Raw genomic sequence first — 67785 nt, forward strand, 5'->3', positions numbered from 1 at the left:
TCTTAGTTGTGTATCGGCTGGTAATTCATAAATAACTTCCTTCATTCTTACTGATAGAGTCCTGGTCTTTGTGGAAACGACAGGTTTTTGCCCTTAATCCAGAACTGTTCTCTCTGGTAAATCTGTGCAGGTAATCCTCTTAAAAGCCCCTACACATTTTCACTAAAGCACTGTCCTTTCTTTACTGGTAGTTAGTCTTACCTTATAAGCACCGATATGTAAGTTCAAATAAATGGTATTTATAACTATATCAGGGCCCTGTCACTTGCCAGTTACTATCTTTTAAGAACTTGTAACATGTTAAACTTTGGTCCTGTTTGTTGGTGACCAAATAAAAGTTACCCCATTCATTAAATATTTCTGCTATAGTTAGTCCTTCAAGCAACTTCCAAGTGAGCTGCACCTGTCCATTACAAAAAACAATAGTGAGATTTGACGCATTGTTCCTTGGTTTATAGACATATCCTGTGGGTAATTCACCTAAAACTGGCTAGGTCAAGGCCACTGATTCTGCTGTCCCTGCCTCAGTGAGCCATTGGCTTGTGCTGACCTTTGATTACCTCACTGATTTAAATTTCTAATGAAATAAAGGCCCTCTGCCAGGCTCAGGCTATCCTTTACACAATTAATTTTCTCAATAAAATAGAAAAGGACTATTTTACCTTCTAATATAATTTTAGATGATGAAAATTTGGTAATAGTTATTCACTTCCTGTCACTATGACCTTCTCCTCTCCACATCCTGGGGAAAAAATAGAGGAATCCAGCCATAGATCAGAAAATGAAGGCTTAGTTTGGGAAAGGGTGTGAGAATTTCAAAACTGAGGTCAGCAGTGAAAAACACTGACAGGAAGAAGCCTAGAGAAGCCTAAAATAATTCCTAACAATCTCTTCTCCAGCAAAAGGGACTATAACAGCTAATACAACAGTTTCAGTTCTGGTTTTGCCTCCATTTTTTTTGTAGTTTTGAGAAGTCTGTGTTGTCAAAATTTGGCTGATGGGCTTGATCCTCTATTGCTGCTTTGAAAATTGTTGTTTTTGCACGGAAGCAGTATTTTTCCTGAATCCTAATTGTGAACAAGTTCCTCCAGAATTACCCTTGTTAAGCAGTAATGAACTTGTTGGCCTAGTGCTGCCTTTGAGCTGTAGTATTTTTCTATGCTGTTCATATGCTGTAACTTGAGATTAAATAAGGAAATCCCTATTTTTGCTTTAGGGATATACGTCTTAGCTGTGTGCTATTTCCTGATGTGGCCCAAATTCTGCCAAACTTAAGGAAACCCAAATATCCTGCTCTTTTAACTGAAAGTGATATAAGCCATAAATAACATAAGTAGCTATAAAGAATGGATAAAGGCTCTACGTTGTTCACAGCTGCAGTAAGTGCCTGCTGTGCTTGCTTCATGCTCAGAATTATAAATACATAGAGATAATGCAAAATTATTTGTGCAATAAAGTTGCTTGATGTAGCAGTACAATAACTTATTGCTCTCTTCCTTGGTTCTGAAAGGACTTATAAGCTTTTTAAAATCTTTTATCTATCCAGTGTAACACTGAGGAAGAATATGCCTTCCTGGGTCTTAGTTACTTTTTCAGAAATTAATATTTTCATTTCTGATAACTGCTAAGAAGTTCTTAGTCTGATAGCATTATCTGTTGAAAACACTAGGGCAAATTATTTCTATGTTGCTAAACATCCTGTGCCTTTTTAAGGAGGAAAGAGGGAGAACCTCACCATACTGTCTGCTTTCCTGACCCTTTGTTCCTTGCAAACTTGAATTGCCCCTGCTGTTTATCTTAATGTCTTATGCAATCTTTCCTCCAGTTTCTTGTGTGAAAATACCGAAGTTAAAGACAATAGTATAAACTGACAAAAATACCAGACCAGAAAAGCCCTTCTGATCATAACAGTCCCCTAACTCTGAGCTGCCAGGAAGTAGTTTAGTGAAATAATATGAAATAATTATAAATAATTGTATATAAAACAGTAATTATATATGTAGTTTTAAACTTCCAAACAGTATAGGGCTTGAAGCATGTCTGAATAGTTGAACCATGATTATTGTGTCATCCCCTTTTGAGAGGGTGTTCCTAAAACAGGAATTAAAGCAGCCGAGTGAAAACAGAAAGCAAACCGGACTGAGTTGGATTGTGTACTGTGGTTTTGCAGAAGAATATTTTCAAAATCTGTTGTCGTAGATGTAAATATTTTTTTATATGAAAAGTTACCAGGTATATTTACCCCATCTGCTTTCTCCTCTTTTCCTTCTCTCCTGCGTTCCCCCCCAACCACACCCACAAACGATCCTCTAATGAGTCAGATATTGAACTGAAGCACTAACATAGCTCTTAATTTACACAGGTAATTTTTCTGCATGGACTAGGCTCAACTTTAATGTTGTGTGCTGACAGTTCCCCTACTAGTAACAAGCTCCTGGAATTTATTTTTGAACACGTAAGAGATTGACATTGCTTATCTATAAACTGCCATGAAATTTATCAGAATCCATTGTGGCTTGCATTGAAACTAAACCATTCCAGTGATCAGCTATTACTCTATCTGTATTTGAGCAATTGTGAACTTAGCCCCAGTACTTACTTACTTCAGGTTCGATTGTACAGTTACTTGAATCTTGTCAACAAATTTGTTTGCCGTTCCAGATCTCATGTGCCAGAGCTACTTTAAGAACAGTTGCTCCTGGGGGGATTTTAGTGCTCCTGTTCCTGGCCTGAACAAAAGTGAAGAAATAAATGAAACCAGGAAAGGAAATAAAGATAAGAGTAATGTATGGTGTCTGCTGTCCTCTGACTGAAGCCGAGCAGAATTACAAGGTCACTCCTGCATCTACTACTGTGTTAATTCATTAAAGATCTAAAATCTAAATCAGAATTTCTAACAGGGCAAGACTTCTATGTGGGCGTCGTTAGCCATACTGCAAAGGTCTTTAACGTGTTTACCATACTATGGGCTTGCTCAGCCTTTAGTTAAAGATGAAGCCTGGCAGAAAATAGCACAGACTTAAAGGGGAACTGTGATATTTGTCTACTTCTCGAAAGAAAAGTCCTTATTTAAATGCTTCCAGTACGTGCCCCCATGCGCTATTGCAATCTCTTGCTCCTGTAACTGGCTGATGTGTCCGAGTGTTTGCGAGCTGCAGCTTCACAGTGGCACCACCTTGTGGTCGTAGTAAAATTTGTCAAAAAAAAAAAAAAGAGAACCGGTTTCTTAAATCAACTTTTGAAATTATACAGTTATGTGACGCTATATTACAGGGACTTGCATCTGGAATCTACCAGCAATTCTCCTCCTAAATCTTTTTAAATAATAAAAAATAGATATAAACTACCTGCTTCTAACTCTGTAACGTAAGAACAGTAAGAGTTGCAGTTTTCCCTGTTAAGCCTATACTTAACCTGTACCAAACAGCCAAGATCTCCAATATGCTATATACATTTTTTTAACGTGGTAGGTATCACAAACATGGCACAGTGAAATGGAAAGGAAAGCATACAATTCATTATAATCTCTAATATTATTTGAAGATACCAAGAAAACAAACACCCTGTTCTTTTTTTTTTTTTTTTTTTCAGATGGTTCAGAATTTCCAGTGTATTGTCACGATTAAGGCCCTTAAAATAGAATTTAGGCCTTACTTCGCTGTAAAGGATGAGGTGGCAGTCTATGGGCTTCTGAATGATACACAAATGGAGTTTGGATTCATAATTCTGATAATGTACATTTTTATCAACATTGAAGCATTCTAGGACAAAGTGTTAGCATGAAAAGTTGGAAAGGGAGAAGCCAGAATGCCTAGAGAAAAATCCTTTATAATAGAAAGTCTTCATAAAAAAATATGCAAGTACTAAAAATGATGTTCAAAGTTTTAGCTTAAGTAGATAACTGTATTGAAAAATAGCTATTACATATATTAAATATGAATAATATCTGCCCATGTGAATATACTCAGTTCCCATTCAGTTCTTACTATTCTAACACAGGCACACAGTGCGCACAAGACTGAAAAATAGTTATAGTCCAGTGATTTATGTACTTTAGGAAGCTGATGGAAGGTCTTCCAGTGCTGGATTCTTTCAGGAAGAGACCATTTCAAAAATCAAAGGATGGTGTAACTGGAGATAACTTGTTCCAGAGCTGTGAAGCTGTCCAAGAAGTCTTCCTCTTCAATTCCATATTTAGTGTACTGGTGAACATAGGCTCTGTGGGAGGTCACAGCAGAAAAGTGGTAAGACATTAGAGATCAATGAAGCCTCTGACACATGAAATCAGGCTGTATAGATACTGTAACAACTTCAAATGATGGTTGGTTTCTACCTTGCTCTCTTGAACTCATTTTGTAATTCATAGTTACGGATGAGTCATGACTTATTTCTAATAGCATTTATTACTTTGTGTATTGCTTAAGGAGACAAAATTGCATCTAACAAAATTGGCCTAACTGGGAAATGGAAGGAGCTGTGATTATTAAATGAGAAAAATAATTGATAGATTTGAGATGCAAAACCTAAGCCTGTGTGTGCAGGATAGCTTGCTTCTCATGTTTCTCATCAATGGTGTTTTTGTAGCAGGTGGTAAAAATAGGAACACAGCTAGTATATGCAATCTTTCTCCTTTGACTTTTAGCCATAGAACTCCTGTGCTAGAAACTCAGAATTAGTAGACATTTGCTGTGACACCCAGTAACTTTGGGTTTACGGTGATCAAAGAGCCAATTATTTATTAGATTTCTTGTTTCTAATGAAAAATCAAGCTAATGGAATTGGAGCCTGAGTAACACAGAATATTTTTGAACTAAACTAGGAACTTATTTCCTGGAACGTCCAGAATGTCTGTGTACAATTTAGAAACTGCATGATCACTAAAGGAGTTTCTATGTATTATTTTTAGAATTGTCAGTCTGGAACGCACTAAATTTTGGGAGCTCTAGTACTGAGAAAATGGTCAAATTGACAGCCCTAGAATATGGACTGTTGCTTATCCACGGAACATAAGCTCTGTTCTGTGTTAAGGTAAGCACCCTGACATCATGTTTCATGCATAAAAATGTTTCCGCTAAAGTGTGGGAATAGTGTTTATGCTTATTCACAATTACTTTGTGAAAAAGAGAGTTTTATTACAGTGATTTTGCTACTTCTGAAGGTAACAACAGCTCTAAATGAAATCAGCATAATTATTTTCACTTACTTGGAAGCAAACATATTCCAAGCTTTTCGTACAACATTGTCAAGCGGTTTCAGCAGGAACTGGCTATTGCTAACCAAAGAAGCAGACTTTTCATACTTATTAAATGCTCTTGGTGTTTTCCATGCACTAAAAGCATCCTGAGGGTTTAACCATGACGTATATAATGAAGGATCTCGGAAACTTCCTGTAGCAGAAATAAGGAAGACATTTTGATAAATGTAAAGCTACAAGGTGTTGTTTCTTGATCTCAGTAGTCCTGGGTGACCTAATCAGGGTTTGGCAGATCAGTCCAGGCTTTGAAAAAAGTCTGCAGACTGGTCAGCCTGTTGCAAATGTAACTGCTTTAAACAGATTCATTATGTTATCCAGGAGTGTACTCTTGTATCAGTACTTCATATGTGAGCTATGCTTGTCACTCCAGAATACATTTTCAGACAACATAGGTAAGAATTCTAACGTGTATATAGGCTTCAGTCTCTTCTTCCTTCGCTGGAATGCTTTAGGAAAAACAAAAATCTAAGTTGTAAATACAACAGCCTTAACCAATTACACAACATGTCCTTGGACATTAAAATCTTTCTAGAGGAAATATTGGCCCTACTAGTTAAATATGTGACCTTTTTTTTTCTCACTTGCACCAGAAATGGTTGCGAAGAAAACAGTGAAAGGTGAAATGAATTGCTATGACATTGTTCTTTTTCTTCTCACCTAAGTCTGCACTGTGCGTATCTTTTCCTCTCAGGATAACCAGGTTGGCAATGGAAGTATTGAAATGCAGCAGCTTGTTTGTGGAATGGCTGGAGGGAATGGAGGAGCCTGGACGTGGCGGCTGTACTTGCCAATCAATACCTGTGAGGTTTTAGGAAAGAAGATGTAAAATAATGTTTCATGAAGTACGGATTCAGACTAGCTGACGAGTGTTAGCTAACTAACACTGCCCCAAGCTGAGATCGTGTTAGGGTTTGTAGTTTCTACATGTTAGTTAAGCAGCAATTACACAATTCTCAGAGAAAAACAGAGTTCATCCAGCAGCATTTGTCTGGTAGTCACTAGCCTTACCAGAGAAAATAGATACTTGTTTCTATAGTTAGCAATCTGCCAGCCCATTCTTTGCATAACTGGAAGTTTTACTGAATTCTCAATGTAAATGATATGGGAAAGCTAAGCATATGATTTTTATTAGTAGAAGGTGCAACAAGAAAAAACATAGCAAAACTAATGACCCAAAGAATGTTCCAAATGAATCATGTAAATTAAGTACGCGACCAAAACTGTTGGTTTGCTTTGCATATTTTCAATAGTTATAATTAACAGAGATGTCTGGGAGCAAAAACAGAAGCAAGCCAGGAGCTGCTGTGGCAGCTGAGTGAATAGTTATAGAAGCAGCTGGCTATGTAGAGGCAAATTCCTGCTGTCTGAGGGCAGCATCTTTTTTCTGAACCGACTGACTAAAGTTAGTGAGCTCCAGAAAACAATAAACTTTGTTTTACTGTAAAAATGTATGCTTAAAGAGTGATGGCTACTGAAGATGAGTGGGTGCTATTTACCTTCTTCCATTTTGGCGTTAGCAATGAGCATTTGCCTTAGGTGTTTGATGAGTCCAGGCCAACTGAATGTGCTATATGCAAGGGAATTTTCAGGCATCTGAGGTATGTTACGAAGACCCAACATCTTGAATTCAGGATGCGGAACTAATGTCTCCATTAAGTCTCCTGAAAAAAAAAATAACAGTTGCTCATATTTCACAAAATTATTACATAGGCTAGTAAAAATGGGAGAAGAGCATGAGAAATTTTACAAACATCTAGTAATTTAAGAAACAAAACAAGATATATAAAGTTTACATTTAACAAATATACAGACACATCAGACAAAATGTTAACTCTTCCTACTTCCTACTGAGCTCTATACAAGGAAGTTAGCAACACTTACTCTAAAGCGACTTGTGTTGCTTTATAGTCTGGTTTGAAATCTTAAAGACCTTATACACTGCTGAAGAGATTAATAGGAAGATGAGAAATTTTAATTTTACAGACAAACCCCTGGCAATATGGGTAGCTTTCTCTAATCCCAAATGTCAGCCAGTTGCTTCTTGCTACCAAGCTGCACGCTAGCTTGTCTTCTGAGCTGCTCACAAAACTTACATTCTGTTTCACAAACTTCTAACCTAATGCAAAATGTAAAAACTCAGTCCAAAATTACTGTCCTGCAGAAATTTCCTCTGAAATGCAAATAGGTACAAGGGTGGCTGTAGTCAGTTGAAAAAGGAGAAACACGGTTCTTTTGGTAAAGAATGAAACCAGAAGTCGGGGTATCCTATTTTTGACTCTGCTACAAAATGGGGGTTGAACTTCTAACTTATTAGTCTTTTGCTTCACTTTTCTTATCTTAAACCTTGGGAAGTATCCAAAAACTTGAGGAAGGAAACTGACGAACTTAAATTCACAAAATGAAATGGGTACAGAAAGATATGTGAGAATGCATTAGGTGGTTATATTACAGTTAGATACCTAATGGGTTTCTGCTATAGTGTAAGCCATCTTCTGCTGTGTAAGTGGGCTGGAAAACACTCCCTAGCTGATGTGCAATGACTTGGTTTACGTCCTTGAAGGAGATCTGTTTCATATGCATCAGCTGAGCACAGATCTTGTGGATGACATCATTTTCATGAACAAGAAGAGCATCTGATGACTGATACAGATGTGACAGAGTCAAAACAGAGTTGTAGTTTTGAACAATGACCTGAAGAGGAAAAAAAAACACAAAACCACACAAACGAGAGTCAAACAACTTAATCTCTTTCTAGTTTATATATCTCTGGCTGCTGTCATTTCCTCAATTATGATTTAGGAAGTGACTCATTTTCTTTACCAAAGTGCAGAATGAGGTCAGGAGCTAGCACAGCTGTTTGATGGAAAGAGCAAGACCTGTGAAAATCATGTTACCCATATCAGTTCAGAATAGAATCTGTCTGGGAAGTGATTATAATGTTCAGATATTATTGTAACAGGAAATTTATAGTTAGCTTGTAGAGCTTCTCATGAAACTGCATTGTTCCTTAGAAATTATATTAGTAATCTTAAATGTTTTGTTATTATTAGCTTGAGATCTTAGTGATTTTGATATTTTTTTTTTGTTTTGTGAAACTGCATAACCAAATGTTAGGCAATTTATTAGCTATGTTACTTTCTGTCATGTTGAATGTTCAGAAAGTGAACTGTTTTTCTTTTCTAGTTTATTTCACTTGCAGATATTTTGTTTTACTCATAAAAAGTAAACAGTTTATTTAAATTGCTATCTCTCCATGACCGTGATTATAAACTTGCAGAGTATCTCAGGGAAAAATGACATTCACCTCACCAGTGCCGTAAGGCCAGATAACATGGTTTAGTATAAACGAGGATGGAAAAGCATCTCTCAAACACTGGGTCACAAATGCTCCTAAACCAGATCCTGTACCACCAGCCATGCTCATTATCGTGAAAAATCCACCAAGTCGGTCACATTTCTCTGCTTCTTTTTGTACCAGATTCATGATTACTTCTTTGTGTCTAGGCCCATGAACAGTGTAACTGTTGGAGAAAAGGAACAAGATGGTTTTCTTTCTTTTAAAAGGAAGAAGAGCAAGACATGGCAGGTTTTAGCAAAATAAGAGCAGTAAGGTCAGCCTCAATAAAGGATACGTTTCTTTGTATTACTTATGTAACCTGGCATTATGTTACCCATTCTGTCTGTGGCAAACAATCCTCTGCTGCAACATTTATTTTGCAAAACAGCTGTTTATAAATTGCACTTATTGCTTCCTCTTCTTAAATATATCCACTCTGTTCTAAAACATTACATTTTCACTGTAAACAATTTTATCTTGCAAAAAGCAATGTAGAAATGTTGTTGTAATATGTGTTGCTATTCTACCTTAAAAATAAATCAAGTTGTTACATACCCTGTACCTTGCACAGCTGCAACAGTATCACTCCTAGGGAGTGTAGACAGCTCATTAGTCTCTACAGTTTTGTTAGTGAAGCTGGAAATGAGAGTTCATACCCATTTGCCCAGTTGTTCCCAGACCCTTGCTTCTGACAGAAGTGTGAATGATCATCGTATTTCCAGTAGCCAGACTTGGCAGCTATTGACAGAGTTTGGCTGATTACTTTAGGTTCCATGTCAACAAGCACAGCCCGGGCAACAGGTACTGGATAGGAAGAAAAACAAAACTAAGTGCTAATATTACAACCTGTTATGTAAGATAGACAGACTTGCATCATGGGCCAAGCTGTATTCCTTCCATCCTAGCTGAACTAGTACAGAAAACAGAACTTGGCAGTGTCCTGGATTTCTGGAGAACCATCTATTGCTCTAAGGACAGATCTGAACTCTTTAGACATACATCTTCCAGGAAATAAACCTGTTAACTTGTTTGCTAACACCGGATTCAAATAATCCAGGCCCTATTCCAGGTATTACCTATCTACAGGGGAAAATGCAGGTGTTTGGCAGGGCAGGTCAGTTACACATATGTTCAGTTTCCAGCTGTGTTACTGGCAGACTTGCTACTTGCTCTGTGGCCTCAGGCGCTCTACTGCACAGTGATTTTGCTTCCATGGTTGTTAGTGATGTCATGGAGGCAGAAGGTTGTGACAATTCTTCAAAACTGAAGGGAAAACTCTTATTATTTCTGCATTCTTATCTGCATTAGGCTGGAAACCAAACCCTCTGTGGGAAACAAAACGTTTAAACGCTGTACCTCCAGATTCTGCTTCGATGAAAAAGCGTTCTTTACATGCGTCATGGTAGGATTCATTCTCCTTCTTGGAACACAGTCCGTGTGTGCCATGGACATCACTGCAGATAGCATTAAACACCTCACGACCAATTTGATTACCGCACTGTCCGAGCTGGACTGTAACTATTGACATGCTTATTCACCTTGTGTTTAACCCTAAAAAGAAAAGTATGCCTTCAGTAACCGTGGGAAACAGAAGCTAAAAAAAAAAAAGTTCTGATAAGTGGAATTCTGGTCACTTTCGTAATTTCTGACAACCTCTAGTGAGGAGGAAAGGCCTACGCCATAAGCACTGGCTATTTCTGGTGAAATACTGACTGTGAGCACTTTATTCTGAGTGTCAAAAGAATGCAGGTGGCACTTTACAGTGAATCAGTCTGTTTACAGGGCTGAAATCAACCATACAGCAAGGAGTCAAGTTTTCTTACGTTTGCTTAATAAGGCAGGGTAGAAGTGACTAATTGTAAATCCAACAGAGCTCTAGGTTAGGCTCTAAAAGTATATTAAACACAGTAAGAAAGTACCATAGGGCTTAAGAAACGTGAAGCCTGTCCACGAGTCTCATCGATTTCCAGTCCTGCACTGCTGTGCGCCTGGTGCCTAAATCTGCTGAGGTGACAATGGGATTCCCTAGATTTCCACCACACAGAGAAAAGTTTTTGATACAGTACTGGTGTGTTTGACATGCTCCCCACTCAGCGTTTTGCAGTAGCTGTTTTTGCACTTTTCTATTTTTACAAAAACAAGTTTGTTTGTTTTTTTTCAAACCGACTCCGTTATTCCGGACTGTTTTTCATTACCACCCCAGCTATGCTGGAGCACTTCTGCACCAGCATTCTTTGGAACGCAGCCTGCGAGCGGACCCCGCTGCGGGCAGGTATGTGCTATTTTTAATTCCCGGGCCCGATTTCGGCGCTGCTGCCGGGCGGCGCCTGCCAGCCTCGGGCCAGCCCGGGGCCGAGCCCCCCTCCCCGAGAAACCCCCACACGACGCCCCCCTGAGGGCTCTCCCCCGGCCCCCTCAGACCCCCTCACACCGAGGCGCCGCCCCTCAGGCCCCGCTCCCGGCCCCACCCCCCCCCAGTCAGGGCGAGGCGCCGCCGGGCTCCGCAGCGCTGACAGGGCCCGGCCAGCCCCGGGGGGCCGCCATGTTGGCGGGTACGCCCGGCCCTCGCGTGGCTCGGCCTCCGCCCGCTCCCGGCGCCTTTCTCCTCTCCGCTGCCCCCCTCCCGGCCCCCCCGGCGGAGCACCGCCCTCACGGGGTGCCGGCCCCGGCCCCGGGCGCCCCCAGCCCCGGGCGCCCCCTCAGGGCTGACCTCGGCGCCCCCCCACCCGCTGAAGCGCTGGGGCAGCGACGGCGCATGCGTGAGCGGCCGCCTGAGGGAGCCGCTTCCCCGCCGGGCCGGCCCGAGCCGCGCCTTCGAACAGCCCGCCTCGCGCATGCTCACAAGGCGCTCCGGGCAGCCCGGCGGGGCTCTCGGCTTCACGAAGCGTTTTGCGCATGCTCTCTCCCCGCGGCTTCGCCGCGCTTTCTGCGCAAGCTCCTTGCCGGCAGCGAGGGAGGCGGACGCGCACTGCGCATGCCCGGCCTCCGCTCCGCGCCCGGCTGCCCGGCCGACTCCCTCTCCGCGCATGCTCAGCGCGGCGCAGACCGCGGCGGGGCGGCGCAGTGCGCACGCGCGGCGCCCGGAGTCGGGGCGGGGGCGCATGCGCAGCGCGGCCGGGCAGCCGGCGATGGCGGCCGTGGCGGAGTTGGGGGGTGCGGGCCCATGAGGCGGCGCAGGCCCCGGGCACGCAGCGCAGCCGGGAAGGGGGCGGCGGCGGCGCCATGGCGGGCGTGTTCGACATCGACCTGGACCAGCCCGAGGACGCGGGCTCGGACGAGGAGCTGGAGGAGGGGGTGAGAGCGGCGGGCACGGGCCGGCGGCGCGGGGCGGGCGCTGAGGGGAGCGGCGGGGCCGGGACCGGGGCCGGGGCGGGGGCAGGCCCGGGGCTGCCGCCGGGGCCATCCCGCCCGGCCGGGGCCGGGGCCGGGGAAGGAGCCGGCGGTGAGGGGAGCGCGGCCGAGGCGGGGCCGTGCCGGGGAAGGCGAGGCCGCCGCCGTGGCCGTGAGGGCCCCGCGCCCGTCCTGCCGCGGGCCGCCACCGCGTCGCGCTGCCCGGGGCCCCTCCCCAGGGACGGGGCGCTCTTCTCCGGCCCGGGTGTCGGAGCGGTTTGGGTTTTTTATTTTTCCCGTCACGCGTTTTAGCGTCAGCGCGGAGCCGCCGAGCTGTCTCGGGCTGTGTGAAGGCGTTGCTCTGGCGCCAGAATTAAAAGCAGAGCTTTAAAGCGCTGCCTGACGTCTCTGCGGATCAGCGTGCGTCCCCGGCCGCTTTCCCAAGCGGGTCACCTTGTGGTCTGCAGCCTGCCGTGCTATAACAGTCCTATAGGCTCTGTTGAAACTTCCAGTTGCCGTTAATACTTCTCTAGTACTGCTGCTTGTAGATAGTGTTTTCTATATTAGATGGTTGCTATTGCTTGAACTGCAGCCGCATTTATTTTATGCTGTTTAAACACTGCTTGGAGTCTCTGAGACGCCCGGTGTCACAGCTGGAACACCCACACCGCCTGTAAGCTGTGGAGATATTTGACAGCTGCAGGCATGACCAGGTCTCAAGATTGCAGGAAAAAGCAGTGTTTGTCACCTCAGTAACCGATAAAGCGTCTGGCTTTAAAAACGTCCATTGCATCACACCGCTAATGCTGCCAAGAGCAGGTTCTAAGGGGATAGCAAGAAAGTTGAATTTTTTCTCTCTCACGTTCCAATAATTCAGTCATGGGAGATAATTTAAATGTTTTATTAGTTATTGTGGATTTTGAAAAAGATGTCACGACTGAAATATCTCTGGCACAGTTTCTGTGAATGTGAATGCACGGTGGCAACCTAATGTGGTTGTCAGGTTAAAATAAGGGAAGGTTAGAATGGACCTGAAGTTAAAACAGGGCTGACAGGCAGGGAATAGCAGAGTAGGAAAGAAAGGGAAGTGTCTCAGGAAAGTGTAGGGGAAGAAATGTTTTACAAGCATCAGAAATACATTGCAGCCAGAACAGCTAAGACCATTAAACTGAAAGTGAGCAAGATGTAAAGCCTGGGGTGTTTTGTCAATCTCTGTGGTGCTGGACCCCGGCACCGCCTGAAAACCGTGAGCCTAGGAGCATCCCGAACAGAGCAGCTGTAGTTTTAAGTAGGTTTGGCTGTTCTAGAAAACCTGAAGAATCGTTTAAATGGAGCGTTAACTCATAAAATGTGCGGTTGTTAGCACAAATCATTATGGTAAAAAAGCACCTTTATTTTTTAGTCTGTAATAAATGAAAAAATAAGTACAAACTGAAGGGCCTCTAGCATCCCAGCTAGAATGCTGTCGCATTTTTCTGTTTTGAAACAAGAAGAAATCCTGAAAATAGTTGAGTGGTATCTAAAGTGAATGTTGTTCACGTTAATACTGAGAAGGAAAACCATGGTTGACAGCAGCAAGAGCAGCCTGTACAGGCTTTGCCAGAACCTTTGGGTAACTTGGGAAGAGAAGATGTTCTGCGAACGTGATGGGTGTTTATTCTCTGTGTTTATTGTCGTCTAACGGTAGGGTCAAGGGCAGCTTTAGCAGGTTTTATTGTGAAACAGATGTCAATTGGCTGGATTTCTCTAATAAATGATATTGAGAGGATGGGAGCTAGCAAATCTCTGACCTGGAAACAGACTTGAACTTTTGGACTCGGCGATTGCTTGTAGGCGGCACCAGGAGTTAAATTCCCCTCTAGATCACCTCCCAAAATCTACCAGCCTCTGTAAGCTTTGGTGGTTAAATGATTTGGAAGCAATGGAAAGCTTACAATTTGATTTTGTAAGCAAAAAGCCTAACCAGATATTTTAAAATACACTCCTTATCTTGGTCTGCTATTTGCAGATCTCTGTACAGCTTTTTTTTTTTCTTCTGGTTCCCTGAATCACCCAAGTCACTCGTCATAATATCTGTATTCAGTCTGCAGATTCCAGGCTGTTTCTCACTAACTTGCAGTCGCTATCTTGTGTGCGTATTTATAAATCTAAAGCCGTAAGCTATAGTCTAAAGCTTACTAGAAGCTTGCCCATTCAATTCTATTTGTGTGCATTCCAGCTGTCTGCTTGGTTTGCGCTTCTTTTGCCATCTAGAGCCATAATTAGAGGAAGGGATTCTCTTGCATAAGGGATCAAGTTGAAAATTCTTCGAAGAAAATATCTCTTCAAAATTGAGCTGCATTCTTTGGTGACTGGTCCTGGTGCTGAACTGCTAGAGCCTTCTTTGCTAGTATTTTGCATTAATCTGTCTGAATGATTATTGGTCAGAAAAGGTGTTTAAGACCAGAGTCAACCTTAATTCTTTCATCACTATTGGGATTTGATTATTATTGATATAGAATAATAAAGCCTTCTCAGTTCATTATGTGCTTCTAGTTCATGTGAATCCCAGTTCATCAGTTCAGTCTTTACTGTAGTTCTAATTTGCACAGTATTATAGGAGGTATTTAAAACTCCTATGGAAGAGCAACTAAATAATAATAAAATAATAATAATGCGATGCCTTAACATTTTTAGGGTTCACTTGCAGGATGAAATTGTTACTTCTAATATATAATTGAGTGATAATTCAGTCAGGTAAAACAGTGTTTCCCTGTGTCATTGTTTGAGATATGTTGAAGTTCTGCAACTCTTGCACAGGATTTTATAGATTTGTTACCTTCTGCTGATAATTTATTATTCATGACATTTAAACTTGTTTAATTATATATACACACACACACATATAAGAAATGAAGTTATTTATGTGAAGAAGTTGTAAAATACATCAGTACATCTGTTTTTCATTCTGCTATGTTTCTTACGTTGTGATTAATCTTCCTTCTACTCCTCCTGTCCCCAGGGTCAATTAAGTGAGAGCATGGACCATGGAGGAGTTGGCCAATATGACCTGTAAGTTGCTGCTAGGAAATGTTCTGTACTATTCATGCCAACTGTATCTGATCTCTACTTTTATTACATTGTTAAGTTGAATAGAAAATTCTGTCATTCTTGTTGGAGTTGTTTCTAGTTGTTTCTTAACACTAAAATCTGTGAATTGTATCTTGAAATAAAACAACAATAATAAAAAAAAATTCTGGCAAAACCCGCTGTTGTGTTTAATCCTTGTTTCTCCTAAGACACGTATTGGATTTGACTAATACTTGCACTATGAATGTAGTGCACTGTTTGCAGGACATCGTATGTTCTGCCAGTTTCATAAAGCATACAGTGCATATTTGCATAGCAGTCTGAAGCAGACAAGAGTTCAGAAGTTCTGATTTGAAGTTCACGAGACAGCTACCATTTAGCCTGACTTCACGTATAGATTTCCAGATTGTTTTCAGTGTCCCTTATAAGAAGAGAGCAGTGACAGTTAAAACAGTTCAGTTACATTTACTTCAGCTGGGTCAATGTGTTGGCCTTGCCCCGTGTTTTCCAGAAATGTAATATAATTTTGAAGCATCATTAACTTATGGTTCAGTCTTCTATTGTGGCATGTTCAGAGTTGTGAGACTTTTTTTGTTACAGCTTTTTCTGCATGTTATTTATGTTACAGAAGTCTTACCGTGACCGTTGGTACCGTTGAATGTGATTTAAAACTTAAACGTACTTTATAGCCCTGTAGATCTTGTGGAAATACCTAAGTCAGTTTGAGGCTGTGGTCCTTCAAACTTAATTCTGGTATAACACAAAGATTTATTATGCATTAAAATGAAGGAATGGTCTTTTTTTGTGCAAGTTGCAATTTACTGCTTTGCACACACCTAAATACAATTTCTGATGCTAAGAATTCTCCAGATCTCCAAAGCAGCCATTCAGTTATGTCAGTTATACTCTAAGTTTTGCAGTAAGTAATTTGCTTGATTACTATCTCTTGATTATTTCAAGTATCGGGTAGTCTTATATTCTTGTTTCGGTTTTATCCAGTGGCATGGAACATTGCGAAAAATTTGAGATTTCAGAAACTAGTGTAAACAGAGGTCCAGAAAAGATCCGACCCGAGTGCTTTGAGTTACTACGCGTACTTGGCAAAGGTGGCTATGGAAAGGTAAGGAACTCTTTTCTACAAAAGTAAATCTGTTATACTGAAGTCAGACAAAGTACTCGTCTGCTGCCTTTTGATGAGGTCTAGTCTTACCACGCTGTGTTCTCAAAAATTCACCCTCCCTGAAGGTAACCTCAGGGCTGCCAAGGTTGGTTGGGACCAAGGTCAGTGGCAGGGCCTCACCAGCTGGGGGCAGTACAAAATATTCCAAAGTAGTTTGTGTTCAGATAATTAGCTCTTCTCCATCAGGCACCTTTACAATTTGCAGATGACCTTGTATCTGTTTTCCAGAACTTGGTTTTTAACTTTTGTACAGCTAATGCAGTTCATAATAATAAGTGATTACTTTTGTATTGGTGTTGTATAGGTATTTCAAGTACGAAAAGTAACTGGAGCAAATACTGGGAAGATTTTTGCCATGAAAGTTCTTAAAAAGGTAATGTGAATGTTTAGGTGTTACAGTTACATAATTACTTAATATACCTGAAACCAGTCTCTTTATCTATGATATGTACAGTTGCTACAGAGGAATAGTTGAAATTATAATTAATCTAACTAAATTGTTTAACCTGTGAAGTTCTTAGTGGAGAACTGAAATATTTCAAGAGATCCCTTCCAATCTGAAGTATTCTATGACTTTTAAATAAATAAGGAATTAAACTTTGGCAAGAAACCTGTCATGTTATGTTGATATGGGGAAATTTTTATTCTGTTGCTGACTCATATATAGTGTTGTGATTTAGTAAACTCAGAATGAAGCTAAATATAAAAGCCTGAATTGTTTAGTGTGTTTTTGTACTTACATACTTGTTCTTGTACTCACTTGCTTTTTGTAGGCAATGATTGTAAGGAATGCAAAAGATACAGCTCATACAAAAGCAGAGCGGAATATACTGGAGGAAGTGAAACATCCCTTCATTGTAGACTTAATTTATGCCTTTCAGACTGGTGGAAAACTCTACCTCATCCTTGAGTATCTCAGCGGTCAGTATATGAAATTCTGTTACCTTATTCTTGGTATCTTAGGTAATCTAGAACTTGGGTTTCTTATTATAAATAAAAGGGCAACTAACTATTGGCTTTGTGGTCTGAAAAATGTACAACAGGCTAGCATTAAGAATACCTAGAATTTGTTGTCATTTTATGTGAAACAACTCTTTGTAGAGCAGTACAGATTAACTGTTTTTAATAGTTTTCCTGGAAAACAGTTTTTTCCCTGACTAAAATGATAGAATGCACTTTAATATAGTATAATACTTCTAACTTTTCTCATGACAGGAGGAGAACTATTTATGCAGTTAGAGAGAGAAGGGATATTTATGGAAGACACAGCTTGGTAAGTGAAAACTATTTTGGTAAACTAATAGGGGTTTTTTGAGTGCTTAAATTGTTCGTTCTAACTTGGGAGAACTGTAACTACTCATTCATTTCATCGTCTAGAGAAAACAGCAATTAACTGGGCTTTGGGAAGATGCGTGTGTTCTGTGCTTACCAGTTTGTGCTGGCAGAACTACAGTCTTACTGCCAGAGAGGGTCCGCTGCTGGTTGCTGAGTGTGGCTGCATTCCACAGGGCTGTGGTAAAGGATGTTGGGGAAAAGACTGAAAGACTTGCTCTGAATCCGCTTGTGTTTTTGATCCATGTGCAATTTTACCAGCCAATTACTGACAAATTACTATCGAGTCTGTGTTCTCCTAATGATCAGATATGTGAAGTGATAAAGGTAATTATTCTAATGAATGAGAATTAGCCTTTTGAGTAGTGATATTTTACATATAAACAAGCTGAAGTTACCTCTTTTTGATTAGGTTTCACGCAACTAAATATGGTTGTATCTTCCCACAGCATGTGCTGATAATGTCTTAGAAAAGCTTTGAAGTGCGTATGAGGCTGTAGTACTGCTCCACTGATAGCACTCAGGGTGCTGCCGGTTGCATTCTTAGCTTCAGGTTTTTTCTTCAGCTTTGACATCTAGATGTGGTAATACAGAGTGAAGCATGTTTTAACCAGTAACTGGTAAATTCAGATCCCTTCAAATAGATAATAAGGTAGCTACCGAGCAGATAAACCTAATGCTAATGGTGTAATTTTGTAGTTCAATTGGAGTGTCTGTGCCCTTTGGCAAACAAACCTCAAAAGCATCATTGTTTCTCTAGCTTATTCTCTCAAGCACTTCTAATGATACTTTCAAGGAATCATTGCTGTGTATGTAGTAGCCTTAGTGCTTAAGATGCTTTGCATGATTGAATGTGTCTAATTGTGTGGCATGCGTTCTCTTCCAGCTTTTACTTGGCAGAAATCTCAATGGCACTGGGGCACTTGCATCAAAAAGGAATCATCTATCGTGACCTGAAGCCAGAAAATATCATGCTTAATCATCAAGGTAGAAATATAATAATAGTTACACTGTCAGTCTTTTGAAAGTGATTCTTTAAAGGTCACAACACTTCATTCTTACAAGAATTTCTTTGTAACAACGGTGTGTTCGTTATCACTCCCGATATAACTGTGTAACTGCCAAAGCTAATTGCTTGCTTTTAAACATAGCTTCCTCAGATTTAATGGAGAGGATCCAGCAAGCTCCAAGTTCTATGTATATAGACACAGGCGCTTTTTGAATGGTTGACTTGCTATGTCTGCATCTCTGAAATTTATTCGAGCATAATTCTACTGGGTCATTGTAAACTACTTAAAGATCCGTGTCTCCACTGCACCATCTCTGACACTTCAGTAATGGGGATAACTGAAGACCAGCTAGGAAGGGACAAGTTAGGTAGGATGCCAGATAATCTGCAGATGATATGACTGATGGAGCTGTTGACACTTCAGCAGCAATTCCTGAATGCACTGTTACTTTGACTGTATGACACTGATTTAGCCTGGCTATCTGTACCATCCAGGATTTTCATGTTGTACTAAACAACTTATTCTTTATTTTTATGGGTGATTACCTTATTCTGGTTTAGAACTGTATTGCTTCCTCAGACAATTGAGGTAGTTCGGAGTTATAGCATAATGATGTTAACAGTATTTTTTAACGTATCTTACATAAATGTCAGAATAGTAGCATTTATGTTCTTAAATATTATTTATTTGATTTCAGGTCATGTAAAATTGACTGACTTCGGATTATGTAAAGAATCTATTCACGACGGAACAGTCACACACACATTCTGTGGAACAATTGAATACATGTGAGCTGCCTGATGAAACGTAAAAGTATTACTCTGGGCTGGGGGTAGTGGTTAAATTTTGCCTTTTTTAACTGATGGTTCATATGTTCAGTCACTTATGGAAATTTTACTTGAAAACGAGCAGTCAGAATTAGTATTAATTATTAAAATACGTTCATATTTTCAATTTTTCTTATTATAGGGCCCCTGAAATCTTGATGAGGAGTGGGCATAATCGTGCTGTGGACTGGTGGAGTTTGGGGGCATTAATGTATGACATGCTGACTGGAGCAGTAGGTGCACAGTTATAATTGCATGTATTTCTCTTTATAGCTTTTGAAATTACGCATATTCTAATTCAATTGCATGTATAAATATGTACATAACTGTAGAGACTGCAAGTAAGAAATACAACTAAAATATGACTATACTGATTTTGACTACAGTCATGAGCTGCTCTCATCCAAACAATTAGTTGGAAGTCCCATTTGCAGTAATTTTATCTGCTTTATAAATTACTGAAATGAGTTCTGTGTGCACAAATAAGAGACCTAAACAAGTCGTATTTTTCCTTCCATTACAATGGTGCTTTCTAGCCTCCTTTCACTGGGGAGAACAGAAAGAAAACAATTGACAAGATTCTCAAGTGTAAACTCAACTTGCCTCCCTACCTCACACAAGAAGCCAGAGATCTGCTTAAAAAGGTACAATTTTAACGAATGTCAGTACTACACGAGTATGTAGAAAATAGGAATATAATGATACCAACTATGGCTATTCAGTCCATGCTTGACTACTACTAAGTCAGTCTTGGTTTTGTGTGGCACAGAAAGTGATTTTCCGTGAAAATACGATTGTTTTCTGATGAATGCAGATTTTCTGATTGTTCCATATTCATTCTGCATGGTATTCATTCATGATGATTTCTGTCAGGACTAGTCTAATCATAACGGCATAACTAATTTGGGATGTTGTTTCTCATTAAGCTGCTAAAAAGAAATGCTGCCTCACGTCTAGGAGCTGGTCCTGGAGATGCTGGAGAAGTTCAGGTAACTTTTGCTAACTCAAGAATTCTTAAATTACCTCACTGAAAATATACAGTAGCTTAGCGGGTACATCAGGGGAGGAGAGTTCTGTCTTGAAGTGTAACGAGCAAAAAGGCAGCTCTGCATGACAAGTGATTGAAACATGAACGCTTTGAAGTTTAACAAAAGAGCAGTTGTCTGCATATTCAGTAATTTGAGATTTGGAAAATAACTTTCCTTCTTTAGCTCTGTCTTCCAGTAGATCTTTTTTACTAGTTTCACAATGCTGAATTTGACAGTCAACCATGTAAGTGATGTTACTCTAGCAATCTGATGAAAAACCTGCCAGCCCTTACATTTAGTACAACTCCCAGGGGAAAAGTGTAACTAATTGGCGTTAAATGTTGCACAGTGAAATCTTAAGCAGAAGCCTAGTTCCTATGTCTTCCAGCTTGACTTTCTGTGGTGAGATTAACCTACTGTAGAGTCATTCCACAGTTCTGATAAGTTGTCATTAATAAAGTGTTTCATCATTATTTTCAGATACCTAACATTTAAAGTTGAAAAATGTTGAGGTGTTTTGCATGTCAACCGTCTTTTTCTAATGCTTTCAAGGAAAACATGATAGGGACATATGTCTGACTAGGAGGTATGGTATCAATTTTCAGGTCTTCCAGCTAATCTGATGTAATGCTGCAGAATATATTACGCTGGGCCTGTATGTGATTTTGGAAAGACACCACAGAGAGGGTCTGAAAAGAACATGCTTATTAATTCTTGGTCTTGTTTTAATTTGCTTTAACAGTAACATTTAACAACAACAGTTGTATCTTATTTCTGGAAGATCTTACCCTAAAATAAAATCTAGATCTTAACTTTTTAATCTTAAATTTCTGCAATTTTTACTCAGAAGGCTGATGCATGACTGTGCTATTGCTAACTCTTCTAGGCTCACCCGTTCTTCAGACACATTAACTGGGATGAGCTGTTGGCACGAAAGGTGGAACCTCCTTTTAAACCCTTATTGGTATGTACTCAGAGTACTGTGAGATATTCCTCCTATACCTTTAGGAAAAGTCTTAAACAATGTGATATCTGAAACTCAGAAACATTCACTCTTACAAACCAGAATACCATTGCTTTCTGTTAACTTTAAATACTTAAATGCATCACCTTAGGTTACTGGTTCTCAGATTGACCCTTTTCAAATCAAAGGGAGAAACTACTTTAAGTGCAGATTTCTTTTTTTTCTTCCTGAGATGCTATATCAACATTTAAGAAACAAAAACATTCCTTCATGCTTTTCTGTCTTATTCTACAGTCATGGTATTCAGCTGTCACTGGAATATAATCTTGCTTATGTGAGAAGGTGGCAACATCAGCTAAGAGCTAATTTATCCATCTGTTCAGGCTCCTGAAGGAAGAAAGTTCTACTTCAGTTCTAATTCCTCCTGCTTCTAAGCTGTAGACTAATCAGTCTTGGAAGTGCAGTTATTTCTGAATTTCTGCTTCTAAACATTATATAGTAAGTAAGATGATAGTTGCTAGGCAGAAATAAATGAAGTCACGTAATTAAGCACTTTGGATGTTTGCTTATTAATATTTATACTGCGTCTAGTACATTTAGGCAGTAATTAAAGTTCACCTCAAACCAAAGATGTCATGAATAAGCCTGTATTATCCTAATTTATATTTTGATTACATGACGTGTCTCTTTTTTTTTTTTTTTTTTTTTGCTCTGGGTCCGATTAGCCACAGCAGCAAGGGCATAGGTACTCTTGCCAGTTCCTGACTCTACTAAAAGTATCACTTTGAACTGACTTATGCATCATTAATGTTGAGCATACTCCAGTATGGGGACTCCAGGCCTTTTGTCCTCTCCTTTTTTGAATGAAATCCAGAATGACATGAAAGACTGCTATTTCCAAATCAAGTATTTGAAGATAGCTTTCTTGTCTGTTATTAGGAAATTTATGAAAGTTGTTCTTACTAACCAGGCGGTTTTTAACATTATGCTTCCATGGTTGCATGAAGGCGTCCACGAATCGCATACATATTTGCCTTTTCAGTAATACCTGAGGAGTGAGAGAGGGATCTTGGAATGATGTCTGTTGTTCTTTGACTAAATTAAAGAATATTCTTCAGAGCCACTTATTCCACAGTTGTCATTTGTCCCTTACAGTATAAACACTTCTCTATCTGCAAAAATGGGATGAAATTAATCTGGAGAGAGACTTCCAGAAACTAATAGTTGCATTTGTTCTATACTGGTTGTGACCAGGGTTACACTTGCAAGAAACTGGCATTGTATTTCTAAAAGTTTTTGTTTGTAATTTGACATTTTTTAAAGGCATCTTTTTAATTTGTGTTCCTTTTTGATCCATAATTTTTGCCCCTCCCCCTTGCCTTTATTTCTCAGTGTCAGTGCCCATAGTGACCTCCCACTGGCAGCGACAGGATTCCGACACCACTCCAGGGTTTTACTACAGCAGAGCTCTGCCAAAAACCTATGGAATGAACTCCATCCAGAGGCTACACTGATCACCGCTAAGCCATTTGGTTGATATCTGTAATATAAACCCTTAATCATTTTGTTTTTGCAAAGCAATCTGAAGAGGATGTGAGCCAGTTTGATTCAAAGTTTACACGTCAGACACCTGTTGATAGCCCAGATGACTCTACTCTCAGTGAAAGTGCCAACCAGGTCTTTCTGGTAAGTGAGCCAGACAAGTGTTGGGTGACTGCGGAGAGTTTTGTAGTGTTACTTGGAAACAGTAGGGCATTTCAGGTAATTTAATTCTGTAGAATTTTACCATCTGATACTTGAAGCAAACTATCTTAATTTTAAATACATATACTGCAACAGGTTTGCAGTGTTTGTGGACTTCATATACTTCAGTTTGATTGTTTCGGGCATTTTAAAAAAATAATAGGTTAAAACTCACAGCCAACAGACACTGCTTACTTTCTGAAATGTCAGTGTTCTAATTCGAAATTGCATTAACAGTCCTGGGGATGGGATTGTTTTGATAGATGTGGGGTCAGTCCATTCTGTACATCAAAATTAGTTAATTTGAGCGTGCCTCTGCGAATCTGTGATCTGAGTAGGAATATCGGGTGAGCAGGCATCCAAGTAAGAAATTCCCTAAAGTCCTGCTGTTTGCTTCAGGAAGTGAGTTTATGTGTCTACTGTTACTGCTCTTTTTATAATTTTCATTTGATGATGGTAATAACTGCACAAGTGATCAGAAATGTAAATCTTGCCTGTATGTTACAGAGCACTCCTTCCTGTTTTGCAGGGTTTTACATACGTGGCTCCATCTGTACTTGAAAGTGTAAAAGAGAAATTTTCTTTTGAACCAAAAATTCGATCACCTCGCAGATTCATAGGTAGCCCTAGGACACCAGTCAGGTATCTCTTTTTTCTTTCTTTCCTTTTTTTTTTTTTTTTTTTGGTAATACACTTTTTTGGCAAGTAGTTAAAAACATGGCCTTTCTTCTAAGTAACCCCATCTTCTATTAAAGTGATAGCTTTACAAACCATATTATTAGAGATAAATTTATGGTGTTTGGCAGCACAGAAAGTACTAATTTGCCAGCTATGCAAAACTGGTACAGCCTCACAGTCTGGTGACTTTGGTACAGTGTTCCTGTAAAGCTTTCAGAACATCCAAAGTGCTTATGTGCTGCTCAAGGATCAGTTTAGTATAGAAAGTTCTGCAATCGTCTAGAAATTTATCCCAATTATTCAAATGAGAGGATTTTACTTTACAAGAGGCCACAGTAGATGATAGACTTGAAAACTCTCAAACTTCTGGAAGTGGAAGGAAGAATTAAATACTTCTCAACAGACATTTCAGTTCAGCTTCTTGCAGAATGAAGGACGTACCTTTGTGCTGTGTATATCTTCATCTCTGATTTTTGTATTTCTTGTTTTAAAGCCCTGTAAAGTTTTCCCCTGGGGAATTTTGGGGAAGAGGTGCTTCTGCCAGCGCATCAAATACTCAGACACCTGTGGAATATCCAATGGAGACAAGTGGAATAGAACAAATGGATGTGACAGTCTGTGGAGAGGCCTCAGCACCACTTCCAATCCGGCAACCAAACTCTGGGCCATATAAAAAACAAGCTTTTCCCATGATTTCCAAACGACCAGAGCACTTGCGCATGAATCTATGACAACACAATTTTTTAAGCCTTTGAAGGTGGAAAACAAAGAATGGACATAAGCCCCTTGAAGTTGAAATATGAGGGCTTGTATGGTTTACTTTTAAAAAGTGACAGTATCAAAGAGTCAGTCCTTGCACAGAGCGACTTGGAAAGCAAAGAAAAACGGATTTTTTTTTTCTGTCAATCAATGGTGCATAAAAAACTTTAGAAAATGGTATTGCAGAACTCTAGGCACATCATCTAACTGATTCGCAGTGACATCTTCTCACCTTATCAAGGATTTTTCAGCTTGGTAGCTTGAAACTGACAGTATTAAGGGTCAGGATGTTGCTTCAGAATCACTGGTCTAGTTGTGAATGTGTCAAGGAGGGTTAGCCCTTTCACTAGGCAAAGTATGAAATGCCTATATGCTTGCGTCTGAGGAATAATTAGCATGCAAGCTTGGTTAAGCTGTTTCCTGCAATGGGGTGGAATCAAAGATGAGAGATAAAATTAATTGGTATTTCACATTCAAAACCTAATGAGTTTTTTTATATATATAAGAAAAAATATATATTTTTCAAATAGATTTTTTTGATTCAGCTCATTATGGAAAGTATCCCAAAATTAAACTGCAAAATAATTGGTTGCTGCGAAGAAAGCAAAGGCTCTAGTTCTGATTCTCCTCATGAAACAAAAAATCAATAAGCAAATTACTCAATTACCAGCTTGGCAATGCGGGGTGGGAAAGAACTGTTTCACTTGCTTACCCAGCTGAAATACCTGTTCCTGCAAAGACAAATGGATCTAATCAAATCACAATGCTGCTATGTTCTAGGCTTAACTGGAAGCCATGGGCTCAAATACACGTCCTGCTTATTTCATCCTTGTCCTCAGCAGACATTTCACTGGGAAACATCACTTTTGTATATGCCAGTCACTTAGATGGAGACAGCTGAATATACTGAGATTCTTACCCATATAAAAGGTCAGGAAAAAGCGCATCGGAACACAAGGTCAGTCGATGTGGATATATTACCACAGGAAACATACGCAAGTTCTACATAGCATTAGCAAATAAACCTTTCTGTAACCAATGGGTAAGAACTCGAGGAAAAATTTTTTAAAATAAAATTTTGCTTATGGGAGTTCCCTGTCATTATACATTTCTAAATTTACTAATTTTTTTTTTCTATGCTGGGGCAATAAATTCGCTGATTGTATGAGGGAAAAAAAATGTTATATGGCCTTTCAGTGAATGTCTTCCACAGTGGGTCAGAACTTTAGCAACTTAATTTAGGAAACATGTTCTAAGGACACTATTTATGTTTTTGAAATTGTCAAAATCTGTACAAATGACTTACAGGTACAAAGAATAAAATAAAGGTAACTTTACCTTACTTAATACTTCCTGCCTTAAAGAAAGCATTTCCATGAACATAGCTGGTGAAAGGGTTAATATCTGCAGAGCTTTACACTAGTTAGAGTGTGTATGGTGTGTGCGTGTGTATATGATCATGCAACTGCATACAAGTCCTGTCATTTTTTGCCTGCCACATGTTGCATTATCTTTAGTCAAACTGTGCAAAGTCTACTTCTAGCGTTTCACAACAGTAGGGATTTTTTATAGATTCTGCTTATTCTGTGTATACTGAATCTTTTTGAGCCATAGGATCCAAGCCATAAAACTCTACACGTGCTGAATCCAATCAGAGTGCTGTTTTCTAAAACTTGGAAGCCAGAAGGATTCAGTGATATCTTGGTGATACTAATGAAGAACCAACAAAAATATACTTATGATTGAGCAAAAAATAGTACTTTTTTCTTCCTGATAAGCCTTTTGTTGGAAAATTTCTTTTTTTTGAAGCTTTATAAGGAACATCAAGTTACCTTATAGTGACATAAATTGTACGGGAAGGTTACCATTTTTCATTTGGTAATATGGCCACTGGTGACATGTTGTAAAACTGAAATCAAAGTGCTCACGTGTGTATGTATTATACATATTTGCAAAGAGGCAACGCTGCGAGCAATGCCTGCTCCGTGCCACTTGTTAACATAGGTTTCGTAACATGTTTACTGACTTTAAAGCTTTTTTTTTTTTTTTTGAGGCAAATCTCTCTTGGTCCTAGCTACAGCTAACAGTTGCTTTTTGGTTGGCTGGATCTAGTTGTCCAGTAGAGTTGGTTTAGTATGGCTGGCAAGAATGGCAAGAGTTGTTTGTCTGAATTCACTGCTTAATTACAGATACAGTTTTATCATTTTTAAAAGTAAATTTCATGTACTGTCAATGTTTCATCCCATAGATTCTAAGTTAATTCCCTACCATAACTGTGAAACTTTTGGAGTGTGACTCAGACAGCAAGCACACACTATGCAATATGGTTTCTCCTGTATTTATTTGTAAAAATATCAGACATAGATCCTCTATATATATATATAGTAGTGTCAAAATTACTAGTCATGACCTAAGGGGAGTGGAGTTCTAGCTCCTGTCTGGCTATTTCAGATAAGTGCAGAATGCATTGAATATTGGAGAGCTTAACAAGTGCTTTCTTTTGTTCATTTAAAAATGTCTTAAATTTTTCATTAGAGTATAGAATCTTATTTTTTTTATTTTGTATGAGCTGCGCTTTTTTAATTATAATCACTGAAAAAAATCACTATAATTTGATTTTATAGGATTTTTGTAGCATTACAAAAATATAGTAAAACTGAGGTTAATACCTGTTTTGGCTAACCATATAAAAGTATTAAATCTTAAACTTGAACAAAAGTCATATTTTTTTTTACTAGATGTTAAATAGGGGGAGTATTTTGTTCTGCAGGTCATTATCACAAAAGGTTTATAGGTCAGCTGTGTTACCAGCAGTTTTTCTTTTCCCATTTAATGCAGAAGCTATTCTGGTATAAGATACTCAGAATTTCATCATTTTTTCTCTGTGGGAGTGATACATACATTTGATGCCATTTGTGTACTAAATTGTAATTTTGGGAATGCTGGAATAATTCCTACCAAGACTGTCTTAATTGTGCCATCTGACATTTGAATGTCATCCTGGTATTAGCTCATAATAAAAGATAAAAATAAATGAGTCAATTGTTCTTTTGAATATCCCTTTTTTTTTTCTTACTATCCAAAAGCTGAACTGCTGGAGAACATTTAATATGCGTCCACGCTATATGGTGGATGTTTACTTCGGGTCTTATTCTCCTTTTAATATTAACTCCCAAACTGCTTTCACTGTTAATCACACTCCGTTTCCCAGTTTACAGAGAGGTAAAGGAGAAAAAAAAGTTTTTAAGAACAAGGCAAATTACTTAAGTATTCTTCCTGTAGGTCCTTGATGATTTACTGTATGGGGTTTCTTTGTATGAACGTCTCCAGATTGTTCTCTTCTAGATTAACTTGGCCTTGTAGCTGTGTTCAAGAAACAAACTTCAGCTGCCTTAGTAGGAAAAAAAAGGTAATCTCTATTCTGTTTTTCATCTTTCACAATTTACTGGAGCTAAATATACTGCAGAATAAGATAGGTGTGAATAGCAATTAACTGAAAATTTAAACATATGCCAATCCAAGTGACCTATTATTTATTTTTTAGGAAGTAGGTAGGGCCTAAGTATAACTGTCTTTCATGACAGCTTTGAAGGAAAAAGGAGGGAGGTGGAATTATGCTTAGAACTTAAACGACCTGACAGATGCTAGTTCTGCTCAGTCTGTCTTTACCATGGGTTGGTACCTTCGCCTAGTTTCTTTGGCTCTTGAAGGGAGGGTATTGATTGCCATTTGTCATCCTCTTCTCTGTTCTGTCTCCTGCAGAATCACATGTGCTGGGTGTTGGTGTCTGTGTGTGCATGTGTGTGTCTGTGTGGAAAGCTGTGCAGCTACCCTGGCCTGAGTGGGCTTGATGAGGAAGAGCTGCATCTTAATAGCATGGTGCTGACAAGCGGATCAGAGAGGATGTCACTCATGGATGTAAGTTACTCGCTTCTTTCCTCTCTGTAACTAAGATGAGAATGACTTATCTTGTTTCATTTATGAAATGTAAATCTAACCTGGCTGATAAATCTTTTAAGTTCTTTGTTTTTTAATAAACTGTGTTTGATAATATTACTGGGTTTGGATAATTCTCACTGTATCTTGAAGAAAGTGCATTAACTGGAAGAGATAATAGGACAAATTATTCTCTGATCCTATATCTGACTAATATTCACCCTTATTCTAGTAAGGTCGCGTTACTACGACGTGGCAGACAAAAAAAAACAAAGAATCAGCAACAATGCAAGATTGACTTAAAACACAGCGTATTTTGTTGTGCTATGTTTCTATGTTTCTAGAATACCAGGCAAGTTGGTTATTATAGTTTAAGAGAAGGGCAAACATGTCTTAGGCTTATTCACACAAAGCTTTTTTTTTTTGAAGGTGCTGTTTGTTGACTGAATTAAATATAGCACTCAAATTGCTTATACGATATCCACACAACATCTGTATTAAGAAAAAAACCAAACACCACAACAAATTAGAACCCCATTTAGGTAAACTGTATGTTCAGAGTGTTTAGGAAAATCCAAATATGATTACATAACTGTCTGAAAAGCCACATAAGCTGCCAAAGTTCTGTGGGTGTTTCAGATTCAGAATCCAACCTTAAGTTCCCCCTACTCATTTTTGTTCCTTGACAGATTCAGTTCTTGTCTATCACTCAAGGTAAGTTCTGCTGCAGCAGCAGTCTGAGCATTAGCGTAGATGAAATTCAGATGACAGAGACCTGATCGTGTATCAACTTTAAATGCAAACTAAGGCACAGCTAGATCTCTCCAAGGAAACAAAGAGCAATTTGTTCTGCCAGTACTGGAGGCATGAGCACTAGCCCATTATAGCACAGCTCAGGCTGTGGCCAAGCACTAATTTTTCCCTGACACCCTCTGGCCTGCACTAACACCATTCAACTGCACATTCTCTAATCCGAGTACCTCACCTGCTGGGAAAGGCCTCCTTGAGAACCAGTCTCTTCTACTCCCATAAGTTTCCAATTACAGACTTGGAAGCTTTTGCCTGTTTTCTTTAAGCTGGAGTCTTTTTCTCCAGTCACTCAGATTCCATGGTGGAACAACCATACAGCACACTTAACTCTGAACTGCAGTAAACTTCAAACAAAAATGTGATTAACAAATACATAGTATGCTATAGAAAAACCCAGGCTAACATAAAAAGATACCTGTTAGCTTGAATCTTCCATAACATTAAGATTTTATTCAGACTAGTGAATCTTACTAGTATTACACTTAAGCTGTACCTTTAAGCACTCTCCCATCGTGCTCTGTCAGCCCTATAAATCTGCCTGCTTCTGCTGCAACTTTGCAGTACTTGGGCACCCTGCCTGGCTGTTTGAGTTGCTACATCATTCATCAAGTAAGTGTTTAACTTTTTAATTCCTTTTTCCTATTTTAGAAGTTTCCTAAAGATATTCTGTTAGGACAAACTCAAGTTAGTGACAACTTAATTTAGCTTTGCCTGTAATAATAACGAATGTTTGTTTTGTTGTTGTTTTTTAGTATTTTCTGAATAGCAAGGTGAGAAAAGACAAGCAGAAAAAAAAGGAAGTAAGATAGGTAAGTTAGATCTATAATCAGCATAAAGACTAGTCATGAATAAGTTGGAGCATTTGGGTTTTTGTTTTTCATAAGACATTAGTTTAACCAGCAAGGTATGCCTAGCAGTGAGCTGTTACTAAGTACTTACATGTAAGTTAATACTGAAACAGTAATGAAACTTGTTTTTTTATTCAATGTGCACCAAACAAATGATTTAAATGCATTTATTCTCTGATTTTTACGTATACCACAAATTGCATATATAATATAAAATAGATTCTCCCCTGTATGAAAATCTGGTTCCTGATGTGACAAGAAAATATAGCATTAAAGATCTCTTTTAAAAATACCAACCTCATAAAATGCCAAGTAAAAAACTAGTATCAGTGATCAATTTATGTATTAAGCTTAAGATCAATTAGAAATCTGCAAGAACCTAAAGGGGAAACATCTTATTCTTGTGTCGTATCTCCAGGTAGAGTGAGAAATAGTTGCTGTTTTAGATGCATGAATAAGAAGTTAATTTCTCTGATCTGTTGAGCTAGCATTAAAGGATCTTTAATGTCAAGTGTGATGCATAGCTTTAACTCCCACTGTAATCCAGAGTGTAAAATTTGCTCATAATCTAGGTTTTTGGTTTCAGTAATGTTAAAAGGATAAATAAAATTTAGCACAGTCTGGAACACTATTTAAACTTTCAAATAAAATGTTGAATGAAGCAGCAGCTGCAGGTAGCAATGCAGCATTTTTAAAGGATTTGATTGTTTCCTGGAAGAATCATGAGAGAAGCAATGCTGGCTTTTCTCCTTCCATTCTGAAAACTTATTTTCTGTACTTAAGAAGGCAAATTAACATTTCCTGCACTGTTTTAAATATTGGGATATTTCATAGAAGCATAAAATCCTAGATATCTAGAATTCAGAAACTCGTTCCCTGTCACCTACATTTTCACCTGCAGTAAGCTGGAAGACCTTAGCTTGTACAAATGAAACGTAAAACAAATTTTAACATGCTTTAGAAAATCTGTAGATGCATAGATGTAGCTCCATCCTTCCACTTGTTAACATGGTCTGAAATAACAGTTCTGCAGAGTGGACACGTTTTTTCTCTATTAAACCATAAAGAGATGCATTCTTCACAAAATGTGTGCTGTAATGAAAAGAATGACAACTTAGAGCTTCTAAGCTCTTCCACTTATAAGAAGGTCTAGTATTTGCATTGCCTCATTTCTAAAGATAATCAGAAGACAGACACTTGCTAATCTATGTTGTAAACCATTTTTTTTAAAAACATTTGCAAAAATAATTCTGATTATGTGTATTACCTGACAGATAAGCAGAATAGGCTTCTGAAATTCAGCTTGACAGATAGCACAAATATCATCTGATTCAGAACACTGTCTCTTGCTAGCCATCACCCCATAGTGCTGTAAAACAAGATTTTTTTCAGCAGATGATAGTTTCAAAGGGGGAAAAGAAAATGACAGAAAGGAAGTGGGAATAAGGATATGTCAGAAGATAGATGTCAGGAGAAATATCCAATCCCTAATCTAAAACCTTGCTAGATTTTTCAACAGTTGTTTTAGGAACTATAGCTTACGCCGTCTCCCCTACCATAATGTGCAGTTAATATCTTCCCCTGATAATAGTTGTAGGAAAAATCTGTAGTAGTTTTAAGTGACCTCCAAGCGAAACACTTACATTTCACCTTAAATTTGATCAAGACAGCACTTAAAAAAAATCTGAAGTGCTTTAGTATTGTTGTAGTTCAGTGATACTGTGCTCTAAAGTCTTCTATATATTTTACTGCATGAATAGCAGATACTAAATAACTATACCTGTTACTATAGAGAAAGATTATTGAGAAACTTTTAAAACTCTAGCAGATATTACTTGCATGTCAGTTATTTTGGCAAGCTTCATTTTTCACTGACGTTTCTGCATAAAGCTTTACCTATATCCAACCTATATTTATTCCAGTTAAAAATTAGGAAAACAAGGATAGGTTATTTCACATAGTTTTATCTGAAGAGACATGCAAAATATTGATGGTTTAGTTTTCTTTGGTTCAAGTTAGCCCATAATTACATAGTCAGGAAACTCAGACAGTGAAATGGAGGAGTATGTGTAGAGGGATTACTTTAAAAATGCATTTGTCTACTTCTAGAACTATACAAGTTAATATATGAACGAGATATTTCAAAGAGAAGCCTTTTCATTTAAATCAGATCTACTGTTTTGTCATAAGAGCATTCAATACTCACTGGTCGTGTACAAAATATCCGTAAAACCTGTTTGAAGTTTCTCAATTGTCCAAAAAAACTCAAAAGCTGAAATGGGAAGGAAAACCCGAGTTATATTGAAAGTCTTTCTCTGTGAATTAAAGAAAGCTTCCACGTGTCCATGCAAATCCCAATAGCAGAAGTGTCACTGTAATCTGATGTTGGCAGGAACATAAGCAAAGCAATAGTTCAGACCAACCCTATTTTTAGTTGCTTCACGTGTAGCTAAACTCAGAATTTATCCCGAAGTTCTTTAGTTCTTTTTCACCAATAGGTGGCTGTTCTTTGCAAGAAAAATATTGTTCAGGTTATGAAATGAAGCACTCAATTGCAAGTATACCAGCATTATATACTGGCGTTATTATTATATACACAGTAGTCTTTAGACTTGTAATTAAGGCACCATAGTATTATAAAGTATTTTTCATGTTCAAAGTGGAACTTGTACTGAGATTGGTTACACTTGGGGCAGATGAGCTCTTTAGCAAAGTAGACAGCCATTTTAAACACTTCTCTAACTTGTTTAGCATCACGGGGGAATTCTAGCAGAGAAAATCTCCTTCCTTGGAAAATGCTGATTTTTTTTAGCCACAAATTTCATCTTTATTTTTCAAGCTCTCTTTCTCTCAGTTTCTGATGCCAGTCTGATCAATGTCTGATTTGAGAAGGGTCCTATAGTAACAGTGTTCTTTGATATACAACCCCACTCTCCCAGAACAGGTGCAGAAATAGACAAGAAGGTTTAGGAAAAGTGGCTCAGGGTGCTATCAGTTTTGGAAGGTTGTATCGGTTAAACCGAAGCATCAACTTGCAAGTTAGTTCAAACGCTGAAACGGTCAGAAATGTGTTAGCTTATATTCCTCTACCCCTCCAGTGCCAATTACTGCAAAGTAGTTTAAGAGGACTGAAAGTCTTACGTACCTTTAGGATGAGGTAGAGAAGGCCCAGCAATATCCCAAGGCTCCAGCCTAGCACACTGTCAGGCTCCCCATAGCCAATAAGATAACGGAACCAAACTGGTATAGGGACAAACATACGGTAATACTGGCAGAGTTCTTCTAACAGCATGTACCAGTAGCCCTAAGCAAGACATGCAAAAGAATCTCTCAAGATGTAAAATACAAACACTTTTAAAAATAATATAGAAAAGATGTACTAGCATTCTTTAGAGTAACTTCCCCTCATCAGATCTTGAAGCAAGTATATACGAAGGACAATACTGGAAGAATGAAGACCAGATGATAAATCTCACCACAACTGTACAAGCAACAATAGCACAATTAATTGCTGTACTGAAGAAAAATTAATAGGCTAAAATAGGGTGGCTTTGTAGGATACCTACCTACTAGAATGCTATCAAACTTGCTTTCATAAGCATTAAAAATGTTACCTGAAAAAGGAAGCTAAGACACAGATCAGCTTGTCATTACAAGTTTTCACCATTTAGGATTAAAAGACAGTAAGGCCTCTCTCTTTATTAACAAACATAATGATTAGAGGAAACCCATTTCTAATGTATTTCATGCCTGTGTAAAAAAGCTTCTCTTGTGATAAATAACCCTTATATAGAACAGGGTAATAAGAAAAAGGTGGGGACAGGAGGAGAAAGAAACAAAGTACCTGGACTGAACAGGTAAACTGAGTTCAATAATGCCCTAAACGTTACTGAACAGTAACTACAAAAGACAAGTAGCCTTCACAGAGCACTGTGCGCACACATGTATATACTTCTAACAATTAAGTGTGCGTATTTGACTAATCATAGATGTTAGCTCTAATAACAGGGGATAAAGTACTCTTTGACTAATTTGACAGGAAAATGGCAAGATCTACCACTGTTGACCAGATTCTTTCTTTAATTTAGCCGGTTTAGGTCACCGTTGGTGTAATGGAATTTCCAATAACAATTTTTGGCTGTTGTACCAGTAGTTGTAGATAGAGATCTTGATTATAAGCTAGTATTTCTCCAAATCATACATACCTAAGAAATACTGTTCTGGTACATTTTAAAAGATAAAACCTACAAAAACACTCTGTTCAAGTCCTATCACATGCTAACTATATTTGTTCTTTTTTTTTTAAACTAGTACTAGTATGTTCTGTTTCAACATAAAACAGATTATTTTTTGCATGTCTTACCTTGGGAAGCAGATAAAGATACATACCCACCAACCAATGCAGACTTCTATAAAAATCATTAAATTTCATCGGTTTGAGAAAAAAAGCTATGAGTCAAATTTATTGGTCTGACAAACATTACTAATTAAAAGGAAAACTAATTTTTTTAAAGAGAAAAATAGCCATTTACTCGCACAGGTATTAAAATCTCCCCATGTCAGTTACCGACAAGCAAGTACAAAATTTACTGTACATCAGCCGGCCCATGCTAGCAGCCTGTATACACATTCTTACATTGCTGGAAATAAATGGTTTCTTCATCCTACCACTTACAATAGAAATAAACCCACTTATCCCATGAAATAATACAAGCGATTGTTTCAGATCAGACTGTAAACCTTCCTTAGCACCAAGAAGGGAAGAACATGAAATTCACAGGGTTTTCTTGCCCAGTGTAGTGATGGATTATATACAGACCTTTAATTTAAAAAACTTACCTTTAGGTATAATTTAATAATTAGCTAATTTTACCATAAAAGGATGCTCATAACGATATAGATCGTTTTCTTACCTTGGATTTAAAGGACATCATAAAAGAAGGCACCAAGAGAATAAAGCACTTGAAGCCCATGAAGAGGAATTTCAGAATAAAGTCTGTGACTCCCACAATCCAAAGCACCTCCCAGAAGTTCTTAAAATCCACAGTAGGGTTTAAAAAGATTAAGCTACGACAACAAAAAAAGTATCAGAAGTTACTGGAGCATGCTGTTTAAAGGAAAGCATAACCAGAGATTATATCACAGCATGCTTAAATAAATAAATAAATGGTTTACATAGAGGAGAAAAATACTTGCTAAGAAAATGAACTCTTTATTATAAATTGATCCTTTATGATCTCTGGCAATCTCTCCATTTCTGAGCCTTCTTTCATGGCAAATCTTGTCCTCTAGAGATGGGCTTTCTTTTCCATTTTTGCAATACAGCCTTTGACTGATTTACAACCAAGGCTGTAGCTACAGAATAATAATGGTAAAAAATAAATGGCAGATATAAGCCCCCCAGGGTGCCAGAATGCTACGTATTCAGTATGCTGAAGGCAAGGTGGTAGGATCAAAGCTGGGAATCAAACGCAGCCACTTCCCCCATGGCATAATACAGCTTTTAAGTTGAGTTCGTGGTCTAATTTTGCAAATTCCAGCATAACTTTTTTAAGGACAGTACTTGTTCAGTTTAGTGGAAGAGGAGGAATGGAGATTACAATGAAAGAAATCAATGCTACAATTAAAGAAAAACAGCTGTTGCCCAGATAAAGTGTTTCCAGTTAATATTTTATTAATTTATGATCTGAGTGGAGATGTTCCTCTACTTACCTGTAGTACAGTGACTGAGAATGAAAGGTGTAATACAAGAGGAGAGATGATCCAGTTAGGTATACTAGTAACCAAGCACATTGCAACTTGGAGCACCGTTCCTGTAAGATAATTGTTAAGACAAATTACAGCCCTTATCTTGGTAAGAATGTCTTAACTGTGTCTCCAAAGCACTGTCTATTATACTTGAACAGTTATTGCTAGAGGATTCCATACTAACTCATACTGATTTTAGGTCAGATAAAACTGTAGAGCTCATTGGAAAAGTAAAGCAGTGATTCTAATGTTTTCAACGTAATTTCTATGTGTATCAAGGTCTTTCCTAAAAACACACCGAAAGCCATCCCACTCTGAAGGAACAACAAATTTTCCTTTGAGACTGCTGGAAGTTTAAACTATCAACTGCTATTTGATTCCAAACCTGGTTAAGTTCTTCCATAAACTGCAAAAATCTTGTATCACTTGAAGTGATTTCAATAGTCACAGGGAGAAAAATTCTGAATTTTGCAAACTGTAATCTGAGAAGTTCTACACTGTATAAAAGCATTAAGATTTACAGGACTGCTTCTGTCTTGAAACCTATTACACTTAGTTTTATTTACTAAATAATGCTATCACCATTCACATTTCTTTCAAGAATCAATGGATAAAGGTCGTGGTTAACTTACAGAATTCTGTTGCGTAGGGTGATACTTACTCTTAGAAAAACCTGATTTACTATGCTTTTGTTTGCATACATATAAGTTGTTAGCAGCCCAATTCCAAGAGAAATGCCTATTAGGAAAAAAGGGTCAGTTATACACAAATTAAAAAAAAACATACTGAATTGGGTTTAATAAAAAAAGCCATTTCTAGTATTTCTTTGTAATTTCAATTAATAGCTCAGACTATAAAGCCAGAATAATTAAGCATGTTTTATGTGTGCCAGCAAAGGAAACAGAAGCCATTGAAATGTAGTTCAGTAAATCTCTATTTCTGATGAACAAAGCAAATAAAAATAAAGCTAAAAATAAATCAAATTATATCTCAGGCATGGTTATCGGCTTATCTTTGTTTGGGGGGAGGGTCTCTTCCCTCAGACCGTGTTTTGTTATACTCTACCAATTATATGCTGCATGATCAATTTGACACACAGAATCAAGATATACGGCAGACTTTTGTGCAGCCACTGGAGGAGGTATCTGAGCTCCGAGAGGGAGCTGCCGCTGTGTTCCTCTGAGTCTGGAGCGGAGTCATCAAGCCCCCCTGCTTCGTTGTGGGCATGTCCGTGTGAGCGACTTTGGGAACCTGGCCTCGAAGGCCGGGAACTCGCATTTTCTCTGCCTTCTCCTGCAGCAGTGCTTAGCTGTATGTGAACATCTCCGCTATGATGGCATGAGCTTTCTCCTGATGACCTCGCTGCGTGGGTGCTTTGAGAAGGTGAAGAGTCATCACCACTCCCTTGGATGTTGTGGAGATGACTGCAGTTTGCTTGCATGGTGGGATTTTTTTCTGGTCCAGATTCTTACTACTTTGTCTCCTGGAATGGGAAATAAAAAGTCATCATTGAAGGAAGAGTACAACTATGCAGGGAAAAAAAAAACACAGCACAAAAATACAGTAAATTGTATTGAGTGATTGCCTGCATGAAGCAAAGTAAAGGTTCTCTTAACAGATACTGGCTCTCTTCATTCTGAAAGCTGGTGTGCTGGGTTTGCACCTTTCTGTGTGCCATATTAAATGACTTCCTTTCATTCACATGCAGATTTTCTAGCCTGCAGTGAACCTGGCTGCCTTGGCAAAATCTGATGCTGCTTCAGTGCAAATGAGACCAGCAAAAGCTGTTGAATTGGAGACCAACACTAGCTGGTACAGAAGAGAGCTCAGAAGTGCTGCCTAATTTCACAAAAATAGTCAGTAACAGTAGTAGGCCAAAAAAAGGAACAAACGATGGGAAGGAAGCAAAGAGTACATTTACATGCATCCACAAAATGGTGTTTGTTCAGACAAGTCTAGTCAAAAGGCAGTGCATATTAAAAATTGAGGGCCATTATAAGATTAACAAGAGATTACCCTGTCTGGGTAAGCAAGCAGAACCCGGTTTAGTCCATATTGTAAGAAGCATTTGAAAGAGTCTGGACCATCTGGTTCAGGTCAAAAAAAAGAAGCGCAGCCAACGAGCTGGGTGAGACCACCCAAATGAGGATTTTTTTTTTTCCTTTGACACCCTTCTGCTGTCTTCTTGGACAGTTTTTCACTTCCATGTCTGCCTTTGCATTGATGAAAGTGTCCATCTACTTTTCTGGGGTGGTGTGGTATCATAGTAATAATTTTGGAGAATGCTCTGATGCTGGATTTTGCAGTAGTCGTCACTATCAAGTAACATCATCAAAATATTGGGAATTATGTTATAGTCCTTTTTCAATAATTTAAACTCCTCCAGATTCTTCTTTGAAATTAATTTTTCTACAGCTTAGCATACATGTACACTTAGTTTCACTGGGGATATCGAATGGTTAAAGCAACATTGTTTTGCTGTTTTGTAAGATGAAAAGGTAATTTTGCACAGCAAGAAATTCTTAATGTATTTGCACAAACCTGAGAGTCTTTAGCCTCTAAAATTGAGGTTATAATAGATGAGTAAGTTGCATGAATTTATACAATAGAACTTCTTACTACCATTTAGAAATGCTGCTGCTACTATATTTTTGTTGGCCAAAGATTACATCATGCTTCAGCGCAGCCAAAATTCATGTTCTGTAATTTAATGCAGGAGTAAAGCCAATAAACTGGAAATAGTATTAACTTTACAAACAGCACGTCTCCAGAATTGGGCCACGAATGCTGTTTTTAAAAGGAAAACAACGTTAATTAGCAATCTTTGGTTAGTAAAACTAGGGCCTGCTTCTGCAAAACCCGACAGAGCAATGCTTAAAAAAAGCGAGCGAGCCCATTGTCCGAGTCACACAGGCTCCTGCCTGACAAACTTGCAGGAACTAAGTTACGGGGCCGTATTTCGGAGGGGAAGTTGTGGGGCTGTATTTCAGTGTTTCCACACGCACGCACATAACAGCCCCCCTTAGCTCTGACAGCACCTTTAAAGCCCCCTCACGCCGGGCGCTGCCCCCACTCGCTCGGGGCGGGGCTGGAGGCCGCGGCTCGGTCCCAGGAGGACGGGACGGGGCCGGGGCAGCGCCACGCGGTTCCCCCGCTCCCCACCACCCTCCACAGAAGCCCCGGCACCGGGGGGGGGGGGGAACGACCCCGGAGGCGCCTCCCCGCTCCCACCCGCTGCCGTCGGGGGCCCCTCTCCCGCCCTTCCCCTGCCCAGGCGCGGCCCGGCGGCGGTACCTCAGGGGGCGGCGGCTCCTCATGGGGCGGGCGGTGCCTCAGGGGGCGGCCGGCGCCTCCCGCCCGCCGCCGCCGCCGCCGCTGCTGCCCAGGCCGCGGCCGCCCGCCGCCTCCATCGCCGCCGCCGAGGCCGAGTGGGCGGGAGAGGGCGCGGCGGGGGGAGGAAGAGGAGGAGCCGTGAGGGGACGAGGAGGAGGAGGAGGAAGGCTCGGAGTTGCTGTGGCAACGGGCGGCCGCGGCTCCGCCGGGCCTTCGCTCCATGAGGGGATGGGGGGCTGGCGGGGGGGGAACCCCCCTCAGCGGCAGGGCTGCAGTTCTTGATTTTTTTTTTTTTTTTTTTTATTGAACGCATCGGTTAAAATGGGTCGGGGGAGCAATAATAAGGAAGGAAGTGAAGGAACGTCCGTGTGGGCGCCGGGGTACGGTCCCTGCTCGGCTGTGAGCAGTGCTCGCCGCAGGGGAGTCCTGCTGGGGGGAATCGGCTGCGCCTCCTAGGAGACCTGAGGAAAATGCTGCCCTTGTTAGTGCCGCCGTAGCTCTTAGGAGAAGCTTGGAATTAAATAGATGCAGGGTTTTCTTTCAAAATGTGCTCCTGAATAAATTAGTTTGCATCCAGAAGTAGCATCTGTTTCCCTTGGCTCAGATACTTTTGCAAGCTTTTAGGTACGCAGCTCACGTTGGAGCTTGGTGCCCGATACCTGAGCAGTTTTGAAAATCAGAACTAAAACAGGAGTACTTCTGGGCTGTGGGGTCAGTAACCCTGGGAGAGGGAGGGACAGGCACTTAGACATCACATCTCATGCGCGGAAAACTAAGTATTTAGAGGAGCTAAGTGGCCTGCTATCTAGTAATTCTTGCCATTCCACAGCAAACCTCTTTTATACTTGAGGACTGAAGCGGCTGAAAACACTGGACACGTCTCTTTCTGTTGGAGGTAGGTTTGAAGGAAGCACCTGCAGCACTTTTACGTGCCTTTGTGATGTTATCGCTGACCTTGGAATGAATCTGTGTCCAGAATTTCTTGACTGGAAATTTCTGCCCTCCTGTGAGGGAAGAAGGGATTAGCTTTTGCGTTTCACTTGGGCTGCAGGTGATGTGTTGGAATCAAAATAAAGCCAAACCTGGGCTAGTTATGACAAATATGCTTAAGTCCTAAATAAGCCTATTCCTGTAGGCCCTCTGAACTAAGGAGACCTTTTAATTTGCAGAGAATTATTATCTAAGTACTTCTCAGGAGCAGCAACAATGCAGATTTCAGATTCACAGCTGGAAGCACTCTGAGAATTATATGGCTTTATCCCTATCTTATAAGTGTGTAACAGTACTCTTATATTTTTATGATGCTCTACCTGTGTTATGTTAATGTTCATTCTCTTAGCTCAGTAGGTCATTCTCATAGTGTTTTGATTATGAAGGGCAATGTGGTTTATTTTAACTTGATTCTCATATCGGGAAGAACAATTATAAATCTTATTTTTAAGTAGTGTTTTATGATTGGAAATTATGCGTGCCTTCTGTACATGCTTTGAAAGTGTATAAATATAGAAAGCCTAGTTCAGCTGTTCCTTTTTTGTAATTATAAAATGCATTAAATTGCGCATGTAGTTTTACATCAAAATTGTTCTCAAACTTTCTTACATGTACTTGAAATATGAAAATAATTAACGGCAAATGATTAATCAATAATGTTTGCTCATGTAGGTCACTTGCTGATTTATCTCCAATTCACAACTCATTAGAAGGTATGTAGCTCTTCAGTGATGTTGTTATTTAACAGGTATCTTTTCACGATGCTATTAATGACATCTGGATTTAGTCACTCCTTAAAAACAAGATAGACTTCAGAGATTATTAACATAAAATTTGAATCCTCTTTCCATGGGTATTGCATATGTTGGGTTATGTAATGCTTAATTATAAATCTACCAATCTGTATTTTTGACTCGCCTCCTAGAATGCCCATAAATCTCACACAGAGAGACAAACCGCTGTCCAGGCATGTTTTCAGGTGGGGAAAGAAGACAGTCTGGAAGCACAAAGATATAAGTAGCCCCAGACTTTCCCATCCTCCTAGGTACAGGTAGTACCTCCTTAATTGATGGTATCAGCAAATTTCATCAGCTTATACCTGCTTTTCCCATCATTGTTAATAAATGCATGAAACAATATTGGAACAAACACTGGTCCTCGTGGAACTCTGCTGGTGCTGTCCTGGCAGCGTACTACTTACCTTTTAAACAGTTACTCTGTACTAAAGGTTACCTAGTTTTATGCATAAAAATACTAGAAGAAAGTATTTCGCATCCTAATTCCCGATGGAGCTTTGCAAAGCTTCCCTCTTAGAACAGATTAGGGGATTACAATCTTAATCTTCATTTCTTTTTCTACTTAATAAATTTTAACATTACTGTTTTTCAAAAAGGTGTGGAAGGAACTACGGTCCTTTAAAGTATGGTGTACAGCATGCATTTTTGGTGAAATTAGTAGGAATTAATCTCAGATGCATGAAAAGAAATTGTAGTTAATGATATGGTAAAAATTTGTTTCCTTGCTAGAGTATGTAAAATAGCAGAATGTCCTGAATATTCAAAGGCTTTATTGGTTGTCTTCATTATTCACAAAATGATACATGAGTATGGAAGATGTGCAAAATTAAGGGGATTTAGTTTACACTGTTTGGAGGATTTGAAAATCATAGCAAGAGGCTCAAATGACCTTTACAATTTGAATGCTTCCTGAGCTTCAGGTGCTCGATCCCTGTAAAAACTAGCTCCTGCAATTATACAACCTTCACTTCAATTTGAATTTTGAGCACAGGAAAACAGTTTCTGCATTCCTTTATGTAAGGCACTTCAGAATACAGACCAGTTTTGAAAACCCATCACTTGAGTGATTGCAGAGGAATCTGAATTTCACTGTTGAAGTTTGATTATGTAGGCTTTTTCCAACAGACTCATGAGGAATTTAAACCAGATATTTTTATAGAGCAGTGACATCATCTTGTTCCCTGAGGTTTCCAGAAATCTTACTAGCCCTCTGTGTACAGCAACGTGCTGAATTCTGTTAAATCATTCTGTACTGAGAGTAATTCCACTGAAATGGTGTCATATAATTGCTTTAGGACTGGTGAATCAGATCCCAGAGTCTTGGGTTTTGTGTACAGATAGAGCCTTGAATGAAACCTAGACAGTGGAACCACAAAGGGCAGTTGTAATTTTTGCTCACTGCACAGGAGGGTGCTCAGCCTCTGTCTTTATCTGCAAGAAAGAGCGATTCCCATGGTCATTAGACTGAAGTGGAGAAGCTGTCGTCTGGACTGGTCTTTTCTTGTGGTGACATTGAAGGATCTGTTAAATACAATTACTCAAAAAATATTCAGCTGTTCAAGAATTTTAGAAGGTGCATGTTAATTGCTGCTTTGAGAGCTGCTTACAAAGGTATTTAGGTCAGAAGACGAACTATAATGATCATCCTGTGTGTAAGACATCGGTATTCTCTAATGGGTGTGTTTAAAGGTGCCAGAATTTTCAATAGAATCTTTGAAGTTTTTCAAAATTATTATTTTTTCCAATCTGTCTAATGTGTTAACCTGAATGTGTGAAACCTTGTGTGAATAGTTTTATTGAATAATGACTTCTCATGTAAGTAAAACCCTACTCTGTGTGGGTTTACTAGGAAGGGATTTGTTTAATTTGTATTTGATCTATAGTATCTGCTTACAGTTATATCCGTAATTATTCTTCATTTTCCTTGGTACATATTAGCATATTTAAGGTTCAAAAGACAAATGAATGTTCTAACGTGTCATATGATAGAAATATTTAAAAGTTATATTGGCTTATTAATCTAGGTTAGTCTGTGTTGGTTTATGGTGGGAAAGGCTTTGGGGGGGGGGGGTGTCTGTGACACATTGTCAATGGGAGCGAACGCAGTTTTTGTGAGGCTGATCGTACCTCAGGATGACGTATTGCTTCCTGTAGGTACTTATGTAACTGCTCTGTGTATGTTCCCATAGGGTGACAGTCTTTAACTCACAGAGGAAAAAAATCTGCTTTTCTTTTGAATTATTAAGATTGTCTGCCATGAATTTTTTTGTTTAACTAAGTACAACTGAAATGATATGAGAAATTTTATTCTGGTATTAGTTACCACTAGATAAGTAAGAAAAATGTTGGTTTAAGAGTGGCTGAAAATTGACTAACTTTCTGTTTACCTTTTTAGAGATCAGTTGAACAGAGGTCTTGGGAGCTGTTACCTGCTCAGACTTTAGTGAGTGAGTTAACACATTCTGTCTGTTGGAAAACAATTCATTAAACCTCCATCTTGTACAATGTTAAAATATTCTGGCCCTCTGAATGCATATCTGTTGCTAAGGTAAAACAGTTATGTTTTTAAAAAGCGTTGTCATTGTAGGAATATTTCCAGATATTTCTTTTCAGAACTTTTGGAATAAATACAAATACAGAATATGGTAGGCAAAATCTTATTTGTCGTGTTGAATGGGATTCGTCCCATTAACGTCAGCACCTAAATATTTGCTTCAGTTCAGTCAATATTTACCTCGCTGGTCAATAAAGCTTGTTTTGCACTTCACAAAGTTAATATTTGCTTACTGTTTTTAGTTTGGTGACAATATACAAAATCTGTTTCTAACAATATAAAAGATGTTTTTACTTCTTTTTGAACAAAAAAGATTTTATATTAATGGATGTGTTAGTTTGTTAGGAAGTCTTACCCACAAGTAAAGCCATGTTCACCAAGTAATAAGATTAACTAGATTATGTGTACGACATTTTACAAACATAAAAGGATATTTTCTGGGAAAAAAAGAAGGTAAAATGGCTAACTATATTATTGAGTTAAAACATAATTGTATAGAGCTGTAAAATAGGAATTGCACATTGGTTATACCTGTTTTGTGCCAGTCAATTTCTCTCATAAAGGAAAAGGTGCCATTATTAATTAACTGGTGGTTTAGTATTCTGTTTTTTAAAGTTTCTTGCATAAAATAGAGTAACTAGACTGAAGGAGAACCTCAGAAACAGCATGTAGATTTTTGGCTCATAGAAAAGCTATTGGGAGTTAAATTTTGGTAAATCATTGACATGTCCTAAGCAAATCCTTGTCATCGATATCCAGTGCATAATTTCTTGCATATTCTAGCTTTCCGCAAAAGAACCCTAGAACACTAGTGTGGTTTGTTTTTTGTTTTCTTTTTTCTTGGTCTTTTTTCTTCCCTTCCCTTTTTAAGTGTTGTAAATTTGGACTTCGTGGTCAAATATGTTAAAAGAAGAAAAAGAAACAGGTGGAAAAAAAAAGGAAAAAACTTCCAAGTTATTCATGATAGTTTGCCTGATGCTGTTGCTCTCATCTTTGCTTCTCTTAAAAATTTTAACTTATCCTGAGAAGTATTTCTGAAGGTTCTCATCTGATAGCAGGTGAGCACTGTGTTGATCTTTACTCCAGAAAACTCAGACTATGTTCAATTGCTGTGCTGGAGTCCTTGCTCACCAGTTTAGAGGTATAACAGAAGTGAGCACTGGATCCTTTTGAAAACTCAAGAACACGCTTTTGCTCCCTCTCAGAAATATTCTCCAATATTTTGAAGAAATGATGGTCACCTTGTTTTGTACCAACTCTTATTGACCATCACTAGATGCAATGTGTCTTCTGTGCTCCATTTTTTTCTCGCCTCTCCTATATGTCTGGGTAGAGATTGAAATAGCAGTGTTTCAACAGGAAATATTTTTGCATTCATGTTTGGATTAATACACATTAACATGGTTTTCTTAGTTAAATGCCATACAAGCAAAATGTTACTGCTACAACAGCCTAAACAATTGATTTGGTTTAGCTAAAACTCAAAGCCATTTACTGCAAGTATATTGCAAATCAGTGGAGATGACTGCTGTAATACAAAATATGACACTAAATGATTTTTCCTTCTCTGGGAAGCCAACATACTCTGATAGTTTTGATTTCTAAGAATGGGATGTCTAAGCGTTAACTGTAAAAAGTGACATTAGGAGAAACTTCCCCGCTCTCAGAGGCCAAGATACTCCTCTAACAATTTTCTGTTACAAAGCAATCACCATAGACTCTCTACATCCACCAGAGTTTGATAAGAGACAGAGACTATGTCTATCATGATTTTCAAGAAGGGTTACAATTCTAGAGACAAAGGTGCACAACTTTTCCTTAATTTTGTCAGAATAACAGGTAAAATTGAATATGCAAAGAGTGAGTAAAACATTTTCAGATATGTTAGCTGTAGCTTCTGCAGAAACTTGACTGTGCTTTCAGCAGTCTGATCTATCTCTATGGTAATTTTTAGGACTTAATCCTTTGAGAGTATGTGATTAGTGTACATAAGTGAGTAGTCGCATTAGAGTCAAGGAACTCCTTGTCCATGAAGTTATTTGCATGAGGTTGTTGGGTCAGGGAAGGCCCTCTTTACCTCAGCTTTAAATAAAAAATAAAAATACTTGTTTTGCTGTTAGGAAATCCTCATGTTTACGCCCAGACGTAGCTCACTGTGTTCTGATTTCATTGATAAAAGTAGTTTAGCTGGAGAGGAGATATTGATGTTTATATAATGCACACAATTATGGTTGTCCATTACATAATTTCTTATGATATGTATCACACAGAAACTCCTGCGTGTAGTTTTCTCATCCTTGTCCTTGTTTAAATCAGCTGTAGACTGACTGTAACAGCAATGAGCACATTTCCAGGTGTTCGTGTGGCCAGTAGTATAGTGTGCTATGGTAATGCTGCAGCTCATGGAAAGCGAAAATTTAGTAACTGAATTATGCAAAACACAGAATTACTTGTTGCTGAACTTATGGTTATCATGTGCCCCTAGTTACTACAAAATCAGGTATAGACTTCAGCAGCTTGGTGAAGAGGCAGCACGTTTCTGAACTGAATGCTGCAGATGAAAGTGGCATGGTTTATGCAGTCGTTCATCACGCTTCCCGATGTTTAACTGTGCAAATGTTTTGGTTGTAAAAATTATGATGCAGATGTTAATTCAGAAGGCAAAGGTTTCTGGAATAACATCAGAGTACTTCTAACTTGAAAATTATTTTTGTTTTGTAAAGCAAGCACAAACTTAGCAAATTTTCAGTAAAGTCAAAGGAAGGACAGAAGTCAGATGCGCAGTGGAGGAGAAAATGTGTAGATGACCTTTGGATCCTTACAGCTGACTACTCCAAGTTTCCAAATGTGACACTTAATTTCCACAGAAGAATTTTTCCCTTGTGCCTTTCATATTTGTATCATAGTTGGCTACATGGTTATTCTGTAGTGGTTTAGTTACAGTATAATTGAATATGTGGTAGCACGCGCTCTTTGACTTTCAACCTGCCAGGGGCTTTGTCTGCAACATATGGTTAAGAGATAGTGCCATCTCCTTGGTATCTGGTCAAAGGAGATAACACTGTTGTTTGTTAAGCAAGTCACATTTGTTATCTTGCTGTAATGTACGCTTTTCTTCCAGTGGCATACTTTAAACCAGTTTTGAGTAGGTAGAAAACATTCAAGATGTTTGCGCTTATGTCGAGAAACAACACTAGCATCTTTTTGCAAAGACCTCCAACTCAGTTCCTTGGAGTGGTGATTTTGTGATTTATACAGTTTGAGACTAGGGTGAGACTAACTCATTAAATCTTATGGTCTGAGTTTTCGGATGAATTTAAGTCTCTGAACTAAATCGTAGCACTCCCATACCACTCAAAACTGTCAAATAAAAATCCATTTATGATAAAGATCATCTTAATTTAAAGAAATATCCTTCTGTTCTAGCTTACCCAACACTTTTCACCTTTAATAGAAAGAATTAATGCAAGACTGCTTACAAGAGAACTTGCTGCTTACCCAAGAACTGCTTACAAAGTGAAACACTGGTGCAGGAATACCGTTACCCATCTTAGGCTCTTATATAACTTATTTCAGAAGATGTTACAATGATTAAGCATGTAAGCTTGCTTGACTCCAAGTGTGATGTTGTCTTCCCTGTTTTCACTAGAAAATGACTGTCTTGCCCATCAGTTTCAGCCAGCTGTGTGCTCATAGATCAAAAGTACAAACAAAATGCTGAAGGCCATTTGGGCTCTAGCAACTTAACAGACTTATTTTTGTTGATATGGCAACTGAAGCACCAAGGTTTAAGTGAAAATTGTAGGACTTGATTGCCTGAAGTTAGGTAAGAAATACTCAGATAAGTAAATACGTAAAAAGGCTCCTTTTTGAGTGATACGCAAAGCCCTTGTAACTTGGAGACCTGTGCATGTCTGCGGAAAAGATTTCCTAATATGTGTAAATAAGGATCTGGATGTATAACTTCAGGCATTCAAACCCAAGAAGTTTGGTCTACTACTCCATTTCTCCTTTTGATGCTGAGTACATCACACCATGCTGCTTGGGTGTTTGTTTTTGTTTGTTTTCAAATTATCATGGTTATAATTTTGACAGTAGCTTTGTAGAAGAGAAGACCAAATGGAGATGTCAGCTGTGTGAGCAGGGACAAGGAACATATGGTTGGGTATATGCAGACCACCGAAAGATTCCTTTCAGCCCAGTGAGAGGGGAAAGAAAGCTACAGAGAACAGCAGCATCAGGAAAGGGGGATGGCTATAGGTCAATGAACCTATAAATTTAGCATGTTACAGCACTGTTAGAACTCCAGCTGTAATGTAATAGATGCCCAAAGCTTTTGCCAGCGTGTGTGGATTAGGGCACATACAGACTTCTCCAAACTTCCTGGTCAGGCATCCCATCTTGCACAATACACAACATCTCTGTACAGAGGGTATTGCTCTGTGCCTCTTGGCAGAAAGAGCCTGCAGAATGTCTTCTGCACGGTCCTCAGTGAGGCTAGCGTTGTGTTCAGTGCTTATGGAAAAACTAGTTCAAGGCTTGCAGAAGAGTTGGCGTATTTGTTGAAACTTCTTAAATGCATCACAGTGATAACGGCATTTTTCTTGTGTATATTTCGGTGTGCAACAAAACATTCTTTTTCTTGCTAATGTAAAAAATAATATATAAAGCACTGCAACAAAATAATACCTGCAGATATTGCCCAGGGTCACTCAGATATCCATCTAACTTTTTATGGTACATTCAGAGAAAGATGTGGTAGCAGATAAAGGACGTGAACCAGTGAAACTGTGGTCAATGGAAATGTTGTATATATTTCATTGTTTATATCCTGACACTGTAATCGTTCTCTATCACTGTATAATTGCCACGATGTTAAAATATAATTGTAAAATGCTTTACTCTTTTATTCATATTTTGAAACTTTATACAAGTCACATAATTGTCTACATACAGAACTGTTTGTCTGTGCCTGTTTAACAGGTACGCATAATTCATGTCTATTCTTTTAAAGTAAGTTTCTGTTGAACTTAACCAAGTTTACCATTTTTCAGCCTCCAATGCTGCAGTGAAAATGTACTTCCTTAAATCTAGTTTGCTTGCAGACAGAGGCTGACACAGTAGATTTAGTACAGCTGCAGTATTAATGTTCAAAACTCCCATGCTGCACAGTTTTCCCAAATGCTACATAAAAATGCTGTGCAGTTTCTCACTCCGAGGCTGCTCTGTTAGGGCATTAACTGACTGTATGCCTCCAGTTTGGTTAATGTTTTCATTTATACACAATGCAGCTTTGCACACTCACCCGAATTACTATCTATTGCAAAATAATGATGGTGAAATTGTAATTTTATCTAATATTGGGTTAACATTAATTTTCAAACTGTGGAAGTCAGTAGAAAATAAATCTGGGAAAGGACTGGCCAAGTGGAAGATGCAGAACCACAGAAGAGTTGCTAGAGGATAACTGTGGTTATACGTTGTACTTATAAGCATTTTTAACTAGTTATAGGAAAATATAATTGAGAAAGTTTCTGGAAGTATAAAGGAAGCAGCATGGATTTACATATGGACTGTAGTAGTGGGAGGTGAGGGAAATGCTCACCGATCTGGGTCAGTGCTTTTATTGTCCCCTGTCACAGCGTAGAGTTAACCCAGTTTCAGAAGGGCAGCTTTCCCACATTTTTGGTAGTTTTTTGAGGCAGGTGTAAGGACTTCAGCATGTACTAGATATAGCAAGTTCTTGGAGATAGGTTTGTAAATCATATTTCAAAAGGTGATGGAGGGAAATGTGGGTTTCTTTGAAGGCCTGGACTGTAGGGCCTTGGTGTTTGGGATGTTGTTGAGTTTCTGGTCAAGAACAAAACAGACCAAAGTAGATTTCAGTCTTTGATCTTTCCTTCTGCTCATACACGATAGGACTGTATGCTTTCACAGTTTGATAGCAATCCAGCCTCTTCATCATTTAATCCTTAAAGGCCATGAATAGCTTCAGTGCTCATTTACTTTTACCAAATTTGAGAGCAGTCTGTTACGCTGAACAAAGCATTTGAATTCAGGCTTCAAGTTAAACTGTTTGCCTGCAAGCTGTGCACCTTACAGGCTGGATTTCGTTTGGGAAGTGTTCAGAAATGTAAATCATTGAAAATTCATCTACTCCACAAACCCAGAGCTCCGCAACAGCTAAATAACAGTCAGAGGATTACAGCCTCCTCCATTTCTTTTCATGTCAAAAGAATTTCTATTATTTTTATCTTCTAAATAAATATTTCCTCACCTTTATTTTACCTAGGGTCCTTTTTAGCAACAACTGTATTTCTTGACCCCATCAGTTTTCGTTTTTCTGTCCAGGTTTGGAAATCACTTCACCCCATTTCATTCAGCCTCTGGTGGTCCCCTGCATCCAGATAAATCTCAGCTGGATTTCTTATGGGGTCGGTGGTGGAGGCTACAGAGCTGTGCAGCATCCTCGCTGGTACTGCTGTTGTGTCTCCCGCAGGGAATGCAGTGTCCCACAGCCAGCAGAGCCCTGGAGGAGGAAGTAGCACAGACATTCTTCATAAAGCAGAGAAAATAGGTGCAGGCAAATATTTTAAATCAAACTATAATGAAATTATTGTTTATGGCCTAGCTTCTACCTTACATCCAGAATCTGTCATTTAGGTGATTGGGCCAGCAGGTGGCAAATATAATTGAATTCAAGAAAATAAATAAGGAAGTAGGCTGGGGACTGGTTGCTAAAAAGATGACATCTAGTTTACTAATTAGGAGGATTTATGGCATGCTGCACATAAAAATAGATGATTATTGATAGCTCATCTTGATCGTGAAAGTTACCGTTTCCTAAATGCAGTGTTGCTGCAGCAGCGTGATGTGCTTACAGCGTGCACAGGGAGGCTGACCTCGTGTTAAGCCACCTGCCATGGGCTGCAGTGCCTCGGAAGCTGCGAGGGCAGGGGCTGCGGGCTGTGCTGCTGCAGCTGCATTGCTCCTGGTGTTCAGACGTGGCCCCAGGTACCCACAGGTTGCACTTCTTCCTCTAACATAGAGGTGGAGAACAGAAAGAATTGTATCTGGTTCTGTGTTAGCAATAACCTGAAGCAAACCAACAGACCCACTGCACTGGATGCTGTTATTGTCACTGGGATCTTTAAGAAAGGCTGCACAAAAACAGTGTTACTAACTTAGAGAGGAGGCAGCGAAAGATAGGGTGTGTTGTATCTGTCTTTGAATGGGCAGGAAGAGAAAGGGGGTTGGACTTCTTTTTAATTAATTGAAAGAGAATGTGTAAAAATGATAAGACAATAGAAAAGTAAGATGGAGATTGCTTTTGAAATTCCCATATATCGAAGTAGCAATCTGAAGGTATTTTAAGCGGAAATCAGAAATGGATATTAAAGCATTTGTCAGTGGAGGCTGCTGAAATGGATCTCAACTCTCTTTCTCTGTAGTGAAGATAACTGCCATTTAGGTCAATACCATCTCATTAAAGTTGTTTTAATGTTCAAGGCTATATCCGTTACTGGTGAGCCCATCGTGGCACCTACGTATGGATCACACATTTCGCTATGCCCTTATCTAATTCATTTTTCTGTACTACATTTTGGAATAATTTGAATATGAAGAATATCAGGAAAACAGAATTGTTTTGTTCTAAATGGAGAGCTCGGGCAGAACTATTCGTCACAAAAAGTAACAAACATCCAGACTAAATTACCATGGAGGAGATTGCAGCAGAGATTGTAAATATTATTTTGAGAGACGTAGATTTCCTTCTGAAAGGAAGGAGCATTAAGGGATATGTCGAAAATGTAGAAGGGAGTAATAACAAAAAGAAGATAAGATAAATTTGGCTAGCCAGCCTTTTTTTCTATTTCATGTCTAATATTCATACTGGGGATCTAGCAGTTGCATCGAGCTGAGGTGAGTTTAGTTTTATGTGCCTGGTAAAATGGAGTTGGTTCTCAAGGATCTGCTCCTTTCTCTACTGTCACCTAATATTTCTCTTACAATATCTGCACATTACTTCCACCAACCAAACATTTTTTTAAACAATTTGGAGAAAAATAAATGAAAGTCTGAAAGTAAATATTTTTTTATCCATTTTCCTGCATTCACTTGTTCAATGAGTTTCTTTATTGCATATACTTTCAAGTAATTTGTGGTGATAAAATGCAATGCTGAAATAAGCTATGTAGTGAATTAAAATTTAGATGGAAAGAGATTAGTTTAGTTTAGTATTTCAGAGAGGTGTGATGTAAACCTTTCTTATGCCCAGCAACAAATAAATTAATGGACAAGGAGTCAGAAAACCTTGCACTTTTGTGTTGAGGCGGGTGCTCATTCCAAGCTATGGAATAAGGTGGTTCTTTTGGACAGAGAACTTGCACTCTGCATTTGACAGAGCTGTTCTGAGCAGGGTCTCACAATGCCCCAGGAGATAGGATTTTAATTGATTTGATGGGAAACAAAAGGTCTAGAGATGTCTTGATCTATTTGCCGTTACCCAGTTGCTAAGAACTTATTTGTCTCATGAACAATCCAACTTTGTGTAAAAATTATTTTATTTAAGATTTAATTGCAAAATGATTCAGACTTTGTGTATTGTATATGGGAGTAAAACGATTTTAGGCTTTAGTATTTGTGCTACCTGTTTTATATGTTTGTGTTTAATACAGCTGAAGGATATTGGGTAAAATGTGTTTGACTCATTAAAGGAACTGCCAACATGCATTTGCCTGAGTTACCTCAGCGGTGGGGAGGAGAGGATGAATTCCAAACACATCATCCAGACTTCACAAGTCTGCAGAGATCTCCAAAGTGAACTTCTCCATCTGCGTTAGGTAGTAAATAGCGCTCTACTTTTGCTGCATGCAAATGCCTGAATATGTGTGCTCATTCTCTGTACTTAATCCATATGTTCTCTGTAATCTGTAGGTCTTTGTCTAGTTGTATGTATGCATTTGCTTTCTGGACTGAAGTCACTAAACACTAAGAATAATTGGGTGCACGTAAAGTATCTGAGTTTGTACATGTGTACAAGATACAGGAGAAAATTAGTTATTTTTCATTTTGAAACAGTATAAATAATGAATGATGCTTGAGCAAACAGCAATTGCTATTTGCAGTTTAGTTGTATAATTTAGTTTTGTTTCAGTTTACCATGTTAGCTACTACATGGCCCTTGGAAATTGATCAAGAGATAAGAATGTAATAATAAGTACGGAATGACAATCCAGCTTCTTTTCATTACCTGGCTACTTTCTTACTCTGTTGATGAAGTAAATGTCTTTATTTGCATTCAGGTATAAATATTCCTTATTCTCAAACTTAATACAGTGTAATAAGTCAAGGTTGCAATTGTTATTAATGGTGAGTGCTATTTTCCAGTATTCAGATGTTAATCAGTATGAATTTTTATCTTAGTATCGATTATGATGCTAATCATCAGTATATATATATTTTTTGTCTTTTAGTGGCATTTCTTAATGATGATGGTGGGACTGCAAAGTCCGTGTTAATAAGAGTGGCTGCCAGTTATCTTTTTGTTTGTTAGTCTGTTCCTTGTTCAGTGTGTATGTGCTTAGTGGAGCCTTTGTAGGCTCTGACTGTGTAGATGAATTGCCATGCATTATGGCATGGGTTAAGAGTACGTGTAGGCACAGGCAATTGATGTGATCCCCCCACTGGAAGTGATGTTCTAAAGCCTGTCTGTGTCATCAGAGAAGCTCCTGTTACTTTGAATCTTTCCTTGCATCACAAAGTCATAGTTCAGCCTATATTCCTCTATCACTCTCTCATCCTTTGTTGGTGGCTGTAACTATGTAAATTGCTTTATCTGACAAACAGCGTTCTGAGTCAAAATGGATGACACAATTCTCTTCTGTTTCCTTGAATATACAAAAGTTTACTCTGCTATGGCAGAGAATTGTCTGTATTTACAGTAGTGCCTGGATCTATTTAAGTAGTGGGAAAAGTTTTTGCATTTCTGGTGTCCCCTATGGTTGGCAAAAATTGGCAGCAGCAATTATAATCCCCCTTTGTTCCGTAGTTGTAGTGCAGGTGCAGAACTTACCTTCTGTCTAACCTTCCTCCAGAGCAGAATAAGTTTTGCATCTGAACATCACTAATTTGCTAAACGTTTAGGGAGAATACTTAGCTCATAATTATAGGCATTCCTCCCCGAAATCTAAGTATTTGTGTGTTCACCCATCCTGAACTGGCAAAAGGCAGGAGAGAGGGGAAAAGAAGAAGGGAGACTTTGCTTGCCCAAATCTGCACTTCAAAAGTAATGATGAAGAAAACAACCCTTGTCTGGTTCTCAAAACCAAGGCACCAGCATAGCTACCTGGTGACGATTTTTAGCAAGCATGGTGGATATTGTTCACAGTTCTCTGCTTTAACAGTATTTAGGCTTTGTTGTTCAATTTGTCCAGGGATCCACTGGCATCATCTTCATCGTGGGAGAGCATTTCCCCTTCTAAAGAGTTTCTGTGGGATCTCTTTCCACAGCGCACACACAAATTGTGCTGTACCTTTCAACTGGGTCCTATAAATTAAAGAATCCTGGTATAGCAAAAACGCGTTCTCTTCATTGTTGTTTAGCATTGTGTACCCATGAAGTGTCCTTCTGGACTTAGTTCTAAAGGAATAATTATACTATTTGAATATTAATCATCAAAGTTATTCTTTTATTGTTAAACTGATTTTAAAGTAGGGCAAAACTGATTTACAGTTTATGGCCTTGCATTCCAGAATTGCTGGTGTTGCATCTGATGCCCTGTTTCAGCGATATTGGCACTGCCAGAAGGCTCAGAAGTGTAGATTCTAATCAAAAATTTTGAGATATACTTCAGTTAAGTGATGAATTAATCTTTCCTTATGAACTTCCAGGCTGTTATAAAAGGCGAGTGGCTGCAGCTTCCTTTGAATCAATTCAAAAGCATGCTTTTGTCAGTATATGGTTTCAATATAACGAAATTGAAAGTTGTGTGTCTTTTTCTCACAGATTGTTATTTAATCACTATATATTAGCTTTCATTGCCCTTTTGATATATTTAAACTCATAAACTTCTCATTGAATGGATTGAATTTACCATTACGTTGTTACTTTTTATGAATAGAATAAATCAATATTGGATACATTGGCTTGCACTGAATTGTTTATTTTAAGGGGTGTTTAAACTTTACCGAAAGGGGGGAAAAAAAAGTTATCTCCAGGAATAGAAGGTCTGATGCCCAGTGTTCCACTGTAAAACTCATTGTTTGGTAACAATTTGAGATACAACCTGCTTCAACTATATGCTGCAAGTGCTACATATATTATCCAGAGATACTAGGCTAATAAATTTTCCTGAGGTTATTTGAAATGTAATATGTTTTGAAGTAGTCCCAATATATAGCATTTAAATACTTGAAAGTTGTTTTATTATTGTAATAGAAAGCTTTCATTTCATTATTAGGGAAATATTCAAGAATAACAGCAATACTTTTTTCACTAAATCAACTGTGTCCATAATGTCTGCCAAATATCTCCTTACGTATTATAAAACCTAGTCTGTCTCATTCAAAAATTGAATACTAGCAGATCAATGAGAGCTGCCTTCTAAAATGTATTGCTCAGTTCTTAATATTTATGATATCCACCAAACTTGAAAACATCTGTTCTGCAGAGAAGCAGCTATTAAAATACACTTAACCAGGGAGAACTGTCTCTTAATTCAGTCAGAACTTTGCTTGGTAGCCTTGCAGCCGTGATTCCAAGAAAACGATAGATGTTCTTTTGACTGTAAGAAACGAGTAATTTATTTCACTTAAAGGCTGTAGTCCTCGAATAATCTGTACAAACTGGCTGACTTCATCTATGAATTTGAAGCAGAGTGTTTAAAAAAAATATCATTGGGTTAATTTTGTCATTGAATTTTAAGGATGTTGTTTCTTGCTTTTTTGTTCATTTGTTTTATATATGTTTGTTATTATTAATCAAGCAAATTTCCACATAGACAATTGCAAAATTATTTATAAAAACTTGGGGATTCTTACAACAGTGCAATCATGTAATAACAACTCGTGATTTCTCAGGCTTTGTGCTTGATGGAGAGATTTTGTTTGGATTCAGTGTTGCTTCTGCAGTCTTTTCCTCACCAATTATGTATGCATCTTTATTATTGTATTAAGTAGCTAATTAAGTCTGGTCAGGTTAACCTTTCTTGATGATTATAAGTAGGCATCTCATCCACTGAAAAAGCTAATCATTTTGGGTGGAACATCTTGTTCTTGTTTGAATAATTATCTTTGTTTACATTCACACAGCATTAATCACTTGAACCAGACATCTTTTGGAAAAAGAAAAAAAGGGGAGTGCCCTTAGCAGGTTTTCAAATGACATATGCATAAGTTATAAAGGAGGATGCATTTTCCTCCTTTCTTCTCTATCAGGAAAATAGGAAGACATTTTGAGTTCATAATCCAGAATAAAAGCTGTGTTTTCAAAGTACACAAAGAACTGCAGTTTCTTTTCAAATAACTTTTAATAGCAAGTCCTCCAGGCTGATCAGCTAAATTGAAGTCTTGTTTCCTTGGTGAAAATTCTTTAGCAGTAGCATTGCAATGTTTTCCTGGTACAGTGTTTTTTTCATTTTTTTTAGTTGTTACTGTTATTATCTTATAACTCTATTTGTCTTTCTTCTGTGGCCTGTTTTTTTTTTTTTCTTCTTTTTTAATGCTAGTGAAATCTTCCTTTTCCCCGTCCTTCTTGGTTTTGATCCTTTCTGCTAAGCCTTCTGCCCTAAAGTCTGATTTTTTGCTATGGATAGGTCTTGCCTTGGTACAATTATTGCCTGATCACTCATGGGAGGAGCACATCCCTAACAAACGCTCTGAATGTTGTGGCTTCTGTCACCAAGGTTGGGAAGACCAAAAGGAGAGGCTGCAAAGCAACCTTCTGGCAGTACTTCTGTGCTCCTTCCACCTTGCGTCTGAACCTCAGGAGGTTGTGCCCTTCTGGTCCTTCTTTGGGAAGGACTCTCTAACTCGGTTGAAAGTTGTTCATACTGAAGACTTTTGTTCAGATCATGAAACACCTTGGTGTTTATAAACTATTACTTCTTGGGGACAAAATACTGGCATTCTAAGAGATCTGTTAGCTAAATGTGATGCTTAGGGGTTAAATAGGATGCTAGGAATAATCAGAAAAGATAGAGGAGGAAAAAAGCACACAAAACATTTTGATACCATGATAAATACACCATGTATCTGCATTGTGAGTACTGTGTGTCTTGAAAAGGATATGTTAAAACAGCAAAAGCTGTAGAGAAGAGCAACAAGCGCAATCAAAGATATAGCAGATGAGGAGACTGAACCATATTCACATGTGTTTCCACCTAGAAAAGGCCTTGAAGTTATTTAAAGCTATAACTTTTATGCTATTCCTTTTCTGATTAAAATTGCCTTCTGTAAGTGATTTTATGATATATATAAATATGATGGTTATCAGTCTTCACGGTTAAAATAAGGCTTTTGTCTTTGGAGAGAGGAAGGCTATACATGCAAATTCAGATTCCTAATGCGTTTTCACTAACTCTGCCCTTATGTTCTGACAGAAGAAGGAAACTGCATGTTTCATATCTTTTTTTATCTATTTGTTTGTGTATCTTCTATTCTTTCTTGATTGTCAATTCATTTCTTTTATTTTTATCTTTCTTGTTCTTTAACTTTTCTGTGGGTACATTTGTGGCTGCGTTTTTCTCTTTCATTTGTTTACTTTGCCTTGAACTTTCTCCCAAGCTCTTCAATTTTCCTCTTCTTAGCTAGACCTGAATATACACGTTGAGTCGTCATATTTCTCCCCTTCCATTTCTACTTCCTTTCTTCTGTTACTTCAGTATTCATATTTTCCCCCTTCCTTCCTAATTTCACCATTTCTTTTCTCAGCATCTGTTGTTATCTGTCTTTCCCATGTACTTCCCTGCCCTTTTCTCAGTGTATTGTATTTTAGCTCATAGGGAGAGACTAAAGAAGGATTTGGGCCTTGAACTTTTTCTTAGTAATGCAGAACTGGGTGGAAACTACTTTAAAATCATGGGGGAAAGGGTATCTTAAAGCTGATCTGTGGCATGAGATGACTTAGAGAAAATAAAGTCCTGTTTAGCAAATGTAACTTCCTCTAAAAATTCAGGCTCCATCCTTCAGCTGGAAAGAAAAGAATATAACGGGTGTTACAAGCTGTTAAAATTTGAAGCTGAGGAGGGGAAATAGGCTGAAGTTATTCTATGAATTGTTCATTTCTTTGTGGGAGGCTGTTAAAATAAAGCAACAATATAAAAGATGAATTATATACAATTTAATGTAAAGCTGTTTGATGTCATTATGATATTTCTTCCTTGATTGTCTCACATTTGTGTACTTTTAAAAAGTTTTACATTTTTGTTTTTTTTTCTGAACATTATGAAAATTGTACTGAGAGGAGTAAATTCATTTGCATAAAATTGACTGCAAAGAGCAATTAGTCCTTCATTAATATGCAAATTTGGTCCAGTGCAAATTCATCTATATATGAGGCTTAAATATGCAAGTCAGTCTTGCTGTGCGAGAAACCCAGATGCTTTTATTTACTTTGAAATTGAGGGATTTGGTTAATGATGTTGTTGACAGGAAAACTTGAATAAATTTGATGATCACCATCTTTCATATTAGACGAAGCCCACGGAAAAAAATTACCAAGTAAAATACCAATTTTATTTGGTAATTTCCTATTACCAATCTAGTAATAAAATGTAAGATACAAAGTAATAGAGTTAGATTTCCTAATGTAGTTATCCTGAGACTTAAACTGTTCCCCAAAGATAGAACCATTTTTCTTAAACTTTGTTTTTCCAGAGGGTAAAGACATCTACATAAGCTGTATGAATAACATACTGCCTGGAGATTTAATATTGGAAAGTTAGCTCTGTTGCTTGGTTCATTTGGAGAGAGTATGTAGGCCTGGGAATTAAAAAGCAGGAGCTCTGGAAACAACTGTCATCATCGTCTTCCATTAATGATCTGTGTAGTCTTCTCAAGGTTTGGTGTTGGGGCCTTTGCTCTGAAACTGCGGAGCCAGACTGAAAGTCGTCTGAACCCACGGCCAGTTATATTTGGATCACCTAAACTCATTAATAAACATCTTTGCATATAACTTTAAGTCTTTACGGCCGTTAGTAACACAATCTTCACACTGCTGTCACTCAACGTGGACAGGCTCAGGGAAGCAGGATTTTTCCGTACCCGCAGACCTGAGGTGTGGTACATCTGGCTCTTGTCCTCCCCAGCGTGCCGCGGTCCTTCTGGCACACCCAGGATTGCCATGGTTGTGTCCATTACAGACACAGCAGTCTTCGCTCTGAGTCATGCGGCCAGGGTTCCCTTTGCAGTTGTCGGTCTTGCTTCATTTGCAAGGAGAGTGTGCCATGAACATTTCCTCCGGCTTTTCTTCCCTCTCCTTTCTCCGTAGTTCTCTCAGGCCTATATTTAGCTTTGGCATAAGCAACCTGGTCTTTGACTTTGGTCATGCACGCTTGTGCCAGAACTAAATTTGGGCTTCTGTCTTGCCTGTGTGGCACATTGGCACTTTTAAAATAACAGAGAAATGTAGTTTAAATGGACTAGACTCTGGCAATTTATAAAGCTCTAGTTGTAACTACCCGAGGACAAGTTAATAGATTATGCTGTTTGATTCCTCCGACTTCTTGGCACAGCTATTTGGGATATAAATCCTCGCAGTAGTGAACAGTTAGTTTCCAAATCCTTAATGTGCTACACTAGGCAAAAAGTTCATAGAATGATGTTGAGGGAAGAAAAAATGTAACGAGATATTAAAATTGATGTGCATGCTCACCACATGCTGTATTCTTGCAGGTGAATCTAAAAGCAGGAAAACAGAGAGAATGGAGTATTCAGGGGACCGGGGGGGGGGGGGGGGGTCTGTCAGACTACTAAAGGCTCTGGTTATCCCACAAGGGAACCTGTCCTTTCTTCCCATCACAATAAGGCATTGACAGCTGTCAGAAGGCATAGCATAGAAGGTATATTTGCAGGACGTAATAGTCCAGGAGATGACAAATTGATTAAGAGGTGAAGCTTAAAAATGTGATGTCTTCTGAAATTTATTAAAATTTATTAAAATCCCTGCCTATGAGAACATATAGTAGCTGGACAGTTTCTAGTACTGTTCAGGAGCGTCCACAGCAATCTTGGCTTTCTGATCTAGCTCTCAAAAGGAGGAAAATATTAATTTTCAGGGTCTTAAAACGCATAAACAATAGGTATCCCAGCACAACCTGAGGTTGTCTCCTATCAACTTTATAATCTTTATTTTCTAGATAAATAAACACTTCAGTCTTGGAGTTTATTAGTCCAAAATATATTTATTACCTCATAAATTCAAACCCCTTCCAGTTAACATCTAATTAAACTGCAGTAGTGTGCAAGCTGTCTTAGGGGACGTATTAATAATGAAATTATGTTGTGAAACAGTAATTACATGCTTTGTACATTCTTTTCCTTACTTTTTTTTCAGAATCTATGTGATGAGTGGGGCACACAGTGCTCCATTGTTTTGAGCTCCTCCAAACTCTGTAAGTATCCAAGTATAAGCAGATTTTTTTCCTCTTAGTTAAAGGGAGAGAAAAGTTCGTGCATTTTTGCACTTGGGAAAGGGAAGGACCAATGCCACTGGCTAGGCAACAGTTATGAAACATGATTGTGCAAGTAATTTTAGCTCATGTTTTCTCCTTAGTCTTTGAGGATATTACTCACAGGAATAAAACCTACTTACAAGATCTTTTTTAAGGCAGTTCTTAACTGCAGTTGCCAAAAAGTGAAGAAGACGACCACTTTATTTGCAAGAGAATATTCACTTACTGAACTTCACTGTTATGTAGATTTGAAAAAAGGCAAACGGTCTTAAAGCCTTTCTCAGGAGAGAGATTTACTTACAGTTTTTTTCAGTGGTAAGTGTACTTACTGTATTCTAATTTATGTGTGTTTTGGTTTTATCTGTGCTTGTGCTTTACCAAGGTTGTCTTTCCATCTTCTCGGAATACACTGTTGATTGTGTATTGACACTATTTCCTTGCTAAGTTTTCTTCACTTACTGCAGAATAAGGTATTCTGAATCCCAGCTAATGTGCACTTCTTCTACAATGAAAATGATTGCACAAGAGGCAAAACAGTTTGCACATACCTTCCATGTGTTCTTTAAGTACCCCTTTTATCTCTCTAGTTCAAGTACATCTGTTGAGTAATAATATGAGCATGTGACACAGCATTCTTGTTGACATAGGCTCTTGCTCTACCTGACAGAAGCAGGTTTTCATTCTCTGTTGTCCTTCCAGATACTGTAATCCAGAAGTTTGTTTTTTCAGGATCCGTATGTAAAGTGGAATGTCCTGCTCTACGGCCGCCGTATTGTCTTGTAATTTTTACAGCCTTCTGGTTGTTTCATTGCAGTTACTGCTACTCTGCAGTTATCTGCATTTGCGGGAAGGGCACTTTCCATCAATTTCTTCACTGAATCTTTTAAGTCTTTATGGCATGAGAAGTGTTTTGCCTTCTCCCTAGTTTTATGCTATGCAAGTTCTACAGGGTCTGCAACCTTATTGGAATTACATTGCAGAGTTACGCTTTTGTGAAATATGATAATATTCAGACTGTACCTAGTACTTTACAAACAGCAATGAATCTTCCAGGAGGTTAGTCATTTAAAGACTTTTTTTTTTAAATTTAAACTAAGCATGGTAGAGTTTTTGATACATGACAAAGTAGAACCCAGTTTTGTATTGGTTGGATCATAGAATTCTAATTTATAATTCAATTTATAATATGGCATTAAATAGTGGTGATATGATTCAACCTCCAGCTAGTACTCCAACCCCATGTCTACACTGCAGTTGCAGCTTAATGTTTTACTTGCATTTTGCAGTCATTCTGGGACCAAGCTTTCAAGTCTTCAACATTTGGACTCTTTTATATTTCATTTTAGAGTCCTGCAAGACTGCTGCAAACAGAAAGGTCCATTGTGTTTGAAAGCAGATAGTATTTCTAGTACTTAATGCTTTCTAAACCTAGTTGGTTTTGGGTATCTAACAAGAGTGACTCAAGGCTTTAGCTTCCTGAGTGTATGAAAGCTTAGGGCTTCAGAGGAACAATGGGCATCTATCTTATTAAGCAATTGTTACAGCACTTTCCCTTCTGACCTGGTGATGGGTAGTTGCCCTTTCTGAGACAAATAAGAGTGAATTAGCCATCAAAGAAAATAACTACAGTTATTACTTTTCTGGCTTGTTATTGTAAAGCTTTAGACTTGATATTTCTTGAACATACTTTACTATTATTATTATTATTTCTTGGGATTTATTAGTGGTTAGTCAAACCCTCCTAATTTCAAAACTTTTGGCAGTCTTATGTTTCTTGTGGCTATTGATGTGAAAAGGTAGTCCCTGTGGCTGCAAAAGCGCAGAATGGCTAAAGGTTGTGTCTTGCTGATGCTATCACACCAAAGTGTATGCCACTGGTGTCTAATTTGAAAATTTGAAAACTTGAAAATTAGGCGCCTTTCTGACGTACTTCCTGATGTGAGTAAATTCACTGCACAATACTCCCAGAGAGAGAGATGCTTGTTGTCGAGCAGTTCTATCAGATGAAACATACAGAAGAGTAATATTAAAGTCTAAAATTATTTTGCCTAATTTATAGGTGGGAAATCTGAAGATGAATTCTGGGACTTGAGGGAAGGGAAAAGGCAGTTTTTTGTTTTTCTTGATCATTTTTTCTCCTTCTTTTCCTCTATATTTTGCAGGAATTTTTTTAACTCTGCAAGCTCTCAGTTTATGAAACATATTATGGCTGAAGATATAAAGAAGACATTAAAGCTTTTGCCCACTTACAGCTATTACTCTGGAGACAAACACAAGTAAGAAGACAAATGTTATGAGCTACCTGTAAGTTCTGGTTCACATAGCAGATAAGGAGCCCGAGACACTTCTGAACTCACAAGTGAAATTTATTCTCAATATAATGATTGAGCTCATTATCTGCTGCTCTTCCTAAATGTAAAGGAAGGAGTGAAATGCACATATATTCTATATATAAACAGCTGTCATGTTTTCTGCATTCTTGTATTTGCTTAAAAAGTCAGGGGTAATCAATTTGATTTGATGTGCAAAATATAATGCATGGATGAATTCAGATAATATCACTTGCCATATCTGTGCTGTTATGAGAGGCAAAAACGTCCAGAAAAGAAATAGCAACGAAAATCTTCCTGATAATTTTCTCATCAGTTTTTCTCCAAGAACTGTAGGCGGATTCTACAGACAGGTTTCCCCCCACCCCGAATGACAGGTTCTGTATGTCAGTTATCTTCTCACTGTCTGTCTTGCTGTATTAGAAATCGAACCTATTTATCACTTCAGATGTGATCACTTCAGATCACTTCCCTATAACCTTAATTATGAGAAGCTAACCTGAAACATTTACTTTTCATTTTTTTATCATTTAAATATATGTTTAAAATAATCTAAAAAAAAACCAAAAACACGCCTTTACATGTGTTACAAATAACTCCACACGTTGTTGTTGTTGTGAAGCAGAACAGGCAGGAACCAGCAGCATAGACAGATGTGATTGTAACAGAGGCTAGTGTTTTATAAGTAATAGCCGGGGTGTAATGAGACTTGTGGTCTTAATTAACTCTTAGAATGTTTTTCAACACAACTAAAGTAAATAATTTAAAAATCTAATTTACTTGTCCACACACTATCAGCTTACTTTTTGCCTTACTTATTTTGGGTGACAAAAACCAAGCCAATTTTGCTTAGATTTCAGAGAATTTCTGACAGGGTAGAGTATCTATAGTTATAGCAAAAAGGGAATTTGCATGGTTAAGGAGGATGAGTGATAATTCTGATTGGGTGGAGAAAGAATCGGTCTGTGAGGTTTGATTTAATTCTGTGTTAGCATATTCCTTTCTTGGAAATCTCTGTTTTTGCCAGAATATCCATCGGCGTCACACAGAGTGACAAAATTTTGTTGTAATATTTCAGATAGTTGGTGTATCTTCTTGCTGGAAAGAAACAGCTGGATATTTTCTGTCATAATGTGACCAGTCCACCTCTGTTGTTGTCACTTTAATTGCTGTGGCTGTTTTTTTAAGTCCTCTACAGAAGGTCTTTGTAGTGACAAGTGAACAGTTTACGCTTCATAAGCAAACATAAAGAAAGCTGCTGCTAATTGGAGAGGGAGTAATGCAGTTATGATTCCATCAACATTTAAGTTACATTGTTGAAGGACACATTTTGGTTGTGTTTATGTTGCCACATAAAATTTTACTCGGGGTGAATTTGGTGGAGAAGATTTTGTAACAAAAAAATACTAATTCTAGGATTAGAGGGGAGGGAGAGGAAGAGAAGTTAAATTTTCTGACCCACATATGTAATATGAAAAATCAGCATTATATTACTCTTTATTATAACTCTAATTATATTATTATATACTTATATATTGTTATATTCTTATGTGGCTTGTAAAGTAGGTTGTCTATGAAAATGGAAAGATGCTCACAGCCCCCAAAAAAACTTACTTTCCCCTGCCCTGAAGAACTGTAGCCACAGTGTTTCATGGTGGGGAGGACTCTTTGAACATCACCAGTAGAGTCATTTCATTTCCCAAAAGAAGGAGATTATTATTCAATAATTCTTTTTTTTTTTTTTTTCCCTAGGAATTCTGCTTGTTGTATCTGTATACCTCCCAGCTCTAAAAATCTGAAGGACCCTATTTTAAATCTTTTTCCTAAATTACATTTCCATGGAATACTTGGCTATAGATGAATAGTTCTCTGCAGTTACATGCCCCAATATGTTTCCTCTTAATGCATTTTTTTTTTTTCTATTTGCATCTTTTTTCTCAGGTGTCAGAATTCTTGGAGCCTCATTTTGAATAGTTTTATGAGGGCCAAAGGTGCTTCCTTTTCCAGTTCTTTGGCTAGCTTGTCTTGTTTTAGCAGATACAATTTTTTAGCATCTAAACGGGGAAATCACCATTATTTACAGGAGAAGAATCATAGAGCTGACAGGGGTTCCCCCCGCAAAGCACTCTCTGTGTAATTGCTGAAGACATTCCAAGCCACTCTAACGAAGTGTACTGTCTGCCAGTCATTATGCTCTTCTTGGAAGACCATCTGTTGCATTTCAAATATGTAAAGGTCTGCTTTTATTTTTTGCACCAAACAAATCAGTTTCTTTATCTGACATGGTATAACTTGTGAATATGGACTAAAGGTAGTTTCAGTTGCAAAGTACAGGATATTCTCTTTTGTTGCACTGTGAATGAAAGGTAGGCATTATGTATCTCCAAATTCAAAAGACAAACATACTGATTAAACTAATTTCAGTGCTTTCGAATGATTTCAATTTCTTTGGCAACAAATTATCAATAACAACAACAAAAAAAGTCTGAAATAGGTTTTCTCTAGCTCAGCCATAAGCATATTGTAAGATTTTTGCTTCTGGCAAATGAACCTGTCAATTGTAGTGGTATCCAGATTTGATATATACTAACATTTGAGTTAAAATGATTTAATTTAACTAAATTCAGTAGTTATTTTTATCAGAAATTAATAAGTCAGAGAAACTTTTGGTGTCTTTTGGTAAATAATAGATTTAGAAGCTGCAAGTGCTAGGACCTTTCTTTTGGTAAGGGATGTCTGCTTACAAGGATGTAATATTTGGTCATACAATACTTGGTTTAAATGAATTAACTAGAATCCTATCCGTGAGTAAAAGATGCAAGATCAGACATGCGGTGATGATTTGTTTTGTTTTTTTTCTGGTGCAGATTTAAAGAGTATGTATACTCATTCATCTCAGGTTGGAGACAATAAGTGTAGTATTTTCACGGCAGTGAAGTTCTGTTCAGAGATTTCCAAGCAGAGAAATACATAAAAATTTCTGTCTGATTAGGGAGTGGGCCTATCTTTTTCTCTTTCCATTCTCCTTCCTGCATAGCAGCTAATGTTCTGGTCAGAAGTAATAATACGCTAGATCTTGAATGTCGGTAGCCTCAGAGATTCTGACAAGACTATTCATGTGCATTCATACATCTTAACCAAAGCTGACACTAAAGAGAGTAAGAATTCTCATATTCCTCTTTTTTTTATTGCCATGCGTTAAACTCAAATCTTCTCTTAGAGGCCTCTGCTAAAAATGACATATCATTTGAAAAAAAGCATTTTTGCAATATCTAAACAAAGCAGCCAAACATCAATATAGCACAGAGCGGAGTCTCCTGTGAAAACTCTCAGTGCAAATCTAAATTATGTTTTACACTACAATTATGGACAACTTACAAATGTTATAAGATTTGTGAGTATGTGACTAATGAGAAATAAACAGTCCCCCTAATCTTATCTCCTGCGGGAGTTTCGCTATTGTCATTTTTAATTAAAAAGTAACCGGTCTTCTAATTTCTTGAAACTATATGGCATGCCCTTATAGGAATACTTGGATTCCAGTAACTTGAGCTAGTTGTTTTCCAAGAAACACACATTGTGTAAAGATTCTGCTCTACCTTTTTCTCTAGACACAGTTATATACGTACTTGTAGCATCATGTTTGGGTAACTTTGCAGGGATCTCATCATATTGTTAAAGGCTGATAGACATTTCTTTACAGCAATGATATTTTTAATCTTCTTTTTAAAATTGTTTGGTAGTAGTGACTAATGCAGACTAGGTGGCTCTGGGCATCCAGCCATTTTTAGGTAGTTTAATTTGTTAAAAATTGTCTCGCTTCCCACCCAAGTCCCCTTGAAACCATTTGGAGAAGAGAACTGTTGAACAGTTGCCAATAATAAGTCCTGCTGAGACCGCTGTATCCTCCTGATAGAACTCCCTGTGCCAACTGGAGACTGGCTGGCATGAGTTTGAACTCTATACTACTTGATGTATTTGCTTCACATGGACCAATTACAGTAATTACCACCTCAGTAGCTGAAGTTTAAGCATTCAGTCTGCACTTCATACCTCAGGTTGTTGGCAATATGTTCAGTCCTATAATCTCAATTTTCTTTGAACTAATTAAGTAGAAACTAAATACTGTGAAAAACTAGGAGAGAGTCTGAATGGAAATCAGAGGCTAAATAATGTCATTGTTTTTCGTGTTGCTATCGTCCTTAAGCTGCATTTCTTTCTTTTTAGTCTTTACTTCTAAAAGGTAGCATTTTCTTTTTAAGTTTGTCCACAGAGAGATGCACTAGGAGATGCTGTAGACCATTGACTTTTCATATTCAACAGGGGAGTCTCTTTCAGTGTGAATGAAAAAGCAATACCAACAAGAAGAGATTAGAAATGCAAACTGTATATAAAATCCTGCTTTTTGTTTTGGTGTTTTTCAAAATAGCATTCTTGTCAAAACAAATACGTATGACTAAAGGGAAAAACTATCCATCCCTTGCTACTTTGGGATATATATTTCAGTGTGACTGTATGCGAGTGTAAGGATTTAATACCAGGTCGAGTGACTACAGTGTTAACTGCCCAGTTCCCAACAATTCCATTGGTTTAAATCTGATGCAATGCTGATCATCTCACCCCCGCCCCCACTACCATTCTTTCCAAAACACTAGTTAATTTTTAAATTGGAACAGTAGCTTTTTTTTTAATGGCAAAGTTTATATTACAGAAAGATTAACCTAAGAATGAGCACAAACTCGCTTGACTGTATCATTCGTAATATGAATGCACCACACAATATATATACTAAAATTTATATTAAATTTTCTTCATGCAGTTCGCCTCTAGGGAGAAGAAGAGGGAAGGAAAAAGCTACATGTGACAGATGCTAATTATGCAGCTTAATGCACTTCTGGAAGTTGCAGAGATGAGAACTATGTAAGAACCTATCTGAAAAATAGAAAGCATATTTTTAATAACATGTTTTCCTTTTTTTTTTTTAATTTGCCTCCTCCCTCTTTGTTTAAGGAGGCTTTATTTCTCAAATAGCATGTACTGTAGGCAAAGGGCAAGCTATGTCTCAAGTCCAAAATTTTCCATAAATGCATATGACTGTTATCTGGTGTGTCTTAATGTTATTTAGTGCCGTGTGTGTAATTAGGAAAGCTGGTGACTTGAAGGTTCTGTAACTCAGATGTGACACAGGAAGGGAATGACTCTTAAAACAAATCTCTAGTTGATTTGTTAGTTTTGTTTCCTCTTTCATCAGTGTT

General features: G+C 38.3%; 3 protein-coding genes across 7 annotated transcripts; 1 reads left to right on the top strand and 2 right to left on the bottom strand.

The window, feature by feature from the left end:
* Nucleotides 1–1136: 1136 nt before the first annotated feature.
* Nucleotides 1137–11552, bottom strand: TUBD1 (tubulin delta 1). 4 transcript variants are annotated; one of them, XR_010825652.1, is made up of 10 exons: nucleotides 11302–11424; nucleotides 9948–10142; nucleotides 9248–9395; nucleotides 8559–8775; nucleotides 7714–7945; nucleotides 6751–6915; nucleotides 5912–6052; nucleotides 5204–5387; nucleotides 4053–4218; nucleotides 1137–2729 (listed from the first exon to the last, which is right to left on the bottom strand). XR_010825652.1 is itself a non-coding variant. In XM_048074187.2 (9 exons), exons 2-9 carry the CDS (start codon nucleotides 10117–10119, stop codon nucleotides 4116–4118), a joined length of 1362 nt encoding a protein of 453 aa, XP_047930144.2. In that variant the 5' UTR covers nucleotides 10120–10142; nucleotides 11434–11552; the 3' UTR covers nucleotides 3443–4115. The 4 variants fall into 4 exon arrangements, 3 of the variants coding, with proteins under 3 accessions (XP_047930144.2, XP_047930142.2, XP_047930143.2); XM_048074187.2 differs by lacking the exons at nucleotides 1137–2729; nucleotides 11302–11424 and adding an exon at nucleotides 11434–11552 and having other exon boundaries at nucleotides 3443–4218; XM_048074185.2 differs by lacking the exon at nucleotides 1137–2729 and having other exon boundaries at nucleotides 3443–4218.
* A 132-nt stretch (nucleotides 11553–11684) lies between these two features.
* Nucleotides 11685–28564, top strand: RPS6KB1 (ribosomal protein S6 kinase B1). Of its 2 annotated transcripts, XM_066979417.1 has the most exons (15): nucleotides 11686–11885; nucleotides 14923–14972; nucleotides 15990–16110; nucleotides 16475–16543; nucleotides 16944–17091; nucleotides 17386–17443; nucleotides 18389–18489; nucleotides 19210–19300; nucleotides 19482–19572; nucleotides 19876–19983; nucleotides 20266–20328; nucleotides 21254–21331; nucleotides 22910–23017; nucleotides 23604–23716; nucleotides 24246–27558. In XM_066979417.1, exons 1-15 carry the CDS (start codon nucleotides 11814–11816, stop codon nucleotides 24481–24483), a joined length of 1509 nt encoding a protein of 502 aa, XP_066835518.1. In that variant the 5' UTR covers nucleotides 11686–11813; the 3' UTR covers nucleotides 24484–27558. The 2 variants fall into 2 exon arrangements, with proteins under 2 accessions (XP_066835519.1, XP_066835518.1); XM_066979418.1 differs by lacking the exon at nucleotides 21254–21331 and having other exon boundaries at nucleotides 11685–11885; nucleotides 24246–28564.
* Nucleotides 28565–30221: 1657 nt separating this feature from the next.
* On the bottom strand, nucleotides 30222–39308 carry RNFT1 (ring finger protein, transmembrane 1). The gene is made up of 9 exons (XM_048074193.2): nucleotides 39148–39308; nucleotides 36919–37336; nucleotides 36515–36591; nucleotides 35818–35918; nucleotides 35019–35172; nucleotides 33251–33409; nucleotides 32312–32377; nucleotides 31373–31474; nucleotides 30222–31197 (listed from the first exon to the last, which is right to left on the bottom strand). The coding sequence occupies exons 2-9, from the start codon at nucleotides 37292–37294 to the stop codon at nucleotides 31063–31065; spliced, it is 1170 nt and encodes a 389-aa protein (XP_047930150.1). The 5' UTR covers nucleotides 37295–37336; nucleotides 39148–39308; the 3' UTR covers nucleotides 30222–31062.
* Between the last annotated feature and the right edge of the window lie 28477 nt (nucleotides 39309–67785).

This window comes from Anser cygnoides, chromosome 18, assembly GCF_040182565.1.
Source record: "Anser cygnoides isolate HZ-2024a breed goose chromosome 18, Taihu_goose_T2T_genome, whole genome shotgun sequence".
In the NCBI taxonomy this organism is placed as follows: Eukaryota; Metazoa; Chordata; class Aves; order Anseriformes; family Anatidae; genus Anser; species Anser cygnoides.

Bases quoted from the DNA above. Each gene is read 5' to 3' on its own strand.
- RNFT1 (XM_048074193.2), bottom strand. From the start codon at position 37,294: ATGCAAGCAAACTGCAGTCATCTCCACAACATCCAAGGGAGTGGTGAT. The intron at 35,919-36,514 runs GTAAGTATCACC...ATTATCTTACAG, and splicing joins TAAATCAGGTTTTTCTAAGA to GAACGGTGCTCCAAGTTGCA. The intron at 32,378-33,250 runs GTACGTAAGACT...TTCCCATTTCAG, and splicing joins TTCTCTACCTCATCCTAAAG to CTTTTGAGTTTTTTTGGACA.
- RPS6KB1 (XM_066979417.1), top strand. From the start codon at position 11,814: ATGGCGGGCGTGTTCGACATCGACCTGGACCAGCCCGAGGACGCGGGC. The intron at 19,301-19,481 runs GTGAGCTGCCTG...TTCTTATTATAG, and splicing joins TGTGGAACAATTGAATACAT to GGCCCCTGAAATCTTGATGA. The intron at 19,984-20,265 runs GTACAATTTTAA...TTTCTCATTAAG, and splicing joins CCAGAGATCTGCTTAAAAAG to CTGCTAAAAAGAAATGCTGC.
- TUBD1 (XM_048074187.2), bottom strand. From the start codon at position 10,119: ATGTCAATAGTTACAGTCCAGCTCGGACAGTGCGGTAATCAAATTGGT. The intron at 7,946-8,558 runs GTGAATGTCATT...TTTCCTCTTCAG, and splicing joins GGCCTTACGGCACTGGTGAG to GTCATTGTTCAAAACTACAA. The intron at 4,219-5,203 runs GTAAGTGAAAAT...GACCTCCCACAG, and splicing joins TGGAATATGTTTGCTTCCAA to AGCCTATGTTCACCAGTACA.